General features: G+C 34.4%; 5 protein-coding genes across 6 annotated transcripts; 2 read left to right on the top strand and 3 right to left on the bottom strand.

The window, feature by feature from the left end:
• Nucleotides 1-19069: 19069 nt before the first annotated feature.
• Nucleotides 19070-20179, bottom strand: LOC108984975 (metalloendoproteinase 2-MMP-like). The gene has a single exon (XM_018957092.2). The coding sequence runs from the start codon at nucleotides 20177-20179 to the stop codon at nucleotides 19070-19072; it is 1110 nt and encodes a 369-aa protein (XP_018812637.2).
• Nucleotides 20180-24076: 3897 nt separating this feature from the next.
• On the top strand, nucleotides 24077-26104 carry LOC108984973 (protein FAR1-RELATED SEQUENCE 5-like). Its single transcript, XM_035684321.1, has 6 exons — nucleotides 24077-24443; nucleotides 24525-24814; nucleotides 24914-25250; nucleotides 25479-25585; nucleotides 25857-25919; nucleotides 25997-26104. Exons 1-6 carry the CDS (start codon nucleotides 24077-24079, stop codon nucleotides 26102-26104), a joined length of 1272 nt encoding a protein of 423 aa, XP_035540214.1.
• A 2594-nt stretch (nucleotides 26105-28698) lies between these two features.
• Nucleotides 28699-34217, bottom strand: LOC108984977. The gene is made up of 7 exons (XM_018957094.2): nucleotides 33617-34217; nucleotides 31782-31922; nucleotides 31329-31694; nucleotides 30769-31011; nucleotides 30382-30474; nucleotides 29297-29497; nucleotides 28699-29179 (listed from the first exon to the last, which is right to left on the bottom strand). The coding sequence occupies exons 1-7, from the start codon at nucleotides 33938-33940 to the stop codon at nucleotides 28967-28969; spliced, it is 1581 nt and encodes a 526-aa protein (XP_018812639.1). The 5' UTR covers nucleotides 33941-34217; the 3' UTR covers nucleotides 28699-28966.
• A 916-nt stretch (nucleotides 34218-35133) lies between these two features.
• On the bottom strand, nucleotides 35134-39715 carry LOC108984978 (zinc finger MYND domain-containing protein 15). 2 transcript variants are annotated; one of them, XM_035683979.1, is made up of 11 exons: nucleotides 39563-39715; nucleotides 38373-38486; nucleotides 38186-38301; nucleotides 38058-38068; nucleotides 37832-37932; nucleotides 37340-37427; nucleotides 36884-36992; nucleotides 36541-36712; nucleotides 36352-36423; nucleotides 36089-36202; nucleotides 35134-35967 (listed from the first exon to the last, which is right to left on the bottom strand). In XM_035683979.1, exons 1-11 carry the CDS (start codon nucleotides 39662-39664, stop codon nucleotides 35875-35877), a joined length of 1092 nt encoding a protein of 363 aa, XP_035539872.1. In that variant the 5' UTR covers nucleotides 39665-39715; the 3' UTR covers nucleotides 35134-35874. The 2 variants fall into 2 exon arrangements, with proteins under 2 accessions (XP_035539872.1, XP_018812641.2); XM_018957096.2 differs by having other exon boundaries at nucleotides 35136-35967; nucleotides 38022-38068.
• Nucleotides 39716-61144: 21429 nt separating this feature from the next.
• Nucleotides 61145-61801, top strand: LOC109013579. Its single transcript, XM_018995723.1, has one exon. It carries the CDS (start codon nucleotides 61145-61147, stop codon nucleotides 61799-61801), a length of 657 nt encoding a protein of 218 aa, XP_018851268.1.
• Nucleotides 61802-68954: the final 7153 nt, after the last annotated feature.

The following is a 68954-nucleotide window of genomic DNA, read 5'->3' as shown; positions in this document are numbered from 1 at the left end:
CTCTCAGAAATGATAATGTACCTTTTTTTTTATTCTATATAGTTTGTTTTTAATATTGACTTTATATTTTGACAATGTCTCTTGCAGAAAGAGTCGAACACCAATTATAATCTGACAAAATTATATATTGCATCACATACTAATAGTAATAGAGAGTGGACTCATCCCGATACTCATGAGAATTATGTAAGTATTATAATTTATTTTAATTAAACATATTTAAATTATTGTGTCAATATTAATTTTATATGTTGTGTATAAGATAAAATGGTTGTCCTCTGTGCTGAAACTGTATCAGATTAGAATTTATCAACAAGTAATGCTGAAATTTTTACACAAGTTCTAAGTTAACGTTCAGGATATTTGAGGGGTTTAGGTCGCTACGTAAAGCCTTCAGGCTCTTCATCAACGTCAAGTACTACTATCATTGCGTTTGAAAATGTAAATTTTAGAATCGAAGACATAGAGATGCGTATAAAACAGCAAGAATTCAGGCCTCCAAGCAATTGATTTTCGTTAGAAGTGTTTTTGCATGTTGAACAATTATAGAGGCTCAATTGACGAAACAAATAGACATGAAGATGCACATAAAACAGCAAGAAGATCAACAAAGAAAGATGCAACTCCAAATGCAAGATCAACAAAGACAAATGCAGCTTCAAATTCATATGCTTATGTAATAATTCAAGCATCCAAGCAATTGATTTTAGTTTGAAGTATTTTGCATGTTGAACAATTATATATGTACTGATAACAATATTAGTATTATTACTATTTTATTTATTTAATTCTGACTTATTAGATTAGTTTTATTTATATTGAACAATTTGTAATGTATTTTTAAAATATAAATTTCTATTTGGTTTTAAATTAGTATTGTCCATGAAAAAATTAACCGTTAGAACTCTCATCAAACATTCGAACAAATATACATCAGACACAACCGTTTGAACCTCTCAAGTTAGAGTTCAAATGGTAAAAAGGGTTGCGCCCTGTTCGATTCGAATAGGCAATTCACTATTTCCGTCTCAAACACATTGAAACGGCTTAATTTACATTCGATCATCACTTTGTTTGTTCAAACGTTGCTTCATGTGTATTTGGTCGAACGAACTAGTATTGATCGACCGACCATAAAGTACCCGTTCGAACAGACATATTGTTCGAACGTTATTTCTGCCGTTCAAACGACTTTCCGACACAAATTTCAGTCATCCCAGAAAAAAAATTTCGTTCGAACGTGATCGAATTGTCCAGCTAAATTTCGTCCCAAAAGATATTTTTTTGGACGAATTTGTGATTTTCATCCCAAAATTCCTTTTGGGACAGTTTTATTGGGACAACCTTGGGACCTTTTTTTTTTTGTCATAAAATATATTTTGGGACGAGATTTCAGTCTTTTGAGACTAAACTTTTCATCCCAAAAGACCTTATTTGTTGTAGTGTAGGCTATGCACAAGTCTAAAATGTTATTACATATTCGTGAAATATTGGTTGCAAAAGGTCATTTGATCTATTGTAGTGTAGTGTTTCTAAACATTCTCACACATGATATTATTATAGACTTCTTAACCTCATATCTCTCAAACTTACTTCAAGCTATTGGTGTGTATGCCCAACTATCGATCGATGCTACTGTAGATGACTTTAATGTTCAATCAGCAATCTAAATTATTGTCTAATTCTAATTATTCGACGACTAGGTTAACTTTATCTCTATCCAGATTGTAGCACTAGCTATAATCCACTTGTTAGACAGTGTAAATTAGTTTACTTCTTTTGTAGTCTTCTCTTTAGGTCGATCGGCCAAAGAACAAGTCCCTGAACGCAATGTCTCCTATAGTTAGTTTTAGGTGAATGTTGAGCTGAGTTGAGTTCTCTATGAATAGTAGTGAATTAAGATAGTGGAATGAGTTCTATGGGACCCACCTAAGATGAGTTTAGATGCGTTTAGGTATTAAGATGAATTTAAATTTATTTATAGGACGTTAAAAAATATTGTGGATTCCACGAGTAAATAGACGTTGAGTTAAAAAAAGTTGTGAGTTCCGCGTGTACAAAGGTTTTGAGTAGATGTGAGTTGAGTAATTTGAGAGTTGGATGTTTGGATATTAGAAGAGGTCTAAATATGAACTGAACTTAGCTAAACTGAGTACAGTCAAGGAACCAAACATGCCCTATTAGCCCCACCATTTCTTCTTCTATTTTTATTTTATATTAATGTTTTTAGGGATAAAGTTGATTGGTCTAGCCCATTGAAAACCTATCACTAATACTAAGGGAAAAAATAAAACCAAGAGATAAGGTAAGGAAGAGATAAGTCAAAAATGGTTGACTCAAATATAAAAAGGTGAAAGCGACATATATAAGGCAAGTATGACACAAGTACTACTCTAAAGAAAGAAATAGACATCTATAAAAGGAGGATATCTCTACAAATCTACGGACTCTCAATGACTTCTCTATGCACAAACTCCACCACACACAGTGGCTCCAAAAGATCTTCTCCCAATAGAGGCATCATCTTCAACCTCTAGAAATTTTAAATTCTTTCATTGTATTGAGAGATACGAGAGGTCATAATAGTAGATTTCACCCCCACACAACTCGTAGATGTAACCTTTTATGTCGAACCACGTAAATCTATATCTCTCTATTTATCTTTTCTTTGCTTATTTATATCATGCATATTATTTACTACCATGGATAAACGTTGAAGCACCATCATCGACACTAGAATCATTATCGTGGGCCGATGATGATTCTTTTGCAAATTTATCCGTTAAAAAATGCAATCGATCATGATTAAGAAATCACAGTTACATGTAATTTCTTGTAGTGACATGCTTACATGACTCACATCACATGAGAAATCTTCTTTATCCAGCTATACAATATATTATTGATCGGTGCAAAACTGCAATTGTACAGTATCGTAGTTTTATAGTAAAGTGATAAGAAGAGAATCGCCCTTAGAGATTGATAACTTACTTTTGACAAATACTGAAATTATACTAATCTTGATATTATTTTGAAAAGTCACTAAGATTTTTGTAATTGTAAATTAAAATAAAATTAATTCAAAGAAAACACTCAAAGGAAAATAAAGTTATTTTTCAAAGATCAAATCAATGGGAAAGAAAACTTCTAGGAAATCGATTTCACCTAATTCCTCATTATGCTTTACTTATCTAGCTAACTGAATTTAATTCTCTTTATTTGTTAACAAATATCTACAAACATCCAAAAGCCTCTTTCGACAGTCAATTGGAAATTATTATTGTTCATTATTTTACACAGGAGTATGCAAATTAATAAAGCAAGAAAGCAATAAGACCAATGATTTTAATACTATATAAGTTCATATAAGTCTTTCGATCTCTATATTTACCTATGCCAAAATATCCAAGATCTATCCTACAATCCCCTCTTTCGATAGCAAATCACAAGATTAAAATCATCTAATTAATGGCCAGTTAATTACAAGCAATAAGTTCAAAATAAATCAAACAAACATAGAAAAAAATTACTTCAAATTAGAATAGAAAAGCAAGCATAGTTTGAAACTAGATTACATCGTTTTTCTAGAATAAAAAAAATTTAGTTCATGCTAAAAATTAAATTTAATATAAATGAATTTACCATAATTTTTTTAAAAGAAGAATAATAAAAAAAAAAACACTAAAAATGTTCCTCGCAATCCACAGTGATGTCCAAGCCTCTTAGGCTGTGTTTGGGTACTAGAGTATCCTCAACACTTTCCAAGTATTCTCGTACTTTTGAAAATACTTCACATGCCAAACAATTTAAAATACTTTTAATGGGACCCACAAACTCACTTCAATCTCTACTCATAACTATTCACAAACATTCTATAATACTTATCACTATTATATATAAATATGAAATAAAATCATTATAATATTTATCACTATTAAATATAAAAAAAAATCATTATATTATATAAATAAATAAATAATACTACAATATATAAATAAAAAATAAAATCGCTATAATATATAAATAAAAAATAAAATCATTAAAATACATAAATAAAAAATAAAATCGCCATAATATTTATCACAATTAAATATAAATAAAAAATAAAATCACTATAATATATAAATAAAAAATAAAATCACTATAATATATAAATAAAAAATAAAATCATTATAATATGTAAATAAAAAATAAAATCACTATAATATTTATCACAATTAAATATAAATAAAAAATAAGATCACTATAATATATAAATAAAAAATAAATTCACTATAATATATAAATAAAAAATAAATTCACTATAATATATAAATAAAAAATAAAATCACTAAAATATATAAATAAAAAATAAAATACTATAATATTTATCACTATTATATATAAATTAAAAATAAAATCACTATAATATATAAATAAAAAATAACATTACTATAATATTTATCACTATTATATATATAAATAAAATCATTATAATATTTATCACTATTATATATAAATTAAAAATAAAATCATTATAATATTTATCATTATTATATATAAAAATAAAATAAAATCATTACAATATTTATTAATATTAAAAAATTACTATAATAAAATCATTATAATATTTATTACTAAAAATAAAATCACTATAATATTTATAGGATTCATATATTTTTCAACTATCTACTCAAAAGTCAACAATTCAATATACTTCATACATCTAAACAATTCAAAATACGCTCATTAGACCTACAAACTTATTTCAATCTCTACTCATAATTATTCACAAATATTTTCAACATTTCTAACTACCCAAACGTACCCGTCCGCAGTCTTCTTCTCCGCAGCAGCGTCTTCGTCCCTTTCGCTTCGTACGCGGCCTCCAACCAAATAAATAAAACTCTACGCCGTGCGTGCCTTTTTTTTTTTTTTTTCCGAACGTGCCAAAAAACAAATTGAATTTTGAATCCCATCCAATCCGTTCAAAGCCGAAAGGAAATCCCAAAAATTAATGATCCGTCCATTTGTTCCAGCTTGCACACGATAAAGCAAATCTTCCTAAGGGACCAAGTCAAACCAAAAGACTCCAATTGCAGCGTGTGTCTCGCACGTCCCACATATTGCCTCATCATGCATGTTTATCCCAAATCAAAAAATGGGCCCTGCGTGAACTCATTACCAAGCCAAAATAACATGTTGCGAGTAGTGTTTAAAAGCACAAATGCCAAGCTAAAACTCCTTCAAATATTTTTATCCGTAAAAATCCAGAAGGACCTGCTTTGCATGCCAGCTTCTGAAGCCAAAATGAAATCTTCCCTTAGTTCCGTTCCTACAAGACCCAATCTCTCTAGCTGCTTTACGGCTCTTTTATTCGAATAAATTTTCATTTAAATTTAAGAGTCTTTAAATGATAGGCTTTTAAAATTTAGATCTTTTTTTTTTTAAATCTAAAATAAAATTTAATGGCAATAATAAAATCTAAAAATGACAAAAGAAATAAATAAAATTATACTAAAATTAAAAATTAAAAAGTGATAAAATATAAGAAATTATACAAATCACCAATTATTTATATAGAGTATGTGACTATATGATACTTGTTTTGATAATACCAATGCATATAGTTTGGTTACAATGGCAACGAAAATACAAGATGATAAACTGATAGTCAACTTTGATCATTTCAACAGGGCTCGTGGACGTGGTCCTATTATATTCTTAACAAAAAAATATGCAACAACAATTAGTCTTAAGGGTGCAAATTGTTGTTGTACATTCGACATATCATGTACTTTGAATCTGAAAATTTGACTCCCGTTTAGAGAAAAAAATACGGCCTATTACGTCAAATTAGTCATCATCATGTTGATCACTATATTATATATATATATATATAAATATATATATATATATATATATATTATATTAAGTATCAATGTATCATGCATCATGTTGATGTATTGCTCTGCTACCTTGTCTAAATACTTGCAAGCATATTGATCTAGACTTATTATACTTTACTATTTTAGAGATGCTTGATTAAATATTTTCTTTTATGATTGAATTATACATGCTGTCAAAGTGGAAAATTATTGTATTTAATTATTTCATTAATTAATGTGGGCTAGCATAACTAATTCATGATACACGAGGAAGCCCTTCTCTCATCTTGGGAAGAAGTCAGAAATATTATTTAGGGACAGAAAATCATCAAATAATATCTTAAAAAGAAAATCTGTTAATAATTATTTTATGATTTAGTATTCAAGTTACTGTACATATGCATTTAGGTTTTGTATGTTTTTGAAGTCCAGATTTAAAAAAAAAACCAGTTATATACATATATATATATATATATATAATGTGTATATACTAATTGAACTTAATCCTTATTCAATGAAAGAATTTATTAATCTCATAAATTACTTAAATAGCGATGTCTAAAACTAATATAATTAACAAGAACCCAAATTCAAGTGCTTTTTAATTAATGAGAATAAAATCCAAGTAAATACCTGCAATAACAAAAATATAAAAATAAAAAAAAAAAAAAAATTGTATAATTGCCTTCTCCATCTTTTATTTCTTCAATTTATAAAAATTTAAAATATAAAAATAAAATAAAACTAAAGTTCAAAATATAAAAATCAGAACCATAAAAGTTCTTATTTATAGGCTATATATTATTTAAAATTATAAAAAAAAAAGCTTATAATATAAAAAATATATGTATATTAAAAAGTTATGTGTTTGTGTTCACAAAAATAAATAAAATCAGCCAATTAGGTCCAATGATCTTAGTCCCAAAAAGATTACACTTAGGGCATTCACATCTCATTCCCGATAAAATTTCCTATAATTTACTTAAAAATCACATTCTATAAAATTTTTTCCTAAATTTTACTATCTTTCAAAAACCTCATACATCTCATTCCATATCATTTCTCTATTATATTAAAATAATATTTCTCTATTCTTTCTTTATTACTTTTTTCTCTTACTTCCATTTACAAACTTAACTACTCAATATTTTTTCTTATGTGACGTTAAACTATTATTGTAGTGAATATTTTAAACAAAAATTTCAATTATTTTTTTGCGGGTATGATAACATTTTTAAAATTCATTTTTTTATATTTAGTAATTATTTAAATTATTTTTAAAATTATTATTTAAAAATATAATAAATATGAATATGAGAGAAAGTATAGAAGATTAGAAGAAGAACTTATTTTATTTATTAAAATAAAATATTGATAAAAGATGATTTAAGAGATGAATAATAATTTCTTATATTTAGTGAACCACTATTTATTTCCTAAACATTTTTTCTAAAATAGAAATTCGGATGTAGGAACAGGCACTACAACAGAAAGGGTATTTTGGGACGAAAATTTTCGTCCCAAAAGACCCCAATTTCGTCCCGTAAAAATTTTTGGGACGAGAAAAATTCGTCCCAAAGTCGTTCCAATATCACTGTGCCAAAAGGTATTTTGGGACGAAAATCACCATTTCGTCCCAAAAAATTTCTTTTGGGACGAAATTGAAGGAAACCGTTCGAACACGTTCGAACGAAAAAAATTTTTCGTCACGGTTTAAATTCGTCCCAGAAAATAGTTCGAACGGGAAAATTTTTAAGTTCGAACAGTAGTACCCTGTTTGAACGAGTTCGAAATATGTTCGAACACACATGAATTCGTTCGAACGTTATGAATTGTCTTTGTGTTCGAACGTTAAATGGTCAGGTCGAACGCGCTATATAAATTCGAACGGTATAGGATATGTTCGAACAAGACTGAAATTATTTACGTTCGAACGTTGTGTGATCGTTCGAACGTATTATCTACGTTCGAACGCTATTGTCGTTACATAGAGTTCGAACGTTTTACGTTCGTTCGAACGATATCTCTTTAATTTAAATCAATAATAGAAAACCAAATAGACATTCATACTATTTGCCACAATACATTAGAAACTGTTTAACACTCACAAAAGTGTGAAAATAAGCGCAAAGTAAATAAATAACATGCGAGACAGGTATTGTTCGTACATAAATAGATAATCCCAAAATCCATCAGTTGTTTGGAGGCCTGTACTGTTGCATAAGCTGCTGCATTTGGAGTTGCATCTGTCTTCTGAACTCTTCTTGTTGTTCTTCATGTTGTTTGAGGCGCATCTCCATATCTGCTTGTTTTGCCAATTGAGCCTCTAACTCATGCTGTCTTGCAGTCAATTCTTCGATTCTGAAATTCGCATTCTCTAGCGCTATAGAAGTCATAGATGCATTCCCAGAAGAAGAGGAAGAGGGACCAGGCTTTACACAACGACCCAAACCCCTCAAATATCCTGAACGTTGACCCAGGACTTGTGTAAAAATCTCAATATCACTTGTTGAGGAATTTTGATCTGACGCAGATTCAGCACGTAGGGCAACCATTTTATCCTAGCCATATATAAGATAAAGAATTAATATCGTCATAAATATTCTAATATATTTAATTAAAACAGGTTATAAAACTTACATAATTTTCACGGGCATCAGGATGAGTCCACTCTCCATTACGATCAGTGTGCGATGCAGCATATAATTTTGTCAGATCATAATTAGTATCTGAATCTTGCTACAATAAATGTGTTAAAGATATAAAGTCATTATGATGAGTCCAAATAATTAACTATATCCAATAAAAAAAATAGCAATACCAATTTCTTAGAAAGACGATGGAAAGATCTTGAGCCTGCATGATGATTAATCTTCAATTTTGATCTATTTGTTTTGTTTATAGAACTTCGCTCCTGCAAAGAAATTGAAAATATTATGAAGCGAAATGACAGATATGACAAGTAAAATAATTAAATTTCATTATACCTGATATGATGGATCCTCAAACATGTCACAAAGTTTTTCCCACTCAGAAGGTCGGACATCCTGGAAAGGATGTTGGCGTGCATCTTCCTTCTTCTCAAACTTATTATAATGCTCATGACACCTCGCCTTATATTTGCGGAATGCATTACCCATAAGCTCTTCCACAGTCTTACGCTCCTCTCTCCGACCAAAATTTAATTCGAAATCATCCTTAAAAAAATAGTCACAAACACATTATCATTTATAATATTCTAAATTTAAGTAAAGTATAGGAATTTATTCTACTAAATCAATATTTTAAATATTACCAAACAACGCTTCTTGATAAGCTCTTTAACATCTTGGGGGACTTTCTTCCATGAAGTCGTTGCCAAAGGTGCGTAAGTTCGTGTAAGAGCACCCACATGTGATGCAAGCCAAGCTGCTGGTTGTCCTTCGCCCCCAGTATGTTCGTCAGGAATGTTAACCTTGATCTTACCCACCTTCCGATATTTTTCCAACGTCACCCCTCTAGTGGTGCCTCGACCTTGACGAGATTGTACTGTAGATTCTATAAAATATAACATTGTAATCAATTGCATTTATATTTCTATTACAGGACCTTAATTAATAACTTTTATGAGTATTAAATTTTTACCTTGTTCTGTAGAATCAATCTCTAATGGTGAGTCTGAAGGAGAGCTAGGAACAGGTGGAGATGGGTTGCGAACTTCCTTCCTCTTTGGCGGCATAATTTTAAACTACTGATACATTCAATAAGTAAAATATTTGTCATCAAGTGGAATGTTAACACTTAATTGGTCAATCAGAATCTGTATCAGTTTCATTTGACAATTCGCTCTCATCATCTGTAGATACTTCAGATGATTCAACATTTTCCTCAACTGTCGCATCAACAATTTCAGCCTCAATATCTTCTCTATTTAATGGAATCATCTCATACTGGCTCAAATCCACAAACAAATTTAAGGCGGGTTGACTCTCTTGGTATGCTTCTTGAGTAGAAGAGTCATCTTCTTCTTCATCTTGTCCTTCCACCTGAGGGATAACATCATATATATTTCTTGGAGAATATTTTTGAACTACTCGCCATTGATTTCCTAACTTCGGGTCATCTAAGTAGAATATTTGAGATGCTTGAGAAGCCAAAATAAAAGGATCATCTTCATACCATTTTTTTGATGTATTAACACTCAAAAAATATTCATCATCACGGACTCCAGTACGAGGATTGCTTAAATCCCACCAATCACACTTAAACAGATACACCGCAAGCTCTCCCAAATATTTCATTCCAATTATATCGACAATAACCCCATAGAAATCAATATTTTCTCCATCATGACTTCCTTCGACTAGGACACCACTATTTTGGGTTTTCCTATAACAATCTCGATCCAGTGTGTGATACCTACTTCCCCGAGAAATACATGCAGAATATCGAGCAGCGCGTCTCGATGGGCCACACGCCAATGCATACAGTTCATCAGATATATCATTTGGATTATTCGCATGCAATTGTACAACCTACATATTGAGTAAAGCATATACTATATCAAAGTTGAAATTAATATTTTTTCATTTGTTATTGAGTAACGCATATGTAATTTCATTACCCGTTCTTCAAACCATCTCGGGAACTCCTCTTCATGTTTCTGGTTTATATCATTTACTCCTAGTTCCTTGAGCACGTTAATATGATCACTGAAATTGATGATTACCATAAATATATTATATTTTGTATTTTTTCCCTGACGTAATGAGGCAATTTAAATTAAGAAAAAGTTATAACTTACTTCAAGTAGTTCTCTATCTCAGGGCAATTGTTCAGCACGTACCACTGAGCTTTCTCGAACTCTCTTCCACACAAGTCATAACCACGCACTGCACCAATTGGACGAACTTGTTGGGAAAACACAGAATATATAGTCCGTTGTCTTGCTCGGTCAACGTCAAAGTTTCTTTCTGGCCGATCAAACCGAGTGTCAACTCCGTGGAAATATTTGGAACAGAAGGTATGCCACTCATCGTCAATATATGCTTCTGCAATTGATCCTTCTGGACGGGCCTTGTTACCCACTGTACGTTTCAACTTTCCAAGAAATCGTTCAATGGGATACATCCATCTATATTGAACTGGTCCTGCAAGTCGAGCCTCACGTGGCAAATGAACGGCTAGGTGAACCATGACATCGAAGAATGACGGTGGGTAAATACTTTCTAGCTTACACAATATTATGACAATTTCTCGTTCCATTCGATCCAAAGCTTCTACATTCAACGTCCTCGCACATAAGTCTTTAAAAAATGCACCCAACTCAGTCAAAGCCACACGCACATCTCTGGTCAAGTACCCACGGATACCAATAGGCAAGATACGCTGTAAGAAAACATGACAATCATGACTTTTTAATCCAGTTATTTTCCAATCATTTGTTCTCACACACCTTGTTAGATTCGAGGCATAACCGTCCGGTAATTTGATCTTCATTAGCCACTCACAAAATGTAACCCTTTCATTCCTTGACAATGTATACCACCCAATCGGCATGTAGACAGACGAACCATTTTCTTGCAACTGCATTTCCCGTCTTATTCCCAACCGCTTCAAATCCTTCCTTGAGTTTATTGTATCCTTTGTTTTTCCTTCAATTGACATCAATGTTCCCAATACGGATTCGCAAATATTTTTTTCAATATGCATAACATCAAGGCTATGTCGCAATTTTAACTTCGACCAGTACGGGAGTTCGAAAAATATACTCTTCTTTGTCCAATTCAACTCATTCGTAGCTCGTTTTCTCTTTCGTTGTTTTTTACCAAATTCATTACAACCAACATCTATAAATTGTGCAAGTACATCTTCGCCAGACAAATATGGTGGAGGTTGGCCCCATTCAACAGTTCCATCAAACATTCTAGAATTTCCACGCCATCTATGGTCACCAGGTAAAAATCGACGATGACCCATGAAACATAATTTCCTCCCGTACGTAAGCCATTCAGATTTGGTATATTTGTTACAAGTTGGACATGCCATTTTCCCCTTAGTACTCCAACCTGACAAATTCCCATAAGCTGGAAAATCATTTATTGTCCACAACACCGCAGCATGCATCTTGAACGACTTGCCTGTTGACGAATCAAATGTGACAACCCCATTCTCCCACAAATCTTTCAATTCTGCAATCAATGGCTGTAAGTGTATGTCTATATCATTTCCCGGTGACCTCGGACCTGGGATGAGCAAACTCATCATGAAATATGGATCTTTCATACACTTCCAAGGTGGTAAATTATACGGCATAAGTACAACTGGCCAAGTACTATGACTAGTACTCATGTTCCCAAAAGGATTAAATCCATCTGTTGCCAACCCAAGTCTTACGTTACGCGGTTCTTCAGCAAACCATGGGTGTTCCTGATCAAATTCCTTCCACACCTGGGAGTCAGCAGGATGTGACAAAATATTCTCGTTCCTTACTCTATCTGATGAGTGCCATGTCATATCTACAGCCGTTGCGCGTGACATAAATAATCGTTGTAATCTAGGTATCAATGGAAAGTGGCGGACGACCTTTTGCGGAACATTTGCCTTGTCCGATGTCCATCTTGACTCGTGGCATATAGGACACTCGTTCAACTGCTCATTCTCTCGCCAAAATAATATGCAGTCATTCGTACATGCATGTATTACGTTGTAATCAAATCCGAGTCCTCGTTTCAACTTTTTTGCTTCATAGAAGTTACGAGGTAAAGTATTGTCTGTCGGCAGTGCCTCTTTAAACAGCTCAAGTAACATATTGACTGCCTTAATAGATAATCGACACATTGATTTTATGTGAAGCAATCTTACGGTAAACGACAACTTACTATGTCTTCTGCATCCTGGATATAGCTCACGCTGTGAATCATTCCACAAGCGTGCAAAAGTGTTATGGCCCCCATCATTTGAGCTTAATGTGTCCGGGTCACCTTCATCCACAAACATTCCCGCACCGATGTCACCTAACATTTCCTCCATATCCTCATCGTAATCATCTCTAACAATCTCTGGTTGTACATCTTCATCGATCTCTTCTTCTTCATGTGGAGCCTCAAATGAAGTTGGATATGGTTCGCCGTGTAAGACCCAATCAGTATAACCCTTATCAATACCTTTGACAAACAGATGTTCTCTCACCAAGTCTATCTTATGAGAACGCAAATTCTTGCATTCTCTGCATGGGCATCTGATACGCCCATCACTATCACATGTACCCAATGCAAACTCCAAGAATTTCTTAACACCTTCAGCATATACATTGTAATTCTGACCCAATCGATTGGTAACTCTCATCCAACTCTTATCCATGCCGACTATATTCATTACAAACAATATTGTAATGCATCAGCAAACATCCATATATCATGTACCAATTAATGAGTATGCCACCTTTCACCGGGTAGTTGGTCCTATCCCGTTCGGGATTGTAAGATCATAGTCGCCAACCTATGATCTATTATCTGTCACGTCCAACAAAATTTCGGCAGCATCTCCCCATAGTTCTCCAAATATGCTCGTTTCGTTGTGTGCACTGACGATTAACACATCGTTGCACCATCAACGAAACTGCATATCCAGAGAACAATGGATGAAATGTCAACCTCATAATGTTGGACGACAACAGATATAGTTCTATAGTTTGCGAGAATGATCTTACAATCCCAAACTGTCCACTCTGGACAATTCAAGAGTTATCAATCAAGCATTCATCCGAATTGATAACTCTCGAACGGGTCTAAGGTTTATTTTGATGAACAAAAAATACAAAATATGGTAATATATGTCAAACAATAACAACATATTATTTACACAACAATACAACAAAAACATAATTAGTAGGTATTATTTCAATATTTATTCCAGATTTTAATTTAAATATTAGTTTTACATGTTTATAATTAAGTATTTTAATTTAAAGATTTAGTAGTATCTTAATTTGAATATTAAAAGTTATTAATTTATCTTGAAGTATTTAAGTATTATTAAATCTTAACTATTTCTATTTTAATTTAAAGATTTAGTAGTATTTTAATTTGAATATTAATTTTATTAATTTATCTTGAAGTATTTAAGTATTATTAAATCTTAACTATTTCTATTTTAATTTAAAGATTTAGTAGTATTTTAATTTGAATATTAATTTTATTAATTTATCTTGAAGTATTTAAGTATTATTAAATCTTAACTATTTCTATTTTAATTTAAAGATTTAGTAGTATTTTAATTTGAATATTAATTTTATTAATTTATCTTGAAGTATTTAAGTAGTATTAAATCTTAACTATTTCTATTTTAATTTAAAGATTTAGTAGTATTTTAATTTGAATATTAATTTTATTAATATATCTTGAAGTATTTAAGTATTATTAAATCTTAACTATTTCTATTTTAATTTAAAGATTTAGTAGTATTTTAATTTGAATATTAATTTTATTAATTTATCTTGAAGTATTTAAGTATTATTAAATCTTAACTATTTAAGTATTATTAAATCTACCAAAATTTATATTTTATTTTAAAATTTTAGTAGGGTTTTAATTTGAATAATAATTTTATTTATCTAGAATTAACAATATTAAATGGTAGTAGTACATATAATTTACACAACTATCCCAAACTATTTGTATTATGTATATGAAATTTCATTACACGTTCGAACGATGATGCCCTATGTTCGAACAAAATTAATACGTTCGAACGGTAATCCTAATCCGTTCGAACGTATTCGTTCCAGATTCCAGTCGTCTTCAACAACGTCGAAAACTCCATTAATTACAAACTCTAACAAGCACAAACACCAATTTCAAAGCATACAACTTTCTAACATTGCAAAATATTAAGTTCAAATCATACATTTCTATTTTAAAAGAAATACCTGACAAATTGAAGATGAAAATGAAATAATCCGAGAATAATCTGAAAATAATCACAAACTATCCTACACATATTAATCCGAGAATAATGGAGTGAGATGAACAATTTTTTTGAGCTTAAGGGCTAGTTTGAGAAAGAATACCTCTAATATGCGAAGGGTAATCTTCAGAGCACGGAGCGACAGCGCGGAGAGAAAGGAAATTGTGAGGTTCTGTCGTGTTTTTGAAGAACATTTCATGTTCGAACGGTTATTTACTAACCGTTCGAATGTGAAAATATTAAGCGGGAGACAATTCCCTCCTAATTTTCACGTTCGAACGTATAAAAAGTATGTTCGAACGTTATTGAATTATTCCCGCTCGAAAATTTATCGTTCGAACGTTAATTTCTAACTGTTCAAACGGTATTACAAAGTTTTATTTATTTTTTTTTCATTATAATGTTGAATAAAAGAACAACATTAATATATGTAGACATATTAGATGATACTATATTTTAATTGGCGGGATATTTTCCCACCACTGCAATAATCCGTTCGAACTATAACAAATTACGTTCGAACGGTAATCCAGCTGTCTTTAATTGGCGGGATGTTTTCCCGCCATTTGCCTTGTCCGTTCGAATGTTTTATTTTACGTTCAAACGTTAACATATGTGTTCGAACTGTTTATGAGTACCGTTCGAACACATATCCTTTATGATTAAATATAACTTTTTTCATCATTAAATGAAAAGTACTATAACATCATATGTATTAGTTATATATACTATCATATATAATGTAATATATACTATCATATATATGGTAATCTATACTAATTATATAGTATATATAGTAATATATATTATCATATATATAGTGACCTATACTATCATATATATTATTAAGATCATATGTATTAGTAATATATACTCACATATATATAGCCCCAAATATACTAAGGTCACATAATAAAGTATGTAGAAATTAATAAGATGATAGTATATTAGTCGTTGTCTATACTCTATGTATATATGTTGTATAATATCATATATAACTTTAGTAGGTAAAGTATAATGGAATATGTAATATGACATATATTAGTTAAGTATAAACTCATACCATATAGTACTACATGCTATTATATAGTACGTTATATATGAGTTATATCTCATATATAACACTTTGATAGTAAAGTATTATGATATATTACTATTATACTATAAGAAAATATTTTATAAGATATTATGCTTTCAATTCAAGTATTCTACTATTATAATATATATTATAATATTACATAGTAGATTACAATATATATAATCTACTATAATAGTATATATATTATAATAATTTATATGAATATAAATTGATGTATTAACATTTAATATATTTTTTAATAATATTGTAAAACTTCCGTTCGAACGTGAAACAGTAACGGGCGAACGGTTTTACATTAACGTTCGAACGTTTAATATTAACGTTCGAACGGTTCTACAGGTATAAGTTTATCGCGGGCTTCCTTCCTCTCACGCCGCCGTCTCCACCGTTTGAAAAAGTGAGAAAACGTTTGAACGCACGCTCTTCACCGCCGTCTGCCGTCGTGATCAACACATACGTACAACATTTGTCCTCCCAACTAAAGGTATGTACTTTCAAACTCATTTTACCGTTTATTTTATAATTTTATGGTTTTATTTGGTTTTTTTCCTTAAAATTATATTTTCTCATTAATAATTACCGTAGAACATCATAAATCTATCGTAGGATGTTTAGGAATGAAGAATACTTTGTTTTTGAGTCGAAGAAACCACGGAATCGAAACATTTTTGAGTATTTTCATGGCTGCTGAGTTGACTCAGCCATGGCCGAGTTAGATCTGTTTTACGTTCGAACGGTATTAACCAGTACGTTCGAACGGGTAAACCTGTACGTTCGAACTTTATAGACACGTTCGAACGTTATTAATTTCCCGTTCGAACATATATTTATACGTTCGAACGGTAATTATTAAGTTAAATCCATTAACATTTTATTAGCTTATTAAATTGTTTTCATCGTTTAATTGATTATATGTTCTATCAATTAATTTATTAAATTGCTATTAGTATATAATTTTGTAAATCTTTTAGTCGTAATTAGATTTTATCACTAATCTTGAATGTATATTTTATTGTTTTAATTGCAGGATCATAATAATGTCTTCTCGGGGCCGTAAACGTGGTAGATCAGGAGAATCTTCCATCCAAACAGTTCGAGAGCGGACCGTTTTACTTGAGCGACAGGTAAAACTGTCTGATTTTGTCGCTCTTATATGGGAGGGTCATTCCCTCCCATCAGTATTTAATGATCGTGGTTGGGCACCGATCTTAGATCAGCGAGAAGAAGGAATGGAGCTCATTTCCTTCATTGAGATCGTTACTGAGTTCTATAAAGAGCTCGGTGCTGCTAGCCCAGACGATGGAGGGGCATATAGGATCTCTGTCCGAGGAGCTCCTGTTATATTTTCAGCGGATGGACTCGCTGCATATTTGGGTATTCCTAGGCTTCTTGATGCCTATCCAAACCTACCAGTAGAGAGTCTGGTCCCTCAGGTGATGCAGCTCAGTCTCAGGACGAGGGACTAGATTACACAGATGAGATAGATACACTTGCTGATCACGAGGTCAGGGACTTGATTGTTGGTCCAGATGCTCCAGTGTATGATGGCTCCAAGAGTATTAGGCAGGCAGATTTATCTTCTTTCTTCAAGATTATGAATTTGATCATTGCCAACAATATTGACCCACGGCAGCACAAGACCGAGGTCGGCATGGATCGAGCGAGATTTATGATACGGGTCGCTCGTGGCATCCCGATCGACCTCGTTGGTTATATATTTGAGAGGATCCGATCAGAGGCACGGTTTATTACGACAGATATACTGCCGTTTGGGATCCTCCTCACTCGATTTTTGCTACATGCCGGGGTTGTGCCCGAATCTGCCGAGCGTTCTCGATTTCCGATGGCACCGATCAACAGCACCACCCTATCACGGAGCACGGGACACTCTAGATTTCGTTTTCGTGGAGCTGTTCCAGATAGGGCTGAGATTCAGAGAGATGGGCAGCCAGGAGATACTGGAGTATCGGCCGGTGAGACATCTACACAGCCTGAGACATCACGCACATATATTCGCGAGGAGCTGGCTGACATATTGCGTGCTGAGATCGGTGTACACACATCAGCAGTGATTGATGCAGTGCATACTGCCATGTCTGAGTTGCGTACAGAGATTATGGCTACCGTCTCTGGGTTACGTACAGAGGTTGATGAGTTACGTACAGCGATTAATGCCAATAATGCAACTCAGGTCACAGTTAGTACTCGACTGACACAAGTAGAGACACAATTAGCTGCAGTCGAGGATGTGTGTAGAGACCTCGCATCATAGTTTTTATTTTTTATTTATATTTTCTTTTGTTGTAATTATGAACAATATATATGACATTTTGATTGATAATATTTGCTTTATTTGGTTGATTAATATGTATGTGATTGATAATATTTATTTACTAAATATCTTATTTAACGTAAAAGAAATCATTAAAATATTTTAAAATTAATTACATAAAATTAATTAATGAATTTGTATATATGATAGATATTTTTTATATTTTGAGTTTCGTACCGAGATTAAAATTATACCTTCGAATGTATAAATGTGGTGCTTGAATATGTTCTAACTAAATATATTCCGTTCGAACGGTTTAGAAAGCTTCCTGCCAGGATTTGCCACCAAATATGTTCCGTTCGAACACAACAAATTATCGTTCGAACGTTTTTGAACTTTTCCCGCCATAATAAAGTAATTATCCGCCAAATTTTACTGTTCGAACGTATTTTTTCACGTTCGAACGGTAAAAATTTTTTGGGACGATTTAATTCGTCGCAGAAAAAACTGTTCGATCGGTTATTTTGACGTTCGAACGGTTTTCTACATTCATGGATTTTTTGGGACGAAATTTAAATTTCGTCCCAAAAAATGACTTTTAGGGACGAAAAAAATTTCGTCCCTAAATAATTTCGTCCCAAAATCTCAAATTTGTTGTAGTGAGGGCACCGGCTTCGAATGCTCTTAGAACATCTTTGACAGCCATCAAAATTTGCAATATGAGATTACTTGCAGATTCTTTTTCAACACATGATTCGAGTATAATGTGTGTGGTCATGATACTGATTGCGAACCCAATTTCTGTATATAAAAAAAAAAATGTATAACTGTATATATATAACAAAAAATAAAATAAATAAACAAAATCAGCCGGGAAATAAAAGGCTACAAAAACAACAATAATAATCCTATGCCGACGGCGAACTTCAGGTCCAATGGAGAACCCAATTTCTGGGCTGCACCATAATCGGTTCCTCCCTCGTTCTGAGCTTCCGGAGTTGTAGATGAACCGTTGTAAGCGGGATTGGCTCCGTACAGCTCCTGAATTCCCAATATATCATCATTGGCAAGTTCCACCTTCCTCGTCCGAGACGAAATCGTCGGGTACATGATCGCGTTCTCCACCGAGGAGTGGCCCAGCCCCAGAATATGCCCAATCTCGTGCACGGTCACCGACTCGAGGTCGACTGCCGACGTCGACGAGGAGGTGGTGATGTCACCCGAGACCACCCAGCTCTCGTCGCCGTCTAGGTGGAGCCGTCCGTTCGTTGGCGAGAACGCGTGGGCCAGTGTCCCAAGTAAACCGTCAAATGGCTCTCCGTCCCAGTGGTCACCCACAAAGAACGCGATCTGGATGTCGGCGTCGTTGAACGACTCCGTCTGCGTGAATGTTAGCGCCGTCACCATAGACCACCGGTTGAAGGCGCGAGAGAACACGGTCTTGACGTCGTTTGAGAGCTGATTTTCAGGCAGGAACGCGTAGGTCAGGTTCCGCTTGCTGTTGGGCCATCGCGGCGTGCCGGGGAAAAAGCTGTAGTGAGAGACGGTGTGGAAGTGCGTGCTGTTAGACGATGACGTCTTTTTCCCAGAGTTCATGGTCGTGGAGCCATTGACGATATCAGGGACGCCGCATCTAGACCGCACGATCTGCTGGACGGTCTGTGGGTCGAGCTCGCCCGTGACATTGAGGTTGAAGTTTTTCTGGTAGGTCTCGATGGCGGCTTTGAGGGCATCGTCGAAGTAGTCATCAGTGTAATTGGACGTGGAGTTGGTGATGTAACCGAAGTGTTGCAAGTAGTGCTTAAGCTTGGACAAGCCGTCGGATTTATCGCCTGCGTGGAAGCCGGAGAAGTTTCGGAAGGAGTCCCACGGGCCGTTTGTGGCATTTAACAACGGCGGTATCGATGTGATATTGGGGAAGAAATGAGCAGAGACTGGAGTCGACGAGAGCAGAAGCGAGATTGCAATGGTGAACAAGCATAATATTAATGTCATTGCTTGAATTGAATTAGGGTAAAGGAAGTCAGAGATCAATGAATGGAGGATAGATTACATAAGAGAAGTCATGCTTATTAAGAGCTAGCTAAAGTCAGAGGTTGGCGTTGAAGTGTTCTTCTTGAGGTTTTCATGATCAAGAGAAGGACATACATGCATATTTATATTGCGTTCTGTACATTGAAAAGTTCGATGGGAAGCATGCATGGACGGTTTCGCGGTCGTTTATGTACGTCGGTACGTTAACGTACATGGCCATTCTAAACGGCGCCGTAGTAGGTAGTATTAATACTGGTGCTAACCCACAACATTTTGAAATTATAATTTACATGAGTTCCTTCCCACAATTGAGTAATAATATTCTGAGACGGAAAGAGGCTTTGAATGGAATTTAAGGAAAAGAAAAATTCTGCTCTTCATTTTTTTTTTATCATCTTCTCATCATCTTATAATATGATATTAATTAAATGATAAGTTCATAATTAAAATATAATAAATAATAAAAAAATCATAATAAATAATCTTCAATTATTTAATGACACATCATAAGATGATAAGAGAATGATAAAAAATAGATGATGAGTAGCATTATCTAAGAAAAATAATTTATACATAATATTTTTCACAATACATTTCACAATAATGAATAGTAATTGTATAAAAATATTTTACAAAAATAACATTACTTTAAAAAAATATCTATATTTTATAATATTATTATGAAATATATTGTGAAAATATATTATATGTATCAATACTCGGAATAATCTAAAGCTCAAACGGTTAGATGGATGATCGAAGCAGGCGGCATTTGATGTATGAGAAATGTATTTTCAAAAAATATCTCACAAAAATAAATTTATTAATTAATGTATTTTCATGTTATAAGTTAAATTATGAAATTATTTTTATTATAAAATATATCTAATATCATATCATATAAAATCATAATTAACTATATTAATTTATAAATTTATTTTTATAAAATTTCTTTATTACCGTAACACTTACTCAGTCCTATATTCCATTCCATTCAATTAGGCTGCCTTAGATCCGAATACAAGAGGCAAAGACAGGAGGCCGTACATAAAAGATATCTAGATTCATTCAAAACCCTTTTCTTGTGTTTTTCTTTGTTCTATTAATTTGCCTTATTAATCTCCCCTTAAATATATAATTAAAGGTAGGTAGGTAGGTACGTAGCCATATCATATAAAATATCCTAATTAAGCATTGACTTCTATCTATCTTCAACTCGTTATATTCCTTAAACCAACATGATATATGAATTATATAATGAGAAGTACTGCTATAGGTACGAAATATCTTATAAAAATAAATTTATAAATTAATATAAATTTATAATAAAAATAAATTTATAATATAACCTATCACACCAAATCACGTCAGTTTGTAGATTTATTTTTTAAATTTTATGAGATTTTTTGTGATTAAAACATTTTTCTTATTCCATATGATCAGCTTAAGCAATAAACTAATTTTTACTTGCTTATAATCACATCGATCAGTACTACTTAACTTTTCGATAGTTATTTTTAATTTATTTCAATATATAAACTAATTAGGTACATTCGTAGTGAAAATTTATGCGATTTACTTTATATATATACTTCAATATATAAAACAATTTATTTCAAAATGCATTGCATGTTTCTTACTTTATTTGTTTAAATCCACCTTAAATACATCATTTACTATAAGACTACATTTATTATTCATGAATAAAGAATTATTTACAAATTTATATATTCACTTAGCACAAACATTTTATACATGCACATTTTTTTATTCCTTCTGTTTGGTGAGAGGGAAAAAAAGATGGGAGAGGTGAGATGAGGTCGACCAAATATGACCAACCCTCTGAATAATCATAAAGAACAAAAATGAGCAAATCAGTTTTCTACATCAACAGGAAAAATTTGTGGGCGACAATATCCTGATGTCGCTTATTTATCATTTGCATTTCAGGTTACATTTAAATAGAGCAGGATTCAAATTGGGTGCTAGGGTTTTCCAGTAAATTTTCTACTATAAGAGGGGGGTTATCAATAAAATATAGAGTCTCGTCCACTTTAGTTAAAAAGCAAAATAATAAAAGTTCTTCTATAAGTACACGGGACGGGTACACGCGGGGGATGCGGGAATCCCTTCATAAATGAAATGTCAAAACCATGCTCAAAACCCAGAAACAAAATCCCTTCACAACCAAAAGCTACCGAATCTAGCCAAATCTCGTCGGTCGTTGGCGTCGTTGCCAAATCCAGTGTAGGTGTCGTTGTGGGTAGCCATTGAGCCGAATCCCGTGTTGGCGTCGCTGTGGGTAGCCGTCGTTGGGGGTGGTTATCATTGGCGTCGTTAGGGGTGGCTGCCATTGGCATCGTTAAATATCGGTTTCCTAAGGCTCCATTGTTTGTGCTTGAGCTTGAATGAATTTATCATTTCTCTGTTTTGTGCTTGAGCTTGAATATCGGTTTCCTGAGGCTCCTTTATTTTGCTTCTTAACTTCTTATCAACGGCTTCATATTTTTAATTTTCATTTATTTTACTGGTAATACACAGCCAAATATGTAATTTTTTTGTTCATTATGTTTTGCATTTGGTCATAATTATTCTTCAACTCCATTAATTTTTCTTTTGTACCTTTATATGGAGCGCATGGTCAAAGGGGTTGCTGGAGTACATTTGCAATGGTTTTAGGGAGAGGCAAGTTAGAGCCCACTGCCAAGGTTGAGAAGTTTGAAGGAACACAAATTTTGATAGGATATTGGACTAATCCCTGATATTGAACTTTCATGTGGAGGAAAAAAAAAATAAAGAGTCTTATGTGATCCTCGATATTTATTGGCAATAAAATATCTTACATGAGTAGAATGCATGCTAGAAGAAAGGGTTATGATCAACATGTTGAAAATTATGCATGCTAGAAGGTGACATCATTCTTTATTTGTTTTAGAAAATTATTAGTGTCTTAGATGAATAATGATTTAAAAATTATCTGTTACAAGGTCCTGGAATTTCTTTATTGAAAAATGAAAAGAAGTGATAAGGACATACCATCAACTTGTCCAAACTTTACAAATTACATGCACGGTTACTATGGACCAATTCATGCGGAGTCACCTGCTTTTTTGCCATATCCAGATGGCTACCAATATCTAAGCAATATTCAAATGGTGATGCAATTGTGCTCATGTATTTCTTTTTTCAAAGTTGGGTTTTTTTTTTTTTTTTGTTCAAGTGTAATGTCATAGATTTTTTGTTCTTTTTGTAGAATATTAGTTACCCGACTCCTCTCATGACTACAAGCTCCGCTACGAGCAGAAGCGTTGGCGTAGAGGAAACACCCGTGTGTAGGGAAACTGATATTTTATGTACCTCCACTAGAGTTGAAGGTGGAGACGAAGATAGACCAAATTCACGAGATATAGAAGATGGCACTATCAGGACATCTCAGTTAGAGGATGAAGTTGGTGCCAATACAATTGAAGAGTCAAAGTCGGGGATGGAGTTTAATTCTTTTAAAGAAGTAATGAGTCATTATAAGCAGTATGCTAAAAAATACAGGTTTTGAGTGATGACAAGAAGAATTGAGAAGAAAGAGGATGGCAATGTTAGATATGCCACCCATGGTTGTGCCTGTGGTGGGAAGACCCGTAATAAGACATTGAATGTTGCCATACCACGACCGACAGGAAAGATAGAATGTAAGGCAAAGATTAATGCCTTAAAAGTTGACTGAAAGTTTAGGTTGACAACAGTTCATAATATTCATAATCACGGCCTCAGTCTAACTAAATCCCTCTTCTTCCGATGTAATAGAGAAGTGAGTGACTCCATAAAAAAGTCCTAGATATAAATAATTTGGCTGGCATCCGGATGAATAAGAGTTTCGGATCTATTGTCGTTGATGCAGTTGGATTCAAGAACCTCCCGTTTTTGGAAAATGATTGTCGAAATTATATTGACAAGGCAAAACATATGCGACTTGGGAAAGGTGGCGCCGGAGCGCTTCAAGAATATTTTTTAAGGATGCAGTACAAAAATCTTGAGTTCTTTGCATTGATGGATTTAGATGATGACGAGAGGTTAAACAATGTCTTTTGGGCAGACCTCCATAGTAGGGTAGCATATCAGTATTTCAGTGATGTGGTCACATTCGACACCACATATCTGATGAATAGATATGGGATGCCCTTTGCACCATTTGCTGGTGTAAACCACCACGGCCAGTCAATTTTGTTAGGTGCAAGATTGATATCCAGTGAAGATACGGAGACGTTTGTCTAGTTATTTCGGACCTGATTGAATTGTATGGATGGTATAGCTCCGAGAGCTATTACCACAGATCAGGACAGAGCGGTAAAAAATGCGATTGCCATTGTATTTCCAGAAAGCCGACATCGATTTTGTTTGTGGCAGATACTGAAGAAAGTCCCTGAAAAGCTTAGCTCACATGCTTCATACAAAAATGGGATGAAAACTGAATTGATGAAATCTGTGTATGACACCCAAAGTGTTGAAGAGTTTGAAGAGAGTTGGGATCAGCTAATCACCACGTACAACTTGCATGAGAATGCATGGCTGCAAAGTTTATATGCCGAGCGTCAGCATTGGGTACTGGCATTCTTGAAAGACGTATTTTGGGCTGGAATGAGTACAGCACGACTGAGTGAGAACATGAATGCTTTTTTTGACGGTTATGTTCATGCTAAGACAAACTTGAAAGAGTTTGTAGACCAATTTGATAACTCGTTGAAAAAGAAAATTGAGAATGAAACTGCAGCGGACTTCCACTCATTTAATGTCACTATTCCATGTATATCTAGATCTCCAATTAAAAAAAAATTCAAAGATTTGTACACGAATGCTAAATTCGGAAAAGTTCAACAGCAAATTACCGGCATTATTGATATGGATCCAAAGTTACTTAAGAGTGACGGTGTTGTAAAGACCTATCACATAGAGGATGAAATTTGTGTTGAAGAGTTTACTAAGCAGGTTACACACTACATGGACTTTAGTGAGGAAGATACAGTCGCAAAGTGTTCATGTAGGTTATTTCAGATGAAGGGGATATTGTGTAAGCACATTTTGACAGTATTCAAATGTAACGACATTAAATTTGTGCCAGCTAAATACATTTTAGAGCGATAGAGGAAGGACATCAAACAGAGATACACGTTAATATACAGAAGCTTTGACGCAGGGGATCAGTGGGTAGATGCTAACCGATATTCAAGTCTATTGAATATCTGTTATAAGATGATTACTCTTGCAGCGGGTTCAGACAAGCATACTGTGGATGCAACACAAAAGTTATTTGCAATGATTGACTTATATGGTGACAACCAAGAATCCCCATCAATGATGGTCACGGGTTCCAATGTTGGTTGTAAGGCAAAGAACACAACTACAGGTGGTAGCTCAAAAAAGTACTCAGTCCACTAACTGTGATAGGGAAAGGCAGACCCCCATCGCTGAGGAGAGTATCAGGAAATGAGAAACGCATGCGAAAAGTTCAAGCGAAGATGAAGAAAGCACCAATGAATGGGAAACGCAAAGCAGGTGGACCTTTTTTTTACTTTACATGTTTATTTGTAATTTAATACTACCAAGATTGACAAATGTGTTTTGCTTTTCGTTATTTGCTTATTAGCGAGATGGAGGAGATACACCAGTGGTGGCGACTTGTAGGAATTTATTTGCCACTTCACAAAGTGTAAGAATTCTCAAATAATTACATATTTTTATAGTCATGTCGATATCACATTCTTAAATTAATATTATCTATTACAGATGCAATATGGATTGGATGACTCACAACCGGTGCAGTATGGGATGGATGAGCACTCACCAATGCAACTAGGGTTCGATGAGACAACCGGCAATAATGAGATAGTTTAATTTTGATATTTAGAATATTTATGTGTTTTCAATGTAATTCATGAACACATGGCATATTTGTGTTTTTGTGGATTTAGAAGAAATTACTATATTATTTTGGATGGTATGAGAGTTTGTAAAAGGGTGGAAATATGAAATTGGTTCCAAGTAGATTTGTTGTTTATGGAATATTGTAGACCAATGAGCATGAACAGATTTGTGTTTGTTTATTGGTCATACAAAACTGTTATCAAACTAGCATACTTCAGTTCTCATTACACATTTCAATTCACAGAAATTACACCATATAACAACATTAGTTACTACTGGTCACCATATAACATTAGCTAACATTAGACAAATTTGTCAATATATACAATGAAAAATAACAACATCAGTTACTGCCGGTCACTATACAAAACTAATAGGTAACATGACACAACAACTGAAAAATCCAATACACCCGGAGTAGTGTTCTTGAATGTCTTATTTCAGCTTCTTAATCCCGAACCAACATCTCTCTCTTCTTGATCTCATCCAAACTCTTAAGGACCTTAATCTTCACCTTCTCGATATCGTCAAGTATCTTCTTGATTTGCTTTTCCTTCCTTAACAATTCATCATTTCTTTCTCGAAGTTTGAGCTCATTCTCCTGAGTACTATCTGCCTACTTGAAAAATTTGCAGTATGGTAATCCCTGATCATTTTATACATATATACAAATGTTAGATGTACAAATGATGTTGTTACCACTTTGTTGTACTTTGGACATCTTAAGAAGGGTCACCCGGAATTTCTTCTAGTATTTGAGTATTTCAATGTGGTTTCAACCTCACAGTAGCATAATGGTTTACTCGAAGAAGACAATGACGATGATGATGACATCCTAGCTTGAACCAAAATCACAATCATAATATTACCAAATAAAATCAAGTTTAATTCATTCCCATGTAGTCACAATATTACCAATCTGAGAATGACTCAAGTCAATTTATCAATGGAATACCGCACATACAAAAGTACTAAGACTTACTAATATAGTAGTTGTCAACCAACCAACACAGATTTTGTAACCAAGTGAAAACCTACTTCAAAAATCTCAAATCCTAAAACCAATTTGAGGTCAGCCAATCCACTGCAATGGCTCTTTTAGTCGAAAAACTAAGAAAATACGCCAACAAGATCACAATATTTAGCAACCAACCATTTTAGTTACAATTTGAATATCTGTTAAAACCAAATAGAGCAAGATTTTAGTTACAATTTGAAATGCATTAAACCAAACAGAGTAAGTAGAAGACCTAAATGCATTAAATAGAGCAACCAAGATCCTTACAAATAGCTAGTTTTTATTCACTCCCTGGTGATCAAGATCTGAAATATATGAATGATTTTGAGTTTATGTAATGAGATGAGCGTGTTGTTGGACCTACTGTGACAAAAACTTGTGCTCCTTTATATTTAGCTATCTGAATTGCAAAGGTACCAATACCACTAGAGCCCCCTTGGACCTAAAATTTAAGTTCTCAATTCAAAATTAAGTGATAAACTGGGATTAGATTGGAATATGAATGCAACTTATTTGAATACGCTATATATCATATAAATTGGTCTTTCTCAGTATCAACCACAACCACAACCACAGTGAATCCTTGGTACCTACTTACACTATAGTAAGATATTTCAGGCTTTTTTAATTAAGATATTTCAAGATTTTTGTTAATTCTACAGGTCAACTCGTGAATAAGGGAGAAAAATCAAGTATCTTCAAGAAAGTAGAATAATTTTTTAGGGAGAAAAATCTGGTTTCGTGGGTTAGGGTTTCGGGCTTCGAAATACGAAGAAGATGAAGTTGACAAAATGCTAACCTGTTTTCATGGTGAAGAAGATTGAAACCCAGAGAGGTCTCGTTGTGGTGAAGCTCTTTGTGGGTGGGAAGTAGAGAGGTCATCTGCTTGTGACAAAGGAGAGTGTTCACAAGAAGGGGAGGATGGGAGAAACGGGAAGTGTTCGCACGAAGTGGATTATCCAAGTTGAAACGCAGCGTTTCTTCCGGTGTCCCCATGGAGGGCTCGGGTACACGACGTGTACCTATCCCGAGTGCATATAGCTTTTTTGAAATAATAAAAGTAAGGTCTGGATATTGATATGAGATTAGATGATTTATAAATAGTTTATAAATAGTAGTAAAATATTTGAATTAATATGTTTTATAACGTTTTGGAAAAAAAAAATTGAATAAAAATATTATAAAGTAAAAATATTGTTAAAATATAATTTTTATTTTAAGATTTGAAAATTTTGAATTATTTTTTGTATTTTGTTTGAAAATTTAAAAAAGTTATAATGATTAGATAAAAAAGTTAAAAATTAAAAATTAAAAACTATTCGTGTTTAGATATTGAGATGGAATGACTTATAAGGACTTTATTATAAGCCTAAGTCTCATCTCTTCTCCGGTTATGAACGATAAACAAGAATCACTTGTAATTTAAGAAGTTACAGTAATATTGTTTAGTACACATGATTCTCAAAGTTGCATTCCATACAAAAATGAAATGATTTGTTACTGCATCAAGTTTAATGCAATTCATCCATAATCACTGCAAGCGATCTCACTACATAAAAATGTCTTCAATTTGATGAGAGATATGTACAAATATTGTGTCTCACGCTGAAATTAAAAGTGCATATCAGTGACTTAGCACCTTTTCCAAGGATATTATTACCAGAGAAATGTGCAGCTACATGAAAATGTCGTACAGGTATATAAAAGCAAGATAGAGGCAGGTTTGAGGAACAACAATAACACATTATATACCGTGTGGCTAAAAAGATAGATTCAACGAGAGAGATGCCTTCGCATGCAAGTTAAATTTCGAATTAACATCGAATGGGCCTATCGTAAATAGGAGGTAAGGAGGGGCAGTTCTCATTCATGTTGGCATATGGCTCTAGCGTGTTATACTGAGGCAATTCCATCCAATACTCACCAAGAACCTGGCAGAATGGGAGCCGTCCACCCTCATTGTTACACCAACTTGGCAGTCGTGTTTGGTTATCCTCAAAAATCTTGAGCATATAAGCATCACGAATCTGCAACAATTGATAAAGCCCATGTCATTTTTCATAATTGTTACATACAGTGAACCTAATGAGAATAGAAAAATGAGTCCCAGAGAGGGGGGGGCGGCAAGGGGGATTATGACTTACGGTGAACTCAGTTACTTGAATAGAGCTAGAAATAGGTCCAAATATTCCAGCCTCTTTATACATTGCAAGGATAAATGCAACACAGGTTGTCGACTTCCCATCACTATACACCCACTCATCTTGTTCTGGAATGGTAAGCAATTGATCAAATGCTATTCCACGCTTTTCGGTTTCAGCTAGAATTTCATACAAGTCCAAATCCTGAAAATAAAAACAGCTAAAATAAGACATGACTATAGCAAAAGCAGCTAAAGGTAAAATATGCCAATGAAAATTAGCACTTTATGCGAAGACTAGCACAAAGCCAAGAATAGTTCTGGCCCATCATTATCAGAATCAAACAGACAGAAACTGCTTGAAATTTCTATCCTGTGTATAATCATCTGCTTGAAAAATGGCCGCACCATCAAATTTTGTGCTACTCAAAATATATTACCTACACAAAACCAAGAACACGAAAACTCAAAACCTCTGGAACAAGAGCTTAAAAAAAGTAAAGTACAAGGGGATAATTTTTCAATATGGAAAATTGTATTTCACCATTTCATTTCTGGTGGAAGGAAGATAGTCAACAGTGAAGCCAAAAAAAAGAACTCGCAAGGCACACTCTTGACGAGATTCATTGATCGACATGTGTTATAACAAATTTCCTATTGGCACTGTTCATTATCCATCCTTGATCGTTATCGGTATTAATACCATTCATATAGCCTATTGCAGACGTATATTCCATAGGTACAGTACCAAAACACCAGCTTCCATTGAACATAAAGATGATCTTCAAAAAACAGCAAATAGATGGCAATTGAAATGTCTAATAATGAGGAGATAGAACTGAGACTCATAACAAATATGTTAAACAGTCCACAAACAGGTCTAAAGAAAGACACTCATGATTCATCAGCTTCTAAGCATTTTTTTTCTCATAAAATACATTATTTGTAATTTCGATGGTCCATCATACACCAGGTCAACTGAGATTTTTGTTTGAAATTGGAGCAAAACAACATGCTTTAGAATCCACAAGTGTAAAATAAATCCCCATAAATAGTAGAAAAAGAATAGCATCCAAGGAATGCAACTACCTCAGTCCCTAGTCGCTTGTTTAGAGCTTCATTCCACATATTTGCAGCATATGCTGGCTGCATTCTAGTCCACATAGACATGACAGAAATGACCTGCAAACAGAACTAGCCAATTTAAAACTACTTGCGAATAACAATGTGCTGCTGTATCTATGTGAACTGACTGCAATACCCAAACACCACAGCAATAAGTTAAATCACAATGCCAAAGCAGTGGTGAACCATGTGCGTCGCCATCATATAAAATCAATATGCCATAAGTTAATGACAACTCCAGTGATATGCTTAGCAAGGATATGTAGCAACAGTTTTAGTTCATTCAGTAACCTCCATGGAAAAGCAAGTTTGATAAAGCACATTTATTTTAAAATTAGTGAAGATGCATACCAAGTGAGCATCAAGAGGTGGAGGATAGTTGTCAGATACTGTGTCAATCCAACTAAATATCATGTTGTGATAACCATATGGCTTGCCTGCCATGCTCCGAGCATACTCCCACGCCGCAGTGGAGTTGAATTTTGCACGCAACTCTGGATGCAATGGAAGCAAGGCTATTTGTGGATTAGAACCATCCTTTAGTGCCAACTCCCACCATTCATCCCATGGAATTACCACTATAATCTCCTCACCCTGCAAAGTCAGAATAGGTATGGTTTAAAGACTTTTCAATCTGTGAGCCACTTTGAAAAAAAACGAAAAATGGAAAGAAGAATGCCCTCAAAATCATATCATAATTCAAATCCATTCAAATGATCTAAAAAATGCAATTTAAGGAAAGGATAACAAAATTAGAGCCATATCAACCTAACACGGCAAAGTAAATACTGTCTACAAGCATGTACCCATGCTAAAATGAAAAGGTCAAGCCATATATTATTTTACAAAATTTTACTAATTTAAGTTATGGGAATCTGTTCTTGTATTTGCATTAGTCATTTATTTCATACCTCTTCATTCTCGTGTCCAGATTCACCAACCCAAAGATTACCCATTTCATCCTTCAAACAAACTGCTGTATGACCAGCAAATGCACCAGTTACCCATTTTTCTAATGTCTCAAATCCACCCCACCGACCACGGATCTTTGATACGGCTAAGAAGTCACCAGAATGAACATCATCAGGATTTATAGTTGCTCGCCAAGGCTGAGGACGTTTTTCAAATGATGCACTCATGTGGCTCTTCAGAAATGCTATGTTGGCATTCTGACCCCATGCAGTGTTTGAAAACAAAGGCAAGACGTCCACTAAAGAAAGCAGGGTCCCTAGCATTCCTGATGGCATGAGAAATACAGAAATCCCGTGCTGCTTAACCTGATCAGTAGATTTAGCAAGAATATCACCTTTAAGCAACAAAGTTTACAGGCATTAGATCTAAACATACATAGAACATAAGCATACATATTCCAACTCTGCATGCTCTTCCCATGAATCAAATTTCAATGTATGTTCTCTAGCAGAGAAGTAGTAATCCCACGTAATCCTGTAGGGTGTTGCAAAAACATACAGATCCATGCAGGTCCAGCTGTGCGCTGCAGATGTCTGTAAAGGAGGGAGAAAGTCAATCCAGGAAACTGTACCAAAATACCAAGACCAAAAGAGAATATTTGAGAGGTTGGATGATTTAACAAATCTACCAAGCACTTTTCCCTTACTTCCGATGCGTATTTCCCAAAAGAAAATTGGCATGGATACAATCACATAAACATGGATCTTTTATAAATTTTAATACTAACTGGATCTATTTGACAGCACCACCGGTTAAGTTGTAAATTATGCTACAAACTGTAGAAATCTATTTTTAAGTATAAAATCAAGTTTACCGCCCCCAACAGAGGAGGCACATCAAAGTAGACGGTTTTACATGGGCCGATGCTAAAGGCCCATGATGCAACGGAACAGTTTGAAAATCAGAACATGGAAGTGAGAAAGAATAAGTTCACTTCACAAATCAAGAACAACAAGATAAAGATAATACAAGCTTACAATCGGCCACCTAAAGGATTCATTCAGTAGTAAGATTGAAACACTAGCTACTGTAAGGTAAGATCCATTATGGATGAAGATGCCTAATTCCATACCCGAATTCCAGGTGGAGTTTTTAGAGAAATAGACAAAGCAAGTGTCTTGTGTTATTTAATGATCATTTATTACTAGTCAATGGATGAGCCAAGAACTTATATTTTTTAACACTTTACTTCATTGGTCAATTGTAGTAGATTTTGATGGGTTTAATATTCACGACTTTCTTGTAACAGCTGTTAATCATGCCTAGGTGTTGCTCTTGTATATGTTCTACTTGGGCTATGCCCATCTTATTCATCAATAAGATTCTTGTATCGATAAAAAATACGACCTATGTTGGTCTTTCTTTATCTATCCGAAATCCACCCGTGAATTCCAGTGAATCTCGCTGCATTATTAACCATAAGGCTGAAATTTCGAAATATTCATTATTTCCAACCCTAAATAACATGAAAGTGTAAAGTACTGCAAGCATTCCAACTTCGCGAGGCTACGCCATTCATTTAAATTATATAGGAGACAAAAAGGGAAAATCTCAGAAAATAAACAAATATAAAAACCTTCCAAAGAAAACCTCACTGCAGATGATGTTCGATACCCAAATGTTACGATCCCATATTGACTAAGCATGAGATTAGTTGATGGTTTATAAGCCCCTAGGCACCCTTCCCTTGTAAGCTAGTTTTCAAGGGTGAGTTCTACCTAGTGGGTTCATAACAAATGGTATCAGAGCCACTCCACATCTAAGGCCATGTTGCGACGGTTACAATCGTGCGGCACGGGGGGTGATGCCGGCATGGCAGTGTTCGCCCGGAGCTAGGAAAAGACCTAGCGCACAGCCAGCCCGTGTGAGCGCCGGGATCGCCGTGGATGTCGGTTGCGGAGCGTGGTGGTTGTTACGATCCCACATTGACTAAGCATGAAATTAGTTGATGGTTTATAAGCCCCTATGCACCCTTCCCTTGTAAGCTAGTTTTCAAGGGTGAGTTCTACCTAGTGGGTTCATAACACCAAACTGGTACAAAAAATTCAAATTTAAAAAGCTATCTCAAATTTGGTATCCAATTCAAGTTTCTATTGCAAAAAAGCAAAAAAAAAAAAAAAAATTGCCCAACCTCAACCACTCGAAATTCAATTAAACCAAATTTAACAATACAGCATTTTAAATAACCGTCAAAAAAATAACGATCATGATTGCGTATAAGTCTAACCTTGAGATAGAGAACACCGCCTCCCATCTGCTTGTCCCGATCGCCTTCGGTGAACTCGAGGCGTGCCTCGTTGCCGTCAAAGCACGATCCTTTCCAGTCAATCGTCCCATTGTACGGACTCACCGACCCAACAAAGGATGGCAACAAATCGACGGCGCTGTGGAAGTTGTTAAGCACCGGCCACGATATCTGACGGGGCAGGGCGGGAAGCACGTCCTTGACCCGAAACGGCAGCTTCAGAGCGTGCCCAAAATGAGAACCGAATAGAAGCCCCAAAAAGCAGAGTATCAACGAGAGCCGTACGGATAGGGAGAAGAGAGACATGGAGCTCTTGTGGGCTCTGGCTCTACAACTGTGGTGGAGAAAGCCCTGCGGTTTGAGGCTTTGGAAATTGGGGATTAAACGGCATAGAAGGTAGAAGGATTTTGGGATTTTCTACCTGTACGGGCCAAGTCGGGGCGGAGTCCTACACTAATTATTTGTCAGTGCGTGGTTTCTTCGTTCTATTTCCAGGTCAAGGAGAATTTTTTTTTATTTTTTTGGCTATACGAAGAAATTAGGGGTCACCAAAGAAAAATAAGAACTCCCAGACAGGATTGATTCATTGAAAAGCAGAATGCATTAATGGACATATAATTTATGAAATTTTAAGAGGGCTTCGGCCAAAATTCACTTGAGGGCTGGTTTTTGATGGTGGGATAAAATAATATAAGATAATTTTAAATAAGTTAAATAAAATATTATTTTTTAATATTATTATTATTTTAAAATTTGAAAAAATTGAATTATTTATTATATTTTATATAAAAATTTAAAAAAATTATAATAATAAGATGAGATGAGATGGATTTAGAATATTTTTATATCCAAACAGAGCCTAATTTCTTTTGAAGCATATATCATCCCTCCCGTTGCGAAATATAATTTTTTTTTTTATTTAATAACCAAACATTCATTTATAATGAAATCAATCAATAAAGTTGCTCTTATCAATCCACATAGCTTGTGCAACAAATATAGGAACATCAACCCACCATATTTCTATATTATCAACATTTCAAGCATAACGTGTTAATTTATGATCCACCTCATTCTCCATGCGATGCACATGCTGAATTTCAACTTCCTTAATGAGATTATCATCTGTTGAAAATGATTCTAGCTCCTCTTGCATCTCTTTAACCATCAAGAAACAGTCACTTTCAATAATAATTTTGATCATCAATTTAAAAAATTTTAAAAAATGAGTGCTACATCCACAAAAGAATTACAAGAAATAATTACACAAACTTATGTGCTTTTATCTGATTTGTTATATCTATTTATAATATAAGTAACCACATCAAGTCATGTCAGTTTATATAATTACTTTTATATAATCCCTTTATAATTAAAGTATTTCCTTTTTTAGAAATACCAAAAATTAAAATACTTGAGATTTTCTAATTAATGAATACCAGCAAATTTCAATTGAAACGGAGATTATTTATTCGGTATATGAGGGAAGTATGGAGTGTTAATTAATATACCCAAAAAGGTAGGGTTCTCTTTACTGTCTCACTTGTGAAAGACTTTATTGTTGGTACTTGTAAATTATTGCCGAGTCAATCAAGGTGAGCTGGGTCTATCTTCCAACTGCAGGGTGCAAGGCTTGGCTTGAACAGAGTGTCCAATCTCTTAACCCGCATGGCCTAGCCAGCTTAAAGGTCTCATGTAGTGGCTCTATTTAGCATTTTGCAGTTTAAATAGCACGATCAATAACCATATACACGCCGTAAGATTAAATACTCGTTCTTATGACAATGGAAGAAAAACAAACATAAAAGAGAGAGGCCCCAGCATAGTAGAGAAAGAGGTCAAGGAGAAACTGAAGAAGATTGAACAACTTTTATCCGTCAAAAACTTGCAGCTGACCACCTTGATTGGCAAATGTTTCACTGAACAATCAAACTTGTAAACCATGGCATTAGTTTCTGTATAGTAAAAAGCGCAGAGGAAGCATTGGCGATGTAACATATCATGTTGAGTGTTGGGAAACTTGCAGGTCTTCCTTTTGGTTGCAGCAAGATTCTTGATCTTGATCACCAAATTCACACCCCGCACATGGTAATATCTTGAACACAGGAATATCTGATAACTTGCGTACTGCTACATCAGTAAACATGTCTTTTATGCGGAACGGTTGTTTGAGTCGAGACTTCAAGAACTCCATCAGAACAAGCTAACGAACAGTCCTCAAACTGACATCCAAAACCATTTCATATCCCAAAGAGGAAGCAATTACTGTAGCAAGGAAGAAACAGAGCACTGTTTGCGACCACCATCGGCTGCCTGAATGGATTTAATTGTATCTACAAGGCAGAGGCATAATTTGGAATCTAGTCAAATTAAGCAGTGACAATTCAATAAACAGTAGCTTTTGAGAGGGGAGGGGAGAGAAAAGACGGAAACAATAGAGCAACGTGAACACACAGGAAATGTGAGAGGATGGCCAGTTATAGTGCTTATGCAACAAGCTCCAAGATGACAAGCTTCTTCACAGTAATCGGAAAAAATTGCTGGGACCTTTGTCTCCTTAATTAGCTCCTGAAATGCTCATCCAAGCATCCATAAGAATTGAGTGAAAAAAGGCATGGCTCATTCAGTTATTAGTTTCCAGATATAACAGCTTCTAGGTAGTTTAGCTAGCAAATACACACATACAATGTGAGATGTGTGGAGTATTAAAGACATACAATTGTAGGCAACCAACTTGAATAAGCAGCAATGCCAGCATTTGGTGCAATCACCAAATGAGGAGAGAAATCCTGTTTACACAACAGAAGTCATGAATTACCACAAACTAAGCAGGGAAAAAGCCTAGTTGGCAGGTTTTGGACAAACAACTTAAGCACAAAAGATTTTGAAAAAATCAAGAAAGAGACCTCTGCTATATCCCTATATCGATCATGGTAAAGCCCACTTCGAAGCTGCAATGTCACTTTTGAAGTCCGACTAGTCTTTACATTCATGCTCATACTCTCATTTGAAGATTTGCAGCTGCAATCTGTCTCAAGGCAATGAGCATGATTGTAAAGATCAATCCTCTCACCATCCCTATTCATCAGTGTCATAAAAGATAATTGATGGTTAGCACTAACGTTTGAAATATCCAAAAGTTCGCAAAGAAAGGAACGCTTTAACTGCTAGCTAAATTTGTCCCGATGGGCTGAAGTTCCTATAAAAAGTAACACATGTTACACATCCATTCTGAACTGGACAGCTGACCTATTTAATGGAATTGCAGGTCCAATAAGCTCTATATGCACATGCACACCAGGAAAAAGTGCATGCAACTCTGAGAAGACAGCAAGTTGAAGAAGCTCTTTCTCAGGCCCTATCAATAACAAAAACTTCAGTAAAAACAATGATAATACTATAGATGATTGACTAACTAGTCATTACCAAATAGGCACATCAAATATAGGAATGTCATCGGCATTCCATAGATCATAAGCTTTACACAGGATTAACATCATACATTTTATATTACATCTGTACAATTATTTTTCACCCCAACTCAAGTACATTCCATACTTGATTTTGTGCCAGCAGAAAATGCAGCAACAAAAGTTCATGTCATACTATAGTAAAAAAATCGTAATAGTTAAAGAATAGTTCAAAAGAGAGACATCAAACATTAGATTGTACTGATTTCAGGGTGGATAATTGAAGACAACGTACCGAGATAGTGTATGTAGAGTTTCTCCCTGATTTCATGGTTCGCGCTTCCCAAACCAGCCAATTGAATGGCATGATAAATTGTAAGTGGCTGGAATAAAAAACGTCTTTATACTTTTGGTAAGTATTTCAATATCCAAGAATTAGCAATTAGTAAAGATTGTGTATGGATTCGTAAATCAAAAGGGGCTGGGTTTGAATTCAATGTTTTGGAGAAATTAGCAGCCAAACCATAAAACACAAGACTTTGAATTGAAATATAAGTATATAACAGGCCAAACCACAGATTTTGCAAACATATTCCAAAAGAATCCTAGGAACCCTACATATCCAAACAAATTAGGGATTCCAAGGGAAACACTTAGGTGTTGATTCCTCATACAAGCTTCCATTTTTCCTTGTAAGAACTTGAGTAGACTGATCTACGAAAAGTTTTAAAGAACAGTTATAAGTGAGACAGAACTCAACTAAAGACAGAAACTTAAGGTATCATACCCAGTGAAGAAGCAAAGCAGCAGGTGAATGAAGTGGAATGCACCTCCACTCATGGTAGTCCTTCCAACCACTTAACTGCTTTGATATTGGAAAAACAGGCTCTGCGTGTTTATATTGTGAATTTGATACTTCTACTCCAAAAAACATAAACTTCTAGTCCAAAAAAAGTGCCAGAAGCAAAATTTGATACCAGTACAAGGACACAAAATTTGGGGAAGATGCCAACCATCATTTGACCTGCCAATAAGGGGGAAAATATAGTTGACTACAATGAAGAGAACGTGCACCACCGCACAACATTGTTAAATCTTTATGTACCATTCAAATAGATAATTATAAAACAAGATAAATAACCTAGAGCAATTAGAGGAAGTAACTGACGCCCCACAAGAGCATTCATGCAACCACATTCCCATTTGATGGATGCCCCTTTTGCTCAAGAATAAACACCTAGTCTCCTTTTCAAGGACCTAGCAGATTTGACCAGAAGTAGTAAATCAATAAAGTCACCAGAACATAAAATATAACCCGAGATAATTACCTGAAGTGTAGCTTCTTGAGAAAATGTGAAAGGAAAGTCGTTCAAGATATCTACGCCTTTCATTTGTTGTTCTAATCTTTTGCACTCTTCCTTATGATCACTCCAGTGCAAAATCTGAAGGTATAAGACAGATTACAGCTTTAAGCCAAACAAAAAATATTGTTTAAAATTTGAGTATAAAAAAAAAAAACATGAAAACCATATGAAAGTTTTGTAGGAGAAAATACTGCATAGCAGCCCAAGTAACTTTGAACAGTGGTGGAGAGAAACGATAAAGGATCCCATAAGTGTAACGTAAATTCTTAACAGCAACTTGTGGGCAGTCTAGCGCAGTCATATCTAGCCATTACAAGTAATCACTACCTCCAAAGGTTTAAGTCCAGTAAATTACCTTAGCGGTTTCATTGATACTGAAGTTACTTTTCATCCCCATACAATCAATATAGACTCATGGGCAGCGGGAAGATATGGGTAATATGTAAAATAGTTCATTTCCTTAGGCTTTCAACATTATTGGTTGCGTCATGTAATCTAGATATTGAAGTGCTAGAAATTTCGTCCCACTAAAGAAAACATGGTAATGACTAGATCTAGGTAAAAACCACACAATATTGAGCAAAATTGTCTCGACCAGCTGTCTAACATTCCAAACCCGTACGGAAATTACACAGGCGGTTCAAAGCATCAGAAGCACAAGGTTGCACTAAAAACAAACTAGGATAAAGAATAACTTCTGAAGGCCACAATACCTTTTCTAGAGGTAGAAGACCGGCTCGAGGCACTAATCAGCAAGAAACTGCATTTTTCACAAGTCCTAGTATCCTACAAGCACCCAGCGTGGCGCATTTTCTAACTCGTCAACTGATAGTTTTTTTCGTCTAAAGAGTCATACTGTACTGTTGCAGGCATAAGCTGAAAAATAGTGTCACTAAACTATTCTGGCCATTATGGCCAATGAGCATGACTTATAATAGGATTCTTTTTCTTACTGGTAATTTGGAGCCAATTTTGCCGAACTGATACAGACCCAGTTGTGGTTATGCACCAAAACGCTTAACAGTTAACGCTAACAAATTTAAGAAACTCGGGTGCTACTATGCAACATGATATTCAAAATTGAATTTTTTGCAGAACAATTGAACTCAGAAATCACATAAAGTGTCAGTAAAAAGAACGTATATATGGGGAACCTGGTGAGAGGCAGAACAGTAAGCAACGGCTCCGCAGCGGCTACAGCGTCTTCTGGGTGCGCCTAAACACCGAGTTCCCCTCCCTTTCCCGGCGCACTCCATTGTTTCCTGGCACACTTCCTTCACATCCAAATGACCCTCTGTCCCTCTCTGCCCAATGACCTTCTTCTCCTCCTCCCCCCTCCAACCCGGGTACGGAGCTTAGAATCGACAGATTTGGGCCTGTCCAACTCTGCCCTTGAGTCCATCTACAACTAACCCAAAATCAAAACCCAGCCCATTTATATTCTTGGGCTAATACTTCGGGCCCAACAAAAAAAAGTTCCCGTCCTCGAAGCCGACTCAATGAAACGTAACCCCTTTTTCAAAAAAATGTTTGTAGATATTGTAGCCAAATTTATGGCCCGTTTATCACACCAATCAATATGTTTGGAGTAAGAAAAATATTAGATACAAATATGGGTTTTGCAAGTGTTAAATACTTTTTTCCAAAAAGATTGGGGCTCATTAAAAAAATAATTTTTTTATGTGATTCTTATATTTACTCATTTTTTTCAAAGAGAAATATTCTAACCACAAATATATTACACAAAAACAATCTCACAAACTGATGTAATTTGATGCGATTCGTCAGATTGTAAAATTATTTTCATTGTAAAATAGATCTAGCAAATCAGACAAATGTACGTGAGTTTGTGGGATTGGATTGTGTAATTCCTGTGTGGATGTAGCAGTACTCTTTTTCAAAAAGAGTGCACTGCGCTTATGCACTCTATGACTGTAAATATCATTTCTCATATGTTTGAGATGAAAAGTTCATGATAACAATATTTTGTAATTATGTATTACTATGTAATTCTAAAATAAATTGATGGGTAAACACAATAATTGTGACTCCTTACTAGTAATGGAGCAACATCCAAGGGACGTTTGCCTAGTTTAGATTTTTTACAAAAATTATATGATCTTTTACAAAAGAAAAATGATTAGTAAATTATCCAATAAATTTTAGCAGTAATTTAATGTGCAAAGTATGTTTGCCACATTTGTCTAATTGAAAGAAAAAATAAAATTCTTGAAAATAATGTGTCTAAACAGCAAATAAAGTGTGACTCCTTACATGCAGCATAAAATTTTGAATAATTGAATTAGTTGTTAGTTCACAATCATCAAGATTGAAAGAGTACATAAAATTGATTTGTAAATAGTCTAATGCATAGGAGCATAAAACATAATATAAGCAAGCATCTATGAATTTTCATCTTTCTCTACTTTAATAAGAAGAGTTTGTTCTAATCGCAGTATCTCCAAATATATCATTTGGGTTAATCATTTGTACGTGAAAGATCAATCACGATCACATGTTAAAACTTTGCATGGAAATTTCAGCTCTACAAATTAACCATATTTGATAATAGAGATTAATGCATACATGTGATGTTACCTCCAACTATGCAAAAGATGTAGTGAGCTCGTATGAAGCAAATACACCCTTTCTGTTCTTGATCTCACGTTCTTTCATCATTAAAATAAGTCTCTTATATTAAGGTAATCATTTTATCTAAATGATTTTAATTAATTAAGAATATTATGAGATTTAAGTTATGTTAAAAACTCTAATTATTTATATGGTTTTACTATCTTAAAAATATTTGGCAAAACTTCATCATTTATTTAATGATAAAATATTAGTATTTTATAAATTAAATTTGATGGTTTATGTATGATATGGAATTTATATTTTAATTATATATTTTTAAGTTAATTTAAATTGGTGTTTAAACCTCCACTGTTGAATCAAACTTAAGATGAAGAGTTGGGATTTAAATCCCCAAACCCTAGCATTTTCCCTTCACTTTCCCTTTCTCCCTCTCTCTCACCTGATCTCCTCCCTCAATCAGCCCAGCGCTATCGTGCGCCACCCTGCGGCTTCACCGACCACCTCAACAGCTCCCCTCACGCTGACAACCAAATTCCACCGTTGAAGCCCCTTGGCAGCTCTTCCATCAGCCGCACGCCAGCGACCACCTGTAGCTCCTCCCTAGCCCTACGAGCGCAGCTCCTCTACACGCATGAGTTTCTCTCCATAGTGCTGCTGTTAGCCAACCCCAAGCCACCGCACCACCTCCATCAGCCTCCTCCCTCACTGAAGACCCCTCCCCTTCCTCCAGTCGAAGCCCAAGCTCCTTTCATGCCCTCTCTCTTCACAGGATCCCAAATCCAGAGCCCTAGGACCACCACGATGCAGCCATATGTCGCCTCTAGTAGCCACCATGAGGCCACCTACGATGCAGCTCCCCGATCTGCCTCCCTCTCTTACGAAGCCTTTCTCTATCTCAAGGGTTCTTGTCGTCGCACGGTCTAGATCCGCCACCTATAACCCACGACGCCACCACTAGCCCTCTGCGGCACCTCTCTTGTTCCTCCATGCCTAGCCGAGCCTCTACCTCTCCATTGCTCTGATTTTGTGAATTTGTACAATTAAGATGATTTACGGTGAGGTTGGTCTGTGCTTATGTTGCTGTGATTGCTGTGAGGTTGTAAGGACATAAGGGGAAGAAGGAAGTGTCAAACAAAGACATTGTTCATCAACCGATAGCCTTTTTTAAGTATAAAGAGATATGTTTATTGTCTCTAATAAATAAGCTTGTGAGTAAATTTATTTTTAAAGCCCAGCTTGGATATACAAAACCATCTCATCTTATCTTATTTCAACATTACAATTTTCTTAAATTTTCACACAAAATATAATAAATAATTCAATATTTCAAATCTCACAATAAAAATAATATTCTAACAATATTTTAATTAAGTTTTAATAAAATATTTTATTTCATATCATCTAAACTGAATAACCAAATAAGAACTAAGTTTCTTTGAACAATAACTCCATAGCCATCACGGCACGCGTCCCCAGATCTGAATACATTAGATTTTTACAATTCTTAATATGAAATCTGATATTTTTAGTTTAAAAATTTTTTATAAATCGTTTTTCTCACTCTTTTTTGTGAGTGCGATAGGAATCTTAAAAAGTATTTAAATAATTTTAAAAAAATTTTAATAAAAAAATTAAGTTATTTGAATATTATATATTAAAACATTTTTAATCTCAAATAAACTAAACAATATTTGAACGTAATTCAAATTTTAAAAAGACTATAAATAGACGAAAATGTCCATATAACTTTAAAACAATTGCAACTTTCAAACTTTTAAGAATATGATCATAATTTTTTAAAATTCAAAAAATTGTCATTTATACCTTATAAAACATTTTTTTTAATTTATTTTCAAACAAACATAATATGTTTCAAAGTGTTTTAAATATATGATTATCAATCAGTAAATAGCATTTTAATAGTATAACTTATTACTTAAGTTATAAGTTATAAGTCCTAAAGTTATAAGTTATATTTTTCACTGCAATCTTATACATGCACTGAATTGAGGATAAATAATATTATTGTATGTATAAAGCATATCCTAAATTGTCCCTCCAACATATCCTCATCAGGTCCTGAAATGGTGGTGTTTGAAATTCTTGGAAGCTGTTCCAGTTACCTGTCTAGTAAAGAGAGGTCCGAAGCTCCCGTGGATTTTGCCGGTACATGAAAGAGAGAAAGAAAAAGAAAGAAGACATACCAAACACAAAAAAGATGCCCCAAATCGCACTATTTTGACATAAAAAAAGGAGATGCCAATATCTTTTAAGAACAAAAGATGGATCATCCATTCATTCATGCCGTCCTTGATCTTCTTTTTTTAAAGTTGTTGAAAAATCTATATGATTTTTGCTGTTGTATTTGAACGTCCTTGGGGGTTCTATGGTCTGTTGTCTTTGAACTTGATCGGAATCTTTATCCATACAGTGAGTTCACTTGGTCGGCCATAACTCTTTGTTTCTATGCATGACATTGCGATGATGAACAGCGAACACATTGTATGCACCGGCCTTTAGCTGCTAGCCAAACGTATACCCATCACCCCTCAAATTATCCATAAGAGAATTAGACATAAATACCCTTGATTAAAAAAATGGGAGACGTAAAAAAGGTGAAAAAATATGTATTTAAAAAAAAATCTTTAAAACCTAGTAATAAATTAAATAGGTCAAGTTAATTAGTCCTTGTTTTTAAGGGAAAAATGGGTTACATTACAATTTTTTGCTAGTCTTGGAGATGATTGATGAAATTGATAATTTAGGGAGGTAATTACACATTGTGTGATAATTTGAGGGGACTATGTGTAGATAATATATAGAGTAATACTAGATATAATTATAGGTTATGCAAGCGTCGCGCATTTTTTTTTAAAAGGAAATGCATCTATTATTAAATAATTTATTTATTTTTATATAAATCTCATATTTACCCACTTTTTCAAAATGAGTGTGCAGTATTTGCGCACTCCATGACTCCAGATTAGGGGTGCTATCCACAACCTCTAAGGTAGGGGGACCCCCTTCCGAGTGCCGGGGGCAGGGGCGGACACCTTATTCATCTACCACTCCCCCACCCCGCCTTACCCAAATGGGCCCACGACCCATTGGGTGTTTTTGGGCCCCAAAAAGGCCAATAACACATTTCAAGGCCAAAAAATAGCTCAGACTGTTTCTTGGCCCAAAAATGTCATTGTACAAAGCTAAAAACTTAAACTCTAACCCTCATGCTTAAACTTTAAAAAAAGTAATCTAAGATATTAAGATACAAATTAAAAACTTGTATACTTCTAAGTTGCAACTAATAATCTTAAGTTATTACAATAATAGAAATTAATCTAAAACTATTACAAATTAGTCTAAAAATATTACAAGTTTTCACATAATTTAAATGAATAATAATAACACAATTAAATAACAAATTGTAGCAAGATTACAATTGACTCTTTTCTTGTCATTTCACATTGTTCCAATATTGGAATTGGCCTGTTGTCACTGTGGTGGGAAAGTGAGTGAGTTGTGCTTTGAGATTATAAAACCTGAAATATTAATATGAAAATAAATTAGAATTACAAATAAGAAACAAAAATCATAAATACAAACATTATATAGATATGTAAAAATTTCAAACGTTAAAAGTACTAACCAATATCAATATGATTTAGATCTTTGGAATTAGGATTGGACATATGATAGTGAAATTATAAAAACTAAAAAAATACAAGAAAAATAATTAGAATTACAAACATTATATAAATACAAAAAATAAGTCAGGGAAAAATTATACAAACCAATGGCAATGGTTGATCCAATACACACGAAATCATATTGTAGCCAGTGTAGAACTACTATCATGCATCGCAGTTGACTCTACAACAATTAAATTTGAAATTAATACAGGTTAAATGCATATAAATAAATTAAAATAATAACAAAAGAAAATCAATTAATTAAGAAATATTACCGAATCTAGGCTAATCACCGCCTTCCTCCTCGTGTGCCTCCTCAAAGTCCAACACATCCGAAATATGAATTGAGTTCCCTTTGATCCAATTCTGAGAGCAAATCAATGGCTCCACAGTCGCCGAAGAGAATGAACTTCGAAATGGATCCAATATGCGTAATAAATGCTAAAAGCATCCTTATAGTCTTGGGCCGTCTCTAACATCAAGAAGGTTGGGTTTCATCTTGTAAGAACATCAAGACAAACATTCTTCTTGCATTCAATACCCATAGACCTCATAGCAACTTTAAATTTCTCAAATCTAGCAGGTGAAAATCTCACAAACCTCACCGCACTTTTAACCCTTGCAAACCAATCATCAAGATCTTTGAAACCATCAGTCACAATAAAATTTAAAATATGTGTAGCACATCTCACATGTAAACACTCACCACCCACGATTGACTTATTGGTCTCTCTAATATAGTTCTTAAGATGGCCCAAAGCGACATCGTTAAAAGATGAATTATCAATCGTTACGGTGACAACTCGCTCCAATTCGCACTCCTTTATTGCGGCCACCAAGGCTCTCAATGGTATCACCCTTATGATCGAAAATTTTACAAAACTTTAGAATTTTTTTTGTGTAATTTCCAATCACAATCTATTAAATGTGCCATCAAAGATATAATTAAAATTTTAGATAGATGTTCATATATTAGTGATGAGGCAAACTCTTTCACCCACCAATTGATTTTTTAATAAATCTTTTTCTACAAGTAATATTCCAAATATCCTTGGCCACCGTGTGGTGAGACAGAAGGTTAAGCCTAAGTTTCAAACATTTAGAATATGCTTGGAACCATTTGTCATCAACGGTAGCTCACCCATTATTACCATACGAGTTAAGTGTCTCATTCACTTCTTCGGATCATACTTTGTAAATCCATTCAACGTTCCCCCTATTCCCATCCACCATTTTTTTAAATCCATACAAAAAAATTGGACTCTTTTTGTAAAGATTTTACTATTGTTCTCTTTTTGCATTGTTCTTATAAGTGGACCTTCAATTGGGATATACCATGTCTTCTATAGTGACATCCATATACTTTACCACAATAGTTACATTTAACTTGGAGGTTATTAGGGCCACCACCCCTTATTTTGGTGAAATGCGACCAAACTTTCGAAACTAGTTTCTTGCTTGGTGGGGGGGTAGGGGTAGGTGTAGGGTTAGTGTTTGTGGTTGTGGCAGGGGTAGGAGTAGGGGTATGAGAGCTACTACTAAACTCTGAATGACTATCCATTCATGTTGACTCACAAAAATCTGAAATGATGCAAAAAATATACAACAATTAAAACCATACAATCATGAACATCAAAATAGAATGGGGTTTTGATATCGAAAACCCAAAAATAAAATGGGGTTTCTATCTCGAAACCTAAAAACAGAGTGGGGTTTCAATATTGAAACCTCTAAATTAGTTTAGGGTTTCGATCTACTCCATTTCTGGACAATACTTTGAACATCTACCCATATATCATTAGTTGTTGAGCATTCCCAAAGAATATGTTGTTGATCTTCAATATATCATTAGTTGGCAGAAAAAATATATCAGATTGGGCAACTTTGATCTTCAATATTTTTTCTCTTGAACAGATTCTTTTTTGTAGGCAGCAAGTCATTTCCAGCCTTCCACATGAAAAGCTTTACCACACCTGGTACTTAAAGATCCCATATGTTTCTCCACCTTTTATCTTCCTTCTCCTCCTCTGAACATACACCTCTACTTTTTAAAATTTTCAAGTCGCAGATAATAAGCACTACTTACAATGAACACACCTTTCTTTGATGGACACCAAATAATCCTATCTTGTGCATTACCTCTACCCAAAGGTATACTTAGAATCTGTTCAACCTTTTCACTTGAAAAAATGGCTATAATCATTTCCTCATCTCATTCCCCTTTATGCTTTACAATAAGCTCTTACACCTTGGAATCTTCCCTCAAGATAGAGATAGGCGGCTACATAGAAAAGGATGTTGGAGTTGGCAACCATTTGGAACCCCAGATCTGAATCTTGCTTCCATCTCCCACTCTCCACCTTAAACCCTCTTTCCACTGCTCTCTAGTTGACCATGTACTTCTCCATATTAATGATGGTTGTGAGCTAAGCTTTGCCTCGATTAGACTAGAATACCTAAAGTACTTTTCTTTGAAAACCACAGCTGCTAAGGATTCAGGATTCTTGATAAACCTCCACCCTTGTTTTGCTAAGAGTGCTAGGTAAGCTCTCCAAGTCCCTAAACCCCAATCCTCCCTTCCCCTTTTGCATTCCCATCTTCTCTCATTTTCTCAAATGTATTCCCCCTTCTTTCTATTTCTTGCCCTACCAAAATTTCGAAAACATACCATTTATGTCATTACCCAGCTTTTTAGGAAGCTTGAATACACTTAAGGGTGTAACCAGTCCGATTTTGGACAAAATTTAGTACCAAATTGGTATGTACCGGTTCGTCATTAAAAATCTGTTAATAAAAAAATTGTTTTAAGAAATCTGTAGTTGAGAATAGAAAGGAGCTTTCAAGCGTGTAAGAGATCTGAAGTACTAAACTAGACATAAGACTCTCTGCATTTCATTGATATATTATTTTTATATTCTCCCAAACTTAGAAACAGAAAATGCTAGCATTTTCAATAACATTAAAAGTGTGCAAATAATATTTTTTTAAAGTATTCTTTCAGTTCTATTTAGAATTATTTGTCTCCATTGTTGTATTGTATATGTTCTTTGAGTTCCTCTGCTGAGCACACCAACTTTTTGTAGTTATTTTCTATAATTGTGGAATGACTAGGAAATACTTGTCGACATTCTTTAATGGTAATAGAAGCCTTCGTCCTTCTGTTTTAATGTATAAAGTTGTGAGCTTTATACCACCTTCATTCTTTCATCCCAAGCGGAAATAAATCTAAAAAATTTAACCCAACAATTTACATATACTTAATACTTATGACAGAAACTTGAAAGTAGTTGGGTCCTATATACATGGTTGTTGAGTTGCATAATAAATGCAAGTGGGTGAAATTCAAATTCGAAGTGAACACGAATCACTCTTTCATTCTCTTATCAGAAAGAAAATATGTGGGTTCGATTAGGTCTTAGTTCTTTGTCACATGGCCAAAATGAATATCTAAATCTAACAAGTAATGACATGAAAAAAAAATGGAGAAACATCACCGTGAGGTGAGGCCAAAGGCCTGTGCGACGAGGAAAAGAGACGAGGAAGAGAGGCGAGGCGACGACTGGCAAGGCATAGAGGGAGGCAGAGAGGCAAGGAAGAGACAAGAGTGGGGTTTGGTTTTAGCCTTTAGGGTTTATTGGCATTATTGCCTTCGGGAAGTCTAAATGGCGCCATTTAGACTTTTGGTTTCTGGAGATTTGGAGAGGAAACGTTTCTTGTTGGTTTCTTCTATGTAGATGGTTCTTCTTCTTTTCTTTTTTTTTTTTTTAAATCATAATTGTAATTTTTATATATTTGTAATACATTTAATACATAGTTATAGAATATAGTAATTTAGTTATAGTGATTATTAGACTATATAATAGTACTAATATTAGACTTTTAGTATTAGTTATAGTGATTTAGTATAACTATATTAGTATAAGTATAACTATAGTTAATATTAGACTATTAGTACTAGTTATATATTAGTATAGCTATATAATATATTAGACCATATAATAGTATTAGCTATATAATGTATTAGACTATATAATAGTATTAATATTAGACTATTAGTATTAGTTATATATTAGTATTAGTTATTGTGATTTATTATAACTATATTAGTATAACTATAACTATAGTCTATATTAGTATAACTACTAATGTCCTATGTACTTATCAAAATTTAGTAATAATATTATAGTGATTTCCTTTCTTTTTATATATTATATATAAAACTTATATATAAAAAATATTTTGTATAATATTATTTTTGTATAAAACTTATATATATAATATTATTTTTTATTTTTTTTTTTCTCCAACCGAGCCAGTCAGGTTCGGTCTTGTCCCGGAAACCACGGAACTAGAACCGAACTAGGTCCGACCAGTTTGTGCAAGTAAAGAACCAGTTTCGGGCTGGAAAACTGAAAAATCGGCCCAAACTTACACCTCTGAATACACTCAGGGTGTATGTAGGAATAGCCTATAAAACTGATTTTTTCAACACTTTTTTGCCAGCTTGTGATAAAAAATTGTTCTTCCAACTGGTGATCTTCTGCCAGACTCCATCTTTTAAAAATCTGAAAGTCTTATACTTGGATCTTCCTACAATAGCAGGAAGATTTAGTATTTCTCATAGCTTCCACATGCAATTGAATCTTCAGCTTCCATGATTCTCCTATCGTCCTCAAACTTAGTATTGCTACAGAAAAATACAAAGGTCTTTTACTTATTAAAAAACTGACCTGAAACCTTTTCATACTTTTTCAGTAGCTATTGAAGCCTGGCCCACTCTTCTATCTTAGCTCTTCCAAACAATATGCAATCATCCGCAATAAGAAGATGATTGATATTTGTTTCCCCTCGAATCACTTGAACACATTTGTAATTTTCTGCTTCTCATAGGTATTTAACAGGGAATTAAGCCATTTAGTATAAAGAATGAAAAGATAAGGTGACAATGGGTCACCAAGTCTTATTCCCCTTAAAGGACAGAATTTATAGCCTGCCTTCCCATTTATCAACGCTGAATAGGTTACAGATTTAACACAATTCATTATAAAATTCACCCACTTCTCACAAAAACCTAGCCTTATCATCACTGCCTCCAAATACACCCACTCAACAAGATCATAGGCCTTAGACATGTCAAGTTTTATGGCAATACTCCCCACCTCCCCCCTCTTTCTTGTTTTCATAGAGTGTAACATTTCATAAGCAATCATGATATTTTCATTGATCATTCTCCCTGGTAGAAAGGCACTTTGGGTAGGGGCAATAATTTCATAGAGCACTTTTTTGAATCTATTTGTGATGGTTTTTTAGACTATTTTGTAAATAACATTACACAGACTGATAGGTTTGTAGTCACTAACCATTTTGGGGTCTTTTATTTTAGGAATCAAAGCTAGATAAGTATAATTGAGAGAATGATCCATAGAATTACCATTAAGAACATATAAGACAGCTTGACAAACTTCATTTGAAACAACACTCCAGTGGTTCTGATAAAAACACGCTCCAAACCTATTTGGACCAGGAGATTTTAAATGTGTCATTTGCTTCAAAACCTCTTCCACCTCCACTCTAGTAAAGCTCCTCAAGATTCTTTCATTCATATCTGTTGTGGCCCTTATTTCAAGTCCCATAACACACTCCTCAATATCTTGTTTACTTGGGTTTGTTGTTTGAAACAACTTTTCAAAATAACTTCTGAAAGTTTTCTCAATTTCTTTATGCCCACTGACCCTTCAGCTGCTTTCATTTTTCACTTCTTTTATTAGGTTCCTTCTTTTGCTTTGACTGACACAAGCATGGAAATATTTAGTGTTTCTATCTCCAAGTTTGTACCAATTTATTTTGGCCCTTTGTCAGCATCTCAGATCTTCTTTTTCCAACATTAAACTCAGCTCTTTTTTCACTCTCCTTATCTCATTAACATTGCTTCTACTTTCTTCAGCTTGTAACATTTGTAGCAGATTTGTTTTTTCTTCTATCTCCTTCTCTCCCCCCCTTTCGTTTCTGTTTACTCCACTTCTGAAAAGCTTATTTACTTCTGTTTAATAAACCAACCACATTGCTAGAGGATTCCCTTCCAGCGTCTTCCATCTTCCATACTTCCTTTAAAACTAGCTCAAAATCCTCTTCAAGAGCCCAATTGGCTTCATACTTAAAAGCTTTCCTTTTATCCCATCCCTTTTTCCCTTTCCTTTAGCAAGAGAACTAGCAGTGGCTTATGATCAGAAGTTCTAGCCACCATTACTTCCACCCACGACTCCTTATACACATTTAACCATTCAGGATTTTTCATTGCCCTGTCTAACCTTTCCTTAGTGAAGGTTTCATCTCCATGCAAGTTACTCCATGTAAACTTGTCACCCTTCCAACCTAAGTCATAAAGGTTCCCTTCATTTAGAACTTCCCTAAACAGTTTCATTTGTCCTTCTGGTCTTGCTCTTCCCCCCAACATTAATGAGGATTTCATTAAAATCTCCCACCATGCACAACCCTTTAGACTCTTGAGGCTTGAAAGATTTCAACAAAAGCCATGAATCCTTCCTCTTAACAGTTTTAGTCTGTCCATAGAAACAGGTAGGCAACCATCTCATTTATACTTCTTCATGTAAAACCCAAGCATTTATGTGTTCTTGGGAGTAATTCACTATATCAATTCTCACATTAGAGTTCCATAGTAGAACCATTCCACCCCCTTTTCCCACTGAGTCCATAATAAAACAGCCCTCACAGTGTAACCTCTTCTTCAAACTTTCAATCCTCCTGCTTTTAATCTTAGTTTCCGTGATGAAAACTAAATTGAATTCATTCTTCTATGCCATGTTGCAGAGATCTTGAACTATCTGAGAATTCTTCAACCCTCGACAGTTCCAACTTAAGATTTTCATAATGTTTGGCGGGGCTGAAACTTAGCCTCCGCCACTATAACAAATCTATCTTCTTCATCTTTTCCATTGCTCCACTTCTCTCTTTTCTTTATCTTGCCATTCACACCTTCATCAGAATCACCACATCCACTCTCCTCTTCTTTGTATCATTTGATAAAACAGGCCCACCCTTGATTCCTTTTGCTCTAACTCTCCTCTTCCATGCTCCCTTCTTTTTTAACTGCTCAGCTACCTCACTACTCATCCTATGTTCTGATTCTTCCAATAACCCCTCCTTCCTTGCTGTATTTCCAGTGCCCTCTTCAATTTCCTAGAAGACTACCCCTTTCCTTAACTCCTTTTTTTTCCCAATGTAACTTCAAAGTGGATAGAACCATCTTGCCCCTCTCTTTTTTATTTTTCCCCTCCCCCTCACACATAATCACTCCCACACAATTTTTTTGTAAATTGTTTTCCTCTACTCTTCCATTTATTGACAACTCACTTTTTGAACATCCACCTTCCCTTTCTTCCCCACCCCTATTTTTTTGAACCTCACCCACGTCTCTCCCTCTGAACCCCTCTCCTTTTTCTTCACTACTCCCCTACTGTGCGGCAATTTTACCCCCTCCTTTTTCCATCTACTTCCCTTCTAGGATTGCTGCTATAATTCTTAGCCCTTTGAACCTAATTTGCCCTCAGCCATATTCCATATTGATCTTCCTTACCCTTTGAGTTTCCCAGCAGACTATAGCAACCATTAACTCCATGGACAATGCACCCACATGAGAAACATATAAGCGGCAACATCTCATAACTAAATGGAATCCAGAGGCTATTACCATTCACCTTTAGTCTTCTTCCTCTTGCTAATGGCTGTGTCAAGTCCAGATAAATCTGAACTCTCAAGAAGCTACCTCATCCACTCTCATCCTCCTGCACATCCACCTCCTCTACCTTTCCCATCATTCCTCCAATTTGTTCCCCTTTTTCTTTTTTTATGCAAGATAAGGCAAATTGTGAATCCTCACCTAGACTCTCTCGTAATCAAAATTCACCCGTTGCAATGGAGTATACCCCTTAAATTCCTTTAAAACTAGCAACTAATTATCGAAAAGCCAGGGTCTACCTACCCATACCCTTTGCTTATCAGCTTGATTCTCAAAAATTATAACAAAGACATTCAGACTTACCTCTGTAAATTTAGCTCCCCTGCTTATCCTCCATATTTTTGCCATTGTTGACCACAGAACCTCCTTGCTTATAGTTCTCGTCGAGCACACTTTTCCCACCAAACTTCTCTGTTCTTTGTTCTTCAGTTCTTCAGAGGCATCATCTTCGATCGTTATATCTAATATCTCCTCTTCCAACAGCCTAAACCTCTTCCATTTTTCTTCTAGGTCATCCATTCTTCCTCTTAACTTCACTGCACTCTACCTCTCTTCTACTACAGCTATGTCACTAGAACCTTCTACAACCCCCTAACGTCGAGCCCTACCCTGGAATCTACCTCTCACTTGATGCGTTGAACCACCACGAAATCCTCCTTAGTGCCTTGGACCACCCTTTTTCTATTATAACTGTCACTACGTGCACATTCTCACTCCACCTCTTTTTCCAGAGAGAAAAAGAGAGGTGACTAATTTTATTGGTTACGAGTATGGTGTCTTACATTGTAAGGATCAACACTTAGGATATGAAGTAGTTCTTTTAGGAAGTAGTATGTTTTCATATCAAATTACCATTTATTTAGAAGTGCACACTCAATTGCAAAAAATTATAACGTGCACCTTAAAATATATATATTATAAATACAGCCATATGCACCTAAAAGTGCTGCTAATAATAGGTTGAATTAATTGGATGAGGTAAGGCTGACATAGGTTTTAAGTTACAAGAAAAACAAATATTAATTTGATAGTTACCTCTCAGTAGTCTTCTTCCCTACAATAGGCCCACCGTTTTATTGAGCGGACCAACCATAGATTCTCTCGCTGAAAATCTCCTTTCTGATGATAAGGTTCTAAGGATGATACTTGGGTTAATTCCCTCCATCAAAATGAAGCCCTTCTTGGTGTAAAATAAATATATAAATATTCTTAAAATGCTACGTGCTAACGCGAATCTTGCATGCTTTTATTGAAAACAAAAAGTAATTATGAGAGGGAAAACAAACAAACATTTGTTTTCATTTTATAAATTGATTATTTATTTGTTTCAAAAGGGAAAAGAAACTTCTATTTTTGTTAAAAAAAAAAATAGTCCACAACAAATTTAATAATTAAAACTAATAATCTTTCGGTTTGAAAACATACATAGCCCCTCTTCATCAAGCATGTTGTTAATGCTTAAATTTGCACAACAGACCGAAATGAATAAAAGAATTATCTCAGCCCACAATGATAATTCGATGCGTCATTACATTTACGTTATTTAACATAAAAATCTACTTTCACGGGTTATTTGAGAGTAAAATCCATAATAATGGATAATTTTACAATCTCTTATGACCTCACATATCGCTCAATACAATGAATAAGTTTAGGGTTTCAAGAGATTGAAGACGATGTATCTCTTGAGAGAGATCCTGTGAAGTCACTGTGCGTTGTGAAATATATGCATAAAGAAATTGTAAAGAGAGCTCTTTCCTTTGCAGAGATCTCATCCTCTATTTATTTCCTTCTTCAGAGTGATTGAGTCTCACTTGCCTTATAATACTCTTTCATTTTAAGAATATGAGTCAACCTCTTTTGGATTATCTATTCATTGTTTTATCTCTTCTTTTTTTCTTTTTCTTTTTTTATCTCTTGGCTTATTATTAGTGATAGATTTTCAATAGAATGGACTAATTAAGTCAATTTTATCCCTAACACACATTTAAAGGAAATCTGTTAAAACAATGTTAGTCTTTTTACCATATTCCTCTGAATTTATTTATATCATATATATTTTTTAAGAAACCGAGAAAAAATGTCCAAATCTTTGTTTTGAGTAACTTTTATAATTTAACGTTTGAGCATTAACATTAAAAAATGTGACATCGGCTTGAAAAAGTAATTTTAATAAAAAAATAAAATATTGAATATAATTTGAAAGATAAAATAAATACTAAAAATATAACACACCCCTCTCCATGTTTTGAGAGAGAGGGAGAGAGAGAGTCCTTCGATTTTTCTCTTTGAGGCCACAATATATTTATACTTACAAAAGAAGAGTAGAGGGTGAGGGACCTCGACAAACAATTTCATTACAACTACTAAAACATCAATAAAAAGACAAAAAAGGGATGTAAGACCCAAGGGTTGGTCCCCTCCTATCCCCGTTTTCTTAGATATATAAATCAAGAGGGGAGCTACAGCTAGCTAGAATGGTGGCTTTGAAACAGTTCGACTAATTGTAAACAACTGCAAATCCAAGTCTTCAGGCCATGGCAATTTGGGTGGTCCTGCACTTTCTTGTTTTTGATTAGTTGCTGAAAATAATCTGTACTTTATTTTTCTCTTGATCATTGGCTAAAAGAACCTGAATCTTATATCAGGAGATATAGTTGGGAGTCTAGGATCTATCGCTCAAGGAATTATCGCAAAATATCCAATTTTTCTTTAAAGGTTTCAAATGACTTTCGTGCCGAGACTAGAGTAAAAACAAAAGATCGTTGGCAAGAAGAAGAAGTCATTGAGTGGTTTCGAAGGTTGTTGTGACTTGTGGGTTCAGGTAGCAATGAGCCACTTTTCCCGCGTGTTTATGTAAGTTTAAAGGTGTGTCAGCTCTTGGATTTTTATAGTTTCACTGACTTTCCGAAGGGGTTGGAAAACTGCACCGACGCACGTAGACCACACTCCGGTCTTGGCAAAGGACGGGGTAGCAGATCTAGTAAACTTAAGGCAAGAAATTATAAAAGGAGCGAGCGCATTATTTTACGCGCACCAAAGATGGACAACGTGTGAAGTCTGTCGCCACTTTGGATAGCGCGAAGCTAACGCACTCATAATTAGGATAACAACAAGTACCACGATCTGGTAACTTAACATAAATATAATCCGATAATAGTTAGTTTGAGTTTAGTCTTAACTGATTTATATTAAAACAGATTGATTCGTTAATACATGATTGCTTAACGGTTTAATAACAGATCAACCCATTATGACACATTAAGAAAGTTAAAGTTTCAATTATATCCTTATACCTAAAAGTAAAATTGTTAAAATTTTAATTTCGAATATTTTTATTGTTTGGATTATAATTTTCGACTTGTAGTTAGTTTTATATTTTTTATAGATATTATGATTTTAACATTTATATAAAATTATACTAAACTTAAACAGGTCAAACAGGTTAATTTCGGATCTGTTCAACCCATTTACATAAACAGATTGAAACGGGTCGGGTTGGATCGTGTTAACCTATTTCATAGTATTTACTAATGAGTCAAAACGGATCATATGGTATCAATCCGTTATGTTAATGAATCATATTAAAATTTAAAATTTTGACATCATAAATTTAACACGATTTGACACCCAGTGGTTCATAATTTTGGTGCACCACTTTGTGGGTTCCGTAGATTGGCGACTTGGGGGGTCCATTGGAGTGAATTGTGTTACAGTGTCATCCATAAATGACCAAAAGGTTGTAGTTCAATTATTTTCCACCATGGAAGAGAGAAAATAAGACATAAAAAATCACCAAATAACCACCATGATGAGGAATGAAAGTCTCTCCTCTTCCGTAACAAAAGGATGGAGAGGGAATCAGGGTCCTTAGTTGAGAGACATGGTTTAGTCGTGGGTTTGGAGAAAAAAAAAATCAGCATTACTAGTCGTGGGTTTGGAGGAAAAAAAAAATCAACATTACTTAGCATGGTCTGGATTTAAACTGATTTTTTAATTTTTATTTTTATTTTATATGTATGAAATTCTTTATCTACTCATTTCTATTCATGTAAAATGAAGAAAAGTGAAGAAAAATATAACAGTTTTTCTAGGTACAAGCGGGTTGCATACCAAGTCATATTTTCATGTTTTTATCATATGTTATTTTTATTAAAAAAAAGAAAGAAAAAAAGGAATGAGAATGAAACATGGAAACTAAGGACTCTTCTTTGCAGGTGACGGTCTTCTTTGGGTGTCCTCGTTCTTCTTCTTCGTCGACTATCTCACACTTTATAATAATATATGAGGAAACGTGAAGTCAGAGAAGCTCAGAAGTTGTGATCCCCAAATATCAGAGAACCTGGATTCATCCATTTATCTTGTACCAAAGGCATTACAAACCAAAAGCTTAATGAACAACCGCTATAGCAGGGTCCATCTTCTTCTTCCTCTCGCTGAAGCTAAGGCATGAGATCAAGCTAGACAACATTGCACATGCCTACAGTAAATAAAGTAAATTGTTGATTTAAATTAAAAATTGTATATATAAAAGTATATCTATTTAGAAGGGGATGCTTGAGGGAAAATTTCCCCCTAAACATCGTTTCTGGCCTAAGCCAAAATTGATCTTTCTCCTATCTTTGGAATGACTTATTGGAGAGAGACTAGAAATGCAGAGCATTATATTCTGTTTTCACTTTAAGAAAAATACTCACTTTTAAAATGAAGCAGTTCTCAATGGACTTTCACAAAAATGCCATTGAAAATCCTTTTCATGAAATTACACGAGGGACGATGGACCACAACATAATTTTATTTTCAATTTCATCTTGTTGGGACGTCAAGTAAAAAAAATGGTTCTTATTGGGTAGGAAAAAAAAATGCTTTTTCAAGCAGAAAAAAATGGATACTAGTTTCATTTTATCCCCCAGTCTTCCTTACAATTCCAGTACAAGAACCAAATCTACTAGTGTTCAACATATCCAGTATTCCCGTTCATAGTTCTCCGCTAGAAAACACCAGCCAAAAGAATAGGAGACTCTACTTGAGCTTGTCTAATAAGAGAATCAAACTTTTAGTGGAAGAGAGAATAGAATGGAGGAATCTAGGTACAGAGAAGGCACGCGAAAAAGAAAGCATAGAAGAGAGGAGCATTGCTATTCATAAGCCCATACACCACACACTAAATTTTTTTTATTTTTTTAAAATTTTTTTAAAGTTTATTTTGGTTTTATTATTCTTAAAATAATTAAATTATTCAACTCATAACCCATATACCACACATTTGATAAGAGAATAAAATTAAAGAAATCATAAAAAAGTTGGTGTGTGGTGTATGAGGCTTAAGAATAGAATTTTTCTAGAAGAGAGAATTCAGATCCCACCCAAAACTCATTCACAAGTAAAACCAAAACGAGTCGTTTCATTAAACCATTCCATGTCAATGGTCGGTGCACTTCGGTGTGCAAATTCGCCTAAAAGAAGAGTTTTCCAAAATCTAAACATTCCTATAAATTAGATCAAAGGTTGTCGATCAATAGGACTAGACAACTGGCTCTCGTAATCCCGCCCGCCCGCCCACCCAATATGTTCCGGCCACGGGATAACGGGCAAAAAATCCAATCGTTATCTTAAACGAGCAGGTGGATACTAAAAAAATAAGGGTAAACAATTGTTGGGTTGGGATTTCACCTCATGACCCATTTACTTTAAAAACTAATAATAATAATAATAATAATAATAAAAGAAAAACCTCTTATCGTTTTGTATGTCTAGCCCAGTGGCAGAACCACATTAAGCTAGGGGCCATGGCCCCCTAGCTTAAAAAAATAATCCTTATTATTTAAATTCGAATAAAATTTGATAAAAATTAATATTGAACTCAAAAACTTGAAAACTTCTAAAACTCTTTTAAAATTATGAAGGTTTTTCTTCTAATCCCATTTAAAATTCTTGAGTCTTCTTAAAGGAATGAAAAAAATAGTTTCTATATTTTCTTAAAGTTCATAATTTTTGCATCCAAAATATAAAGAATGAGTATACATACATAAAAATACCAAAAATATACCATCGAAATTTTAAAAACTTGAACATATGAGTTAAAAAATATACAATTCAAAAAACATTTATCATAAATTGAAGAAATATAAAATTAAATTACGTCTATAATGTATTTTTTTTAATTATAAACAATAAAATGTATAATATATAAATACACGTACACGTAGGCAATGTATGCAAGCATTTTCATCATTGCATAGATCAATATGGCCCTCCAAAGTAAAATTTCTGGTTCCACCACTGATCTAGCCGCCTCTCCACCAGTTTCCATCTTTCGTGCCTCTTCTTCCTCTCCTTTTATTCTTCTTCATTTATTTCTCATCCTTTTTGTCTTTAATTCTCCTCCTCTTCCTTTTCTCTTTCGTATTCTTGGGTTTGTCATGACTTTGTGCAACCATGTTAACGCCTCTCCTCACTCATCTCTCGTTGGATGGGTGAGCAACTTGCTCTCGTTATGCAGTGTGGTGCTACCACCACCGTCGGTTGTTGCACAGCGCAATGCAACCTATGATTTTACAATCTATCGATTATTTGCAAATTTACCGAGTTTGCTTAGTTTATTTGCATATTTGTCGATGTTGGTTGCTATATTTGTTGAGAATATATTCTAAAATATTTTGTAAACTAGAGAATATGTAGAATAACAATAATAAATTAGAAAGAGATAACTCGATGTTGAAGCACGTTATGATAAACGCTTTCCTTAGAGTAGATTCTGCCGCCTCCAATATTAAATATGCACTAGGCTTCTTGACAGTCTACTCTCAAGATACAATAACGTCAGTTCCTGTTAATCTCCTCGTCGGTGTACACAAAAGGAGATCCTCAAACCCGATATAAAATAGTCAAAGCCCAAAGAAAGAAAGACAAAGAGAATGAGGAGGTGTTTCTTTAAGTTTTATAGAGAATTTGGAGTTAATGAATTTATGGGTGGGGTTCCCTATTTATAGAGAATGAAAGGTCACATGTGAAAAGTCATAACTTATTTAAATGAAAAGGTACATGTAAAAAGTCACATCACATAAATGAAATGGTGCTTGTGAAAAGTCACAACTTAAATGAATGAGTACTTTTGAGAAGTCACAATTTCTCAAATATTAGAGAATACATTGAAAATGTTTCTAATTCACTAAAGGACACAACCCTTTGTTTGGTTGGGAAGCGGTTAAGGCTCGTATCCCTAAAAGGCATACATTGGTTCAAGTACCAAGACACAAAATCTAGATAACCGAACTGATATATTAAACAATGGTAATGGTTCACATTATTTTCACTTTACATCAAATATTTTAATTATTTCTAAGATGAAAAACCAACAATATTTACATATCTATCGATTTTGGTTAGATATATATATATATATATATATATTTATATATATATTATCTATGGCATGAAAATTATGGCGGATTTACGGACGATTATGTTCTACAATCTGCCCATCCGTTCAACATATATGACAGCAGGGGTTAGACATGGCATGACTTATGAGAGGTATCTGGGACTGCCCTCAGTGGTTGGCAGACTCAAATCTCAGACCTTTAAAGGTATAGTGGACAATATCAGATCAAGACTTAGCAACCACAGAGTTAAACTGCTGTCTCAAGCTGGAAAGATGGTATTTATCAAAGCTGTCATTCAGGCCTTACCTACTTACACTATGACAGTTTTCAAATTTCCCAAATCTTTGCTCAAAAATATAAATAGTGTCATTAGTAACTTCTGGTGGGGGCAGCAAAATAATGAGCATAGAACCCATTGGGTGTCTTGGAAAAAAAATTGGAAAAGCTAAGTCTGAAGGGGGGCTGGGATTTAGAGATTTCGAGGCTTTCAACAAAGCATTGCTGGCCAAGCAATGCTGGAGGTTGGTCCAAAATCCAGAGTCTCTTGCTGCTAGGGTGATGAAGGCTAAGTATTTCCCAACTGCCACTTTCCTAGAAGCCAAACTTGGATCAAAACCATCCTATGTATGGAGAAGCTTCATGGCAGCTAGACCCTTGATGGAGGAAGGTTCATACTGGAGAATAGGGAATGGGAACCAAGTGAAATTTTGGAGGGACAAGTGGATTTTACATACAAATCCAGGTAAGGCTCATAGTAATGTTAGTGTGCTGGAAGAAAATGCAATAGTGTCAAACTTGATTGATCCAGTCACGAAGCAATGGGATAGAAACCTAGTGCAGCAGATATTCAATGCCAGAGAAGCTAGTGTCATCCTCCAAACTCCAATCAGCTCACTCAACAGCAGAGACAAATTAGTTTGACAAGGTACTAAAGAATGGAATTTTTCAGTAAGGAGTGCCTACCACAAGGAACTTGAAAGAAGCCTACATGCGTCATGTCAAGCCTCAACCAGTTCATCGTTCAAAGCAGTATGGCAACAGTTATGGCAGTTAAAGGTGCAACCTGGAGTTAAAGTCTTCCTATGGAGATCCTGTTTAGAGGCCCTTCCAACTCAATCAAACCTTTTTAAAAAGAAAATAGTCGAGGCTTCACTTTGCCCCATTTGTAAGCTGGAGGAAGAAGACACAGTTCATGCATTATGGAGATGTGAGGCAGCAAAAGATGTGTGGGGCCAGTGTTCTAAGAGATTACAGAAATGCTACCTTCCTTACACATCCATGATCCAAATCTTTGAAACCTTATTTCGGACTATGGACTGCAAACTCCTCCAAGAATTTGCTGTGGTTGCAAAGATGATATGGTGGAGAAGGAACAGATTTATCTTTGATGGCTCCTTTGCTCACCCGAATGCTATTGTCAAGGATGCAAGAAGGACAATGGAAATGCTAAATGAGGAAAGATCATGGCAAGTCAGTGTGCAGCCTTGCAACTCAGTCGAGACTTGGCAAGCCCCTCCAACAAACTGGATCAAAGTGAACTGGGACAGTGCAGTAGACAAGATAGAAGGTTTTATTGGAGTGGGAGTGGTTGCTAGGGACAATGCAGGACATACCATTGCATCAAAGAGAACCAAGAAGCACCTCTTCCCTGATCCAGCACTTGCAGAAGCCTATGGAGCCCTCATTGCAGTCCAGTTTGGCGTGGAACTTGGGCTATCTCAAGTGATCATTGAAGGGGACTCCCTACAAGTCATTAATTCTCTAAAAAGGGAGGAAGAGGGATGCAACAGTGCTAGTATGTTTATTGAGGAGGCTAAACATCTTCTTAATTCCTTTGCCAAGTGGGAGGTTTCTCATGTTAGGAGAAATGGCAATTATATTGTCCACTTGTTAGCAAAAAATGCTCTTTCCATCTATGATCATGTTGTAACTTTGGAAGTCCTCCCTACTTGTATTCAGGTGGTTTAATAGATTGGATATGATTTTCAAACAAAAAAAAAAAAAAAAAAGAAATCTGCCAATCCGTTCAACATATATGAGCAAATAGAGGCTTGGACAGGTACGAGGACGAGATAACATAGTACCACCCACACCCAAGCAAAAAGGGTGGCAGGAAGGATAGCTACAGCTTATTTAGGGTGGATAGCTACGCTATGCTGCTACCAAATGGCATTATTCAAAAGAAAAAAAGCATTGATAAACTAACTACCAGCTCATAATTATTTTATCTCTTTACAGAAAAATAATATTTTTTAAAAATTCAAACGTATCAAAACTACATCAAAGTCAAAGAAAATAAAAAAAATAAAAAATTGTTATTATAAAGTAAAAATGATATACAAGTTGTCAACTTATCATTTTTTTATATCATTTTTTAAAGAAAAGATCCAACGCAGGAGAATCTCTTTCGTCACCTCACAAACCAATTATTGAAAAGATTAATATTAAAATAATGATGAATAACTCACGTTGAAATAAAACTCGTACATAGGGTCGATTCGGATCTGACGGCTGCGGAGATGACTGTGACGAGAAGCATCGAACAGGCAGTGAGAGTAGGTGGGGGCTCTGGTGGTGGTCCGAGTACGAAGGGAAAGACAAGTGGAGTAATATCCGATGATATGATATTTGCCGTGTCTGAAAAACATTGTTGAACTTTGGTAGCAAAAGTCCAAACATAGAATTGGGTCCCACCACGGATTTATTTGGAATTGGAATTTGGGAGTCCCCCCATATCTCCTCAATTCTCTCCCTTATCCTGTTGGCTTCATGCCTTCATCCCTCTCATATCACATGCATCATAATACCACACGACATCTTATATACTATACGTGCATTTCTCTTGCCTCAACTTGCCTTCATGCCACATATGGATTTAGTAATCTTGTCTTATCATAACATGTTGTTATATGATTAAAGTTTAAAAAAAAAAAGTAAAACAACCCGTTTATTATTTATTACTTTGGTTCAATTACTTAATAAAATAGTATTTTCTTTTAAAATTTATATTTTCTTTTGCTTTAGTTTAATGTGTTTAATTTTTTCTAAAATTATTTTATTAAAGAATTATAATTGGGTTGTTGTTGACTTGTTGTATTCATTTCTCTCTTTTTTTTATTTACCTCCTTTTATCATTAACGTTGTCGACGTATTTGAATTATATTTCACAATTTAAAAATTATCACGTAGTTTTTACTTTTATAAAAGAAAAAATCTACACAACTTATTATTATTCACATAATCTCCACACATCACATTTTTTTTAATTTTTATTTTTTTTCTTTTATCAAATATTTAATATATGAATAATGAATAGAAAATTTTAATTAGTTTAAAAAAATAAATTAAAAAAAATATTAAAAAAATTTAAAAAATATAATATGTGGAAGTTGGAAAGGTTATATAGCATTGCTCTTTGTAAAATACAAGAAATGTTATTTGAATGTCTCTACTTGCATATTATTTGCAAGATATATTTTGATTTAGGAGATCAAATTTAAAATTTAAATCTTACAAATTAAATTTTACCATTTAAATAATACAAATATCATACAAATGGTATATAGTGTAGAGATCTTAAAATTTAATTACTCAATATTATAATTAAATCATTGTTCATGTATATACGGATTGCTTGGCTTGACTCACTGTTATAAAATCAAAATAACATATTATCCATATATGCCATGTTAGGAACATTGACGTACATCTATTCGTCTCTCAGTATGTATATACGAACATCAGTGTGCATCATTTTTACATAACACGTTAATAATGTTAGATATAAATTTTAAATAGATAAGTTTCATTCAAATTCTTTATAAAAAATTAAGTTTTATTAATAAAAAGTAACTTTTTTACACTTTTTTTTAAATGAAATATATTCTTTTTATAAAAATTTATATAAGACTTTTCTATTTAGAACTTGTATACATTATTTTTTTTAAACTATCTAACGTTAGGACAGCCTAATTACGAGGCTAGCTACTTTACCGTGTCAAATGTTTAGAAAATGATAACAGTGCGTTTAGCCATTTCTATAATTATTTAAATAATCATATTTTAAAAGAAGTGGTATTTTTATAAAATAAAAAATATAAATTATTTTACATGAATATCCTTCATATAAAACATAATTGTATAACTTATTATACATGTATCATTACTGTTCCACTGTCTAGAGCACTTTTAATGGATTTTTCATCTTATTTTTAAAATACATCACTAAAATTTATTTTTTCTATTGTACATATTGATTTTTACAATATACCATACATCAGTTTATCTATTTTTTTTCATATTATTTAAATATTATACTTTTTAATATTTTTTTATCCATTTCAAATATTTTTTTTAACTATCAAAGATATCCTCAAATCTTTTTATATTTCAATATCTCTCCATATACAATGTCATATAATTATGTTATATTTTAAATTAATCTAAATTTATAAACTAAACTAAAATATAAATTAATTAAAAAAAAAGATTATATAATAAAAAGAAGAAATTAATTCAACTATTATTTTGTCTTTAGCGCTCAGCCACAAAAAAAGTGTGGAAATGAGAGAGAGGATCTAAAATAAAAGTAAATGACTTTTGAAGAAATTGAGAAAATCAAACAACATGAGATAATTTAAAATGTTTACAATGATGAATAGTTCATTCCACATCTAGCATAATATTGTAGCAGAATGTAAAATAAAAGATGAAATACAAGATCTAAGAAAACACTTTTAATCTTTGGTAAAGCTAACACTACCAATAGATGCTTTATAATACATTTTTCTTTAAAATACTTAGCGCCATCAAACTAAAGAGACCTGTTGCCTCTGTTAGTCCCACCCAACTGCCAATTTCCGGCTATATCCATTTATCCAAACTTTAATTCTTAATTTAACCTACTTTTCAATTAGTAAACAATCCAAACATTTATTATGTTGTATGATATTAAGACTATAATATAAGTGGGCAGGCGGATTCTTTTAAAGATTAAAGCAAACGGGTGGGTGGCAGGCATGGGTACCCACTTGCCGGCCTACCTAAGTAAATACACTCGAAAAAAGTCCTAATTCTATTCTCTCTTTCTTCTATCGGTCTCGACTCTCGACTCTCGACTCCCTCTCTCCCGTCGCTCACTCCTTCCTTCTCTCTTTCTCCTCCTCCTTCTCACCTTCTTCTTGCAGATCATGGGCCGTTGGTCTCTCGAGGTAGTTGCAACCCACCAATATGGCTTGGTCCTGGGACTACACAAAGACCCACGACCAAAACGTGGCCAACGGCCGTGGGTAAGTTGTTTTTTCCTATTTTCTTTTTAATTTCTAGTTGGATCTATGTATTTGAGGTTTGATCTAAATTCTAATATTTGGATTTGAAGATTTGGGGATGGAGACAACAGAGGAAAAGAGAAGAAAATGGCCAAGAGTAGTACTTGTATCTATTTTGGGAAGAGGGTTGGGGCAAATCGAGAAACCAACAGTCATAGCGGATTTTTGTTGGGCGAAACAAACAGCCTTTGGATTCAAAAATGCGCTCGTCCCTTAGATGGGAGGTCGCTCAGCGGATCAAGACGGGATTGGGGACAGGGGAGGGTGCTACCTACTTGTATATAAAGGGCGGGTAGCAACCCTTACATAAACATATGATAAAAGTTGTTATTCTCTCTCAAATTTTTTTTTTTTTTAACATATGAATCTATATGCTACATTTTATATAATTTTTTATTTAAACAATTAATTTAGAAAAACGCTAATAACATAATATTGAAATAATTCAGAAATAGAATAAAAATAGTGTTATTCTACAAACTTAGGCCAACAACTTTTAGCCAACCTTTTATATATATATATATATATATATATATATGAGTAAATCTTCTAATCGGTAAGTCTAATATCTCTCAAATAACAACTTTCCAATGTTGACTGACACATAGATATCACAGGTTAGATTTCATGCGGCCGCACATCAGGGGATTTGAGATTCATCCCCTCTCCCCCCTCTTGCACGGAAATAAGAATTTATGTGCCCTCACCCTCTCGCACGGCCTTCTCTAGAGCAAAGCCCTCCTTCATCTTTACCTCTCAAGTCTTCTCTTTCCCTTTGAATCCATTTGGAAAAACAAAAAAGATTAAAAGCCATAGAGAAGAAGGAGAAGGTTTGAACCGTGTGCGGCGGTGCGTCGGATTTGGAGGGTTCTATGCAAACTGGTGAACCACAGGTTGCCACCGGTGGTGTCGAGTAATGGGAAGTAGCGTTGTGTTTGGTGCTTTGCCAAAATGGCCCAGACATAAACGATTCAAGGGGTGTGTGTGTGAGAGAGAGGAAATAATTTGAATAAATCTTCTAACTGGTGGGTGACAGAACTGGTGTCGGTGGACTGGTGATGGTGTCATGCGGCGGTGGGCGATAGGGAGATGATGTTCGTAGGACTTCTGAATGGGGGCTCAAATCGATTTTTGAATGGGGTGAGAGGAATATGTGTTTTATTATTCAGTGTAATGAGTTACTGACGTGGCGAAGTATTAGTGGAGGTTGTTAATGCCTCACCTTCTGATGGACCGCTTTAAATCGGCTTTCTTTATATATTCCCTTATGAGGCATAAATATTTAGGCTTTCCCTTTAACTGATGTGAGGGGAACAAACCCCTTCAGTCGGGCTCGGGCAGTATGCTCGGGCCCAAGGATACAGCCTAGCCCAGGAAGCCCAAGAGGAGAAGTAACTAGATAAGAAACATTGACGAGAGGACAGAAGGCAAGATGTTTTGACACCATCACTGGCCGACAGGAATGGACATCCTTTGATCTTGAACTTCAGTGCCCAGACATGTCAGAGAAATGGGTATGTCTGACCGAGGCCATGTTGCTTTAATGGGATGGTGAAAGTCATGCCAGGAGGAGAGCCACACCGCATTTTTATGCGTCCCAAGGCTCGGTACGCCACAACGTGAATCTTGGATGTCAGGAATAGCCGTCATCAGGTCTAAACTTTGGCGCCCAGTCAAGTCTGACTGATTTGCAGCACGGCAGGTAAACGACAAGGATACTTGGTCCCGTACATAATGACACTCCCACTATCATGAGGGTTGGTCAACTAGGTATAAATAACCTCCTCCCACAACCAGGGCAGAGGTTTAGATTGATATACACTTTTATTGTCATTCTCATTACGCTCTCTCTCTCTTCATCTCTTTCATCGAAACTGATTTAAGCATCACATGTACCACGGTTCCGAGCTCTCCATTCCTCGTCTTTGCAGGAACTCGGCTCCAGCCCCAACAACGTGAAGTTGGCTAGACTGCAAAACACGATATCAACAAGAAGTGTGATTTTTAGTAATACTTTTTGTATCTCAATGTCTAGGACCATAAAACAAATTCTACCACCCTTTATCAACGGAATTGCAACAAAAGTGCTGTTAATTTTGACATAATTTACCCTTATATTTGGGGTGGGTATCCCGTATCTTACCCAATTTTCCCTTTTTTATAACGATGGTGGATGATATTTCTAGCAACTTGAACACATCAAATGACAGGAAGAGTGGATCGTGAAGATCAGAATTATATCAAAGATAATGTGAAAGAGTACTCCAAAATAATAATATTTAAAGAAAAATCTATCACTTGCTCAACCGCACCATGTACTCGGATGTTGCTTAAACTATATAATAATATAACAGATACCAGATTCGTTAAGCAAAACACTCGTATCAAGTAAACCGAAAAGGGAAATACGGTGCACGAGGCAGCACGTGCAGCGTCTCTGTGGCGGTGGCGCTTAGAAGATTACCAAAGATACTGTTATGTTGTCTTATCTTTACTGCCAAGCAAGTCTACAGTGTTTAAAAAAATGGTGGTGCTACAGTTGGGAGTTCCTGCTGAGGTGTAGTGTTATTTTACATGTATTTTATTTAAGTAATTTTTTATATAGATCTTTTATTATTTTAAAATATTTTAAAAAAATAAAATAAATTTAAAACATCATTCAGAAAATATTTTCTTAATCAAAAAGTAAAAAAATATATATTAAAAAATACTTTCTTAATCATGAAGTAAAATAAAAAATTATAAAAAATATTTTTTAAAAAATAAAATAAATTTAGAACATTATTAAAAATACTTTCTTAATTAGAAAGTAAAAAAAAATTCATTAAAATATACTTTCTTAATCACGAAGTAAAATAAAAAAATATTTTTTATAATTTTTTATTTTACTTCGTGATTAAGAAAGTATTTTTTAATAATATTTTAAATTTTTTTATTTTTTAAAAATATTAAAAATTATTAAAAAAATCTATATAAAAAATAATTTAAAAAAAACACATAAAAAATACACTAATCTCCAGCAGGAGCTCCAAGTAGGGGTGTCAATATGTGACACGACCCATTAACTCAACACGAACACGACACGATAAAAGCGGGTTAGGGTTTACTCTTAATGGGTTCGGGTCAAAACTGGTTGACCTGTTAAGACATGATAGCTTAACGGGTCAACCAGTTATGACCCGTTAAGAAAGTTAAAATTACAATTATACCCTTATACCTAAAAAATAAAATTATTAGGACTTTAATTTCGATATTTTTATTGTTTAGATTGTAATTTTGGACTTGTAGTTAGTTCTATATTTTTTATAGATATTGTGATTTTAACATTTATATAAAATTATGCTAAACTTAACTAGATTAAAGAGGTTAATTTTGAGTTTGTTTCAATCCATTTACATAAATAGGTCAAAACGGGTTGACACGACACGACCCGTTATGTTATTGGGTCGTGTTAGGGTTTGAGATTTTGACACGATAAGCTTAACGAGTCGGGTTAGGGTTGACTTATATAGTATAATATACATGTCTTGACACGACACGAATACGACCCGTTAACACGATTTGACACCCATAGCTCCAAGCGGGAGCTCCCAGAGGGAGATATAGCATTTCCCTTAAAAAAAAATCTACAGTAATAGAAAAAATATAGAGTAAAATAGGCTCGTTGGCAACTTTATTATTATTAAAAAAATATATATTATTATTTTGTCATTTAAAAAAAACCAAACATTTACGCCTCTTTTTATTAAACAAATTATTTCACTTAATTATTATAATTTTTTATATAAAATATA

The sequence above is a fragment of the Juglans regia genome, chromosome 13 (genome assembly GCF_001411555.2).
Source record: "Juglans regia cultivar Chandler chromosome 13, Walnut 2.0, whole genome shotgun sequence".
Classification (NCBI taxonomy): domain Eukaryota; kingdom Viridiplantae; phylum Streptophyta; class Magnoliopsida; order Fagales; family Juglandaceae; genus Juglans; species Juglans regia.
This window is presented reverse-complemented; position numbering and strand designations above follow the sequence as displayed.

Bases quoted from the DNA above. Each gene is read 5' to 3' on its own strand.
- LOC108984975 (XM_018957092.2), bottom strand. From the start codon at position 20,179: ATGACATTAATATTATGCTTGTTCACCATTGCAATCTCGCTTCTGCTC.
- LOC108984973 (XM_035684321.1), top strand. From the start codon at position 24,077: ATGAATAAGAGTTTCGGATCTATTGTCGTTGATGCAGTTGGATTCAAG. The intron at 24,815-24,913 runs GTACTGGCATTC...GTTCATGCTAAG, and splicing joins ATGCCGAGCGTCAGCATTGG to ACAAACTTGAAAGAGTTTGT. The intron at 25,586-25,856 runs GTTGGTTGTAAG...TTTGCTTATTAG, and splicing joins TGATGGTCACGGGTTCCAAT to CGAGATGGAGGAGATACACC.
- LOC108984977 (XM_018957094.2), bottom strand. From the start codon at position 33,940: ATGTCTCTCTTCTCCCTATCCGTACGGCTCTCGTTGATACTCTGCTTT. The intron at 31,695-31,781 runs GTATGCTTATGT...TCTACTGATCAG, and splicing joins AGCATGCAGAGTTGGAATAT to GTTAAGCAGCACGGGATTTC. The intron at 31,012-31,328 runs GTATGAAATAAA...CTGACTTTGCAG, and splicing joins CTGGACACGAGAATGAAGAG to GGTGAGGAGATTATAGTGGT.
- LOC108984978 (XM_018957096.2), bottom strand. From the start codon at position 39,664: ATGGAGTGCGCCGGGAAAGGGAGGGGAACTCGGTGTTTAGGCGCACCC. The intron at 38,487-39,562 runs GTTCCCCATATA...TTATACCTTCAG, and splicing joins ACTGTTCTGCCTCTCACCAG to ATTTTGCACTGGAGTGATCA. The intron at 36,424-36,540 runs GTCTCTTTCTTG...TTGTGTAAACAG, and splicing joins GATATAGGGATATAGCAGAG to GATTTCTCTCCTCATTTGGT.
- LOC109013579 (XM_018995723.1), top strand. From the start codon at position 61,145: ATGGACTGCAAACTCCTCCAAGAATTTGCTGTGGTTGCAAAGATGATA.